Here is a 72,089-nt window from a genome sequence, read left to right as displayed (position 1 = left end):
TATTTGCCACATCATTGCAAAGAAAATTATGTAAAGTAGGAACAGTGAGAAATATTATTGCGTGAACATTTACAATTGTGCATCGGTACAAGGTTCAATTGGAGTTGTAAATTAGTCGTCCTCGAGACCAGGGAAATCATATAACATTTTAACTATGGGGAAAAGAGTGGCCCCCTTAAAGACAAACGCCTTAGGGGTGAATGTGAACATAAAGCCCGCGGGGTAATACGCGTACTGAGGTGTACAAACGTGCCAAAAAAACAGGTGCCATAATATGCGTAAAAAACCTGGAATAAACGCTGAAAAAAATAAAAACGCTACGCAGTCGTAAGAGGGGTGCTGCAATAATATAACTTAAAAAAGCGAATTAGAAAGCTAGGGGGTGAGTGCAGGGGTGGAACATGCGGTGGGCAGCGCACTGTATTACAGCGATATCAAAATACCGAAAAAAATTACTTGAAAACACGCTAAAAGAAAATTTAAAAACGCTATATGGTTGTAAGGGAGGTGCTAATGAATAATAAACCGCTAAAATAAACGAATAAGCACTCTAGGGTTTAAGTCGTTTTTTTAAGCATATAAAGGGCCGCTTTCATGAGTGCGTATTTATGCCAGGCGCGCGTCAAACGTTTACGCTCGTGCGTTTCGCTTTTTTATTGGGTTTTTTAAGCGTTTTATTATTATGCAGCACCGCTTTATCAACAGTATAGTTTTTTAAATTTTTTTTTAAGTAGTTTTTTGTAAGCGTATAAAGGGCCGCTTTCATGAGTGCGTATTTATGCCAGGCGCGCGTCAAACGTTTACGCTTGTGAGTTTCGCTTTTTTATTCGGTTTTTTAAGCGTTTTATAATTGTTCAGCACCCCAATTCTTCTATATAGCTATATGAGGTTCGGGCAGCAAAATTTTCGAATCTTGATAGAGAACTCCCAACGTTTGGAAAATATAATTTAAAAAAAAATATAATAAATTGGCACGCGGAAACACAGTCATCAGACGGTTCCGGACGAGAGAAAGCCAAGCCCGAAGACGGCGTCCGGATAGGATAAATACTCGCCGTCAACCCGGCACTTCTCTCGAAACAGACCGTCCCGGGCGGTCTTTCCTGGCGAATATCCTTAGGTCCGCCGATTATCGAAACCACGCGCTCGTCCCCGACGATCGGACATCCACGTTAAACCACGGTCCCCGAACGATAACCGCGTCAAGCCGAAAATTCTCTGCAGTTTAGACCGCCGGGGACGGTCTCTTATCAACCGCTCAAGCCGGTGATAAGCGCGAACCATTCAATCCCGGTTCGAGACGCGATCCTGACCGTTTGAAACGGTCTATTTCGTCGAGAAAGTAGGTATTGAGGTGTGCACGGTAAATTTCTGAAAGTCCTGGCTGTCCCCGGGCCGCCTGCACGGTACTGATGGATTCGAACGACTAGCGCTCGAACTTCTTAAATAATGGTCGCAGAGCTTCGGCACATGACGTCATTTACGTTTATTTTGTCGAGATCATTATCCAGTTAAATTTTAAGACCGATCGTACCAGCACCACGAATGTTGGACATCGCAATCGTACAGACCGTCTGGGACGGTCAGTCGTAGGGAACTAGAGGATTGAAGCGGAAAAAAACGTTCGATCCGAACCCCGTCTTCGGGCTTGACTTTTCATCCGCCGGCCCGTGGGGAATGCGTCAAACAAAGTTTAAAATGCGAATACACGATACGCGTGATTTCGAATTTTCTAAGGGAAAATCCCAGTAAACAATTGGCCATTATAAATATTTTCCCAATAATTGTTAATGGTTTATTTTCAAATATTAAACAATAAATGTTTATACAAATATAAACAAATATTGGTTATTGAATATTGAGCGAGAATTGTTGTACTAACAATTGTGTATCAATTGAATAATATAGGACATATTAATATTTGGTTGTTAACTTTCTAACATCTATAAACAATCATTATGTAAATAATATTTAAAGATAAGTTTTTATCAATCATTTGTGTAGTAATTAAATAAAAGGAACACATAAATGTTTTGTTTAAACGTTTGTTCAACTATGAACAATCATTGGTTATTAAGTGTTGTAATAGGAATTATAATTATAATATAATAAATAATTATAAATAATATATTATTGTGAATCAATTGAAAAAAATTAAAAAGGTAGGTATCCCTTTTACTTATATACTACAATAGTAGTATATACAAATATAGTATATATACAATAGTAGTATTATAATATTATATAATATACTACTTTTATATTATATTACCTATAAAATATATACTAATAACTAATTAACTGATAGTATAATAATTATAATATAATTAATCTATTTGGTTAATAATTGAATTCAAGTATTTGTAATTGTAATAGATTAATATGTTGGCAGCCGAACTAAAATATATACTTATAAACTTAGTAGGTATAGGTACGTAAGTAGTATAGATGTACCATTCCTGGCGCACTTTTATTTTTATCAGTAAAAGATCACAAAGAAAACAATGTGTAAAAAGATCAGACAATTGAAATGCAATAATTATTAAAATATTTTTCATAGAACTTATGATATTAATAATTTAAAATTTTTTTTAAAAACATATATTTAAACGCATGCCCAATTGGCACACATTATTATTATAAACATTTTTTAATAGAACAATTCTATTAAAAATATTTTTCTAATCTTTTTGATTTTGATTTCTAATTAGTGTATTCAGATGGTTTACAAAATCATTTCTATCTATGTTTGTTTTATAATGTCCCCAAGCTAATGTATCAATACCATTGTCCAAAATAAATCTTTTATCATCATAAACACTTAGAGCTTTTTTGTTTTGTTCTACAGTAAAAATATCATGTTTCTTAGTTCTAAATAAATTTTGTTTAACATATTTTGATTCTTTTGTTAGTAAACAATTTTCAAAATCATTAAAACATATTTTATTTTCCACAACATTTTTTTTAACACCTTTAGCTTTTTTAATTTCTTTTTCAGTATCTAAGATTCGATGTGAATATAATTTGGATCTTAAACCTATAAATTCAGTCATAATTTTTCCATTTAACTCATCTTTAAACTTTCCTAAGACTTTTTTGTTAACTAAAGGTAAACCATAAATATTATCTTTTGAATAATCTGAAGTGTCAAAATGATCTAACATAATTTTCATATCTTGATAAAAATCATTAGTTTTTATTTCTAATATTAGTGAATCTGTATCTGTATATAACAATCTAACTCTATTTCCATATTTTTTCTTTATAATATTACAATAAAAATCATACATTAACATTTTAGATAAATCTAAAATACACATTCCTAGATATATTGGTTGTTTGAAAGATATTTGTGTTCTTTTCATATGTACTGCAGCTAAATTTTCTGTAAAAATTGTCCTTCTATCAAAATTTGGTTTTGCAATTAATTTGTCTAAGCTGAGTGCATTAGAACATCATCTTATATCAACATGATTTCGAACATTCATCATAGTACGTCCATAAACACTATTATTCATTAGTTTGAAATAGTCTTTTTCAAACTCATTCTTAGCTTCTGATCTGAGATTAGTATTAAAATCAATATACACTTTTAACCAAGGAGATTGACTAAATTCTAACACTCTATGAATTTTCTCTATCTTTAATCCTAAATTAATATATAATTTTAGTGTTTCATAATGTATTATATATTTTTTCTTATCATACAAAGTTGTTAATAATTTTGGGAGTTGTTCGTTATCAAAATGTTTTTCTGGTGCTAAAGGAAAATCTGAATGTATATCATGAAGTTCTTTAGGGTAAGATAAATCTACTTCTAAAATATAACCTTTACATGATTTATCAGAAATATTCATTACATCAAAATTCTTCACATTATCAACCCATTTGAAATCTCCAGTAGGTAAATATTTACTCATTGCCCACCCATAAAGATTATTTGCATCCAAATATTGTAAAAATATTGACTCCTCCTTTTTTTTAAATTTATCTCCCATGTATTTATTGTTTGCTTTTGAATATCTTTGACTACATTGAGATAAACCACCTCGAATTCCAGATTCGAACATCAATATTTGATCTATATCTGTTAATAAATCTAATTTTACTTTTGTCATTCTTAACATACAATCCCATGCAAATCCTGGTGTTGTGTAATACCACATAGGATCTAATTTATATTTTTTTAAAGAAATATCTCTAAAATTTTCTATTATATCTGTTGATAATAAAACATCGATCTTATTATATAAACTAGTGAATTCACGCATATTTTGTATATTAAACACTTTCCAAATTTTCTGTGAGTTTTCATATTCCTCTTTAGTTATATTTATATTAGTAAGAGAACTATAAAATTTTTCAATAGGAGGTAAACATGTTTCATTAAATTTTTCTTCACAATCCATATACTCATAGGGATAAGCTAACTTTCTAGTAACTAAATCTAAATGTTCTTCAGGAAAATATTTACTAAGTTCTTTAAATTTATTTTTTAAATTTAATTTTGAATCATTTCTTAAATTATTTGTTAACTTGTCTAAAGAACTAGGTAAAAATTTGAATGAATCAATAAATCTTAATTCTGTATAAATTTTTATTTCTTCGCCTTTCCTAGTTACTTTACGTGGCATCATTTTTGAAAAAGAAATATATTTTTCCTCATTATTTGCGAGTAATTTTATTTTTTCATTATCATTCCCAAATTCTTTTATAAATAGATGGGCATCATAACCTGAAAGATTATGAAAAACAATTGGAATAAAACGTGGATTTTGATAATTAAGATTACAGATAGAATGTGCTGCTCCTCTATATTCTCCAGTTAAGTGCTCATGATCCCGAACTTTTCGCATATTTTTATTTTTATTTTCTATTTCGTTTTTAAGTTTATCTTCATACAATTTTAATTTTTTAGCATCATCGTCTTCAACTATTTTAAAATTTTTGTAATATTTAATTACATCTTTAATTATTTTAAAATTTTTTTTATATAATTTTAATTTTTTAGCATCATCACCGTCTTTAACTATTTTAAATTTTTTGTAATATTCAATAACACCTTTAATTTTTTTAATTTTTTTAGCATCATCGTCTTCAACTATTTTAAATTGTTTGTAATATTCAATAACATCTTTAATTATTTTAAATTTTTTCTCTAGCATTGGAGGTAAATCTGATAAATATCTTTCACAAATATGACATTTATCAGATTTATTATAATAATTATTTAATTGTTCTGCATTCAAAGTTTTCATAGGAACTATTTTATCATACATTTTAGAAATAAGTATTTCTTCATTTTTCATACATTCATAAAATTTTTGAGCAACGTTTGGACCAGAATATTCTACAGGAGGTTTATAATCATCATTACTATATTTAATATAATAACAAAAATTATTAGGTATATGTTTCTGATAGCATTTTGTAAAAGATTCTGTATCATTTGGTTGACAAGTATATATTGGTTTAAGTGTACATTCAAAGTCAGCATAAATCACAAAAGGGACTCTTAATGAATGATTATAATTTTGAAATTCTAAAGTTTTATTATAGGCTTCTGGTAGAACTATTTTAGCAGCTTTATTATTAGCACAATAAATTTGATGGTCATTTAACTTATTTTTTATATCAAAACTATTTAAACACATTTTACATATAAGTCTTTAGGACCATCTTTTGTCATTTGACTTCCACAAAGTTTCCATAAATCCTTAATCCAACAATAATGACCTTTATTCTTATTATCCTTTCTTAAATACATCAAATCTATATGATTGGTTTTTTCTATAATAGTTACTTCTAAAGGTACAATTACTTTTTTATCTAAACAATAAATATTAATAGAAATATCTTTTGTTCTTTTAACAAATTTTGGAACGTCTGTGGTTTTTACTGGAAATTCAATACCTTTTAATGCATTATCAAATTCATTTTCAAAAGGAATATATTTAGTTACTCTTTGCGCATCTTTTTTAGCAGGATGTAAAGCAGAGAGTATTGCCCAAAGAAAACATTTATCATCTTTATTTTTAACATTGATAATAGCTTTTTTATCTCCAATATGTTTAGGTAATGGAATATATGAAGAACCCTTAAAAGGAACATATTTATTTATATTTATTCCCAAACTTAAAATTTGATGAAGTCTCCATTGAGAATCTTTCATTTCAAACACTTCAATTTCATTTAAAATTTTAATTTTTTAATTTGTATAATAATCATTTAAGTCAGAATTTGTAGTTAAAATTTTATTTGTTGTTTTAAAATTATATTCTTTATATTCCATATTTTCTTCATTAGTACCTCTCTTATATATAGCAAGAAATATAATATTAACTTTTAAATTTTTCTTCTTTAATGCATGTTTAAGTTGTCCTATTACTGAATTATCTAAACGATTTAAAAACACTTGAACATCTTTAATACCCATATTATTATTTTTAATAACATAAGTTTTTAATCTACTTTGAAATGCTGTTTCTTCATTTTTTAAAATAGGGCGAATCATGTTGTTCTTTTCAAACATTTTTGCACTAAAATTGAAAACTCTATGTGGTTTGGGTATTATCTCTTTTTTTGTTCTTATTTGTTTGTTATTTGTTTTTGGTATTTTCTCTTTTTTTTGTCTTATTTGTTTTGTTGTTCTACCTTTGTATGTTTTATTAAACTTAGGTTTAATTGTTTGATCTACATCATTTGTTTTATGACGAATAGATTTCAAATGTCTAGACCAATTTTTGTAAGTAACTGTTAAGTTACATTTATCACAAGTTTTGTTAGGATATGTTTTTTTGTTATCCATTTTATTAATATTAACATTTCCTTTAACTAAGGAATCAATTTTATTTAAACTTTCCATTCTTTATTATAGAGGATATTATTTTTTTTTTACATTCAAATTTTTAATAGAAATTATTCTATTAAAAATACATTTTTTAAAAACAGATAAGAGTTGACCTACTTACTATCCCACCTCTCATCTGTTGTATTATAGATATCACTTCCTTTAACTCATGTCATTTAAAAACAATGTGAAACATATAGTCGATTTATTTAATTTAATATTATTTTAATATTAAGATCTCATAAAAAATTTACACATTTTAATATTTCCTAAATCTTGAACAACCTTAACATCTTCTAGAAAACGATGTCTATAATTACCTGTTGTAATTATCATATCATTGGCTATTCTACAAAGTTCTAACCAACTTGGTGAATGTAATAGTTTAGAAATATAAGGATTTCTAGTATTATCATCTTCTTGATCAATAATGAAAATATTTCCATAAATTGGAATTTTATGTAAATTATATTTAATTATTTCAGTATTATCATGATATTCAATAGCACAAAATTCAACATATAAATTATCTTTTTTTGAAAATTTTTTCATATATTTTTTTATATCATTTTTCATTAATTTCAAATAATTATATTTGTTTTGTTTTTCTTGATTAATTGGTAATCCTTTGTATGTTTTATTATATCTAAAAGGTACAATTGTTTGATCTATATCATTTGATTGATGACGAATAGTTTTCAAATGAGCAGCCCAATTTTTGCTATCAACTGTTAAGTTACATTTATCACAAATTTTGGGAGGATATGTTTTTTTGTTATTCATTTTATTATTATCAATTTCTTTAACTAAGGGTTCAGTAATATTTAATATATTCATTTTATTATTGTTATCAATTTCTTTAACTAAGGGTTCAGTAATATTTAATATATTCATTATTTATTATAAAAAATATTATTATTTTTTAGATTCAATTTATTAATAGAATAATTTCGATTAAAAATAACAATACATAATATCTGGAGACAATAATATAGAAAATTTATTAGAATTTATGTAATTTATTAACATTGATCCTCTACGGGTTAAAGTTAATAACTTACATAATTCTGTTTTTTGCATCTCTTCGTTATAAAAACTCCCTTCAACCTCTTTATTGTTTAAATCTATAATTTTATAGGTTATAGGATTTGTGTTTAAAATTTCATTAACTATAAATATTTCTGTTGTCCAATTTTTACTATACTTATTAGCAAATGTTTTTTTATAATCTTTTATTCTGACTCTATCACCCACGCTAAATTTTATTTTTAATTTAGGTTTGTTTTTTGTAAAAAATAATTTGCGTAGAACAAGGTCTTCGTTAGATTTATTTACTTCACAAGGTTTCATACCAATAGATCTATGTATATCATCAAAATTATATTCATCTATTAAAGATTGTAAAATGTTAAACCATTTTTTAGATTTTTGCATTTCAAATTTTATTCTCATTTTTTTGTTTAATGTTCTATTAAATCGCTCAATAATTGCAGATTTTTCTTCGTTTTGAGTATGATACATATGAATATTATATTTTTCCAAAGTTTGTTTAAAATGTTTATTTACAAACTCCAAGCCTTTATCAACATGTAGTAATTTTGGTGGTTGATGTTTTTGTGATTTAGATTGTTTTATTATTTTTTCAAATGTTTTTGAAACACTAATACCATCTTTATTTTTGAGTGGTAATGCCCATACAAATTTTGAAAAAGTATCTATAACAGTAATTATATAACAATAACCTTTATTTTCATTTGAATAATTTCTCATTATAACTAAATCAGCAGCCCATAGATCATCAATACCTTTAGTGTTAATCCTTCTTTTAGGAAATCTTAATCTGACTGGTTTATGAAGTTCTTTAGCTAATAAAAATTTGTCTGTATTATTTGAAATATTTTGATTTATAGATTTATTGGTGACGGGTTGTTCAATTTCAGATGATGTTGTAAATTTACTTTTATTTGTTTTACAATCCAAACATTTTGTCGAAATTCTCCATCGACCATTAACTGTTTGCATTTTAATAGGATTTAAATTTTTTGTTCTTTTTTTACATTTAAGACAATGTATAGTTTGTAATAATTCATTGCGTTTATGAAGTTCTTTAGCTAATAAAAATTTGTCTGTATTATTTGAAATATTTTGATTTATAGATTTATTGGTGACGGGTTGTTCAATTTCAGATGATGTTGTAAATTTACTTTTATTTGTTTTACAATCCAAACATTTTGTTGAAATTCTCCATCGACCATTAACTGTTTGCATTTTAATAGGATTTAAATTTTTTGTTCTTTTTTTACATTTAAGACAATGTATAGTTTGTAATAATTCATCGCTCATTTTATATTGCAAAAATTTTTATTTGATTTTTCCAAAAATCTTTGGAAATAATTTTAGACTATCAGACTATGAGGGGGACTTAAAGAGAATTAAAATTAAAAATGTTTAAAGCAAAAATGAACTTTCTAACATAAATATTACCGGAGTTATACTTAAATCAAAAATATGAAGTGAGGGGTAAACTTTTAGTATATAGTGTAGATAAGTATATAAATAATATCTGTGCTGTTCCGACTTGATAATATCAATTATTAAATGAATTATCAGACTTTAAAATATTTAATAATAATAATAATAATAATAACAAATATTTTCAATTGAAAAAAAAATCTGAAAAAAAATGCAAAAAATCGGTAAAATCATTCCCAGCTTTACAGATACCCGTTATGAAAAAAGGAGGCCGGAACTCTTTTACAGATATCTGTAAAGCTATCGTGGGAGGGAGAAATTATCCAAGTGTTGTTGATCGTCAACTACAGTTTTTCAGTAGAACTAGATAGGTGGGCGCCTACACCTATCCAATTTACTGTAAACGTCTTCAAAGCATGATTAAATTAGCAGGAGAATATGCGGCGCCACACATTCCCCACTAATTACGATCTTACTAAGAACACATTTAAAACAAACGCATTAACTGACCAGGCTACAACACTTGGACATGTATAAATGATATTTAAACACTATTTAAATAATTCGATAAATAAAAACCTCATAATATATATATATATATATGATAAGATATTCAATACCGGATGTTAAAAAAAAATAATCAGTCTAGCTACACAAACGTTGATATATTATATATTATTATTATTATACGTAGGTAAATATTATTATACGTAATTATTCATCTTATACTTATACAAATTGTACTTTTAGGTAAATCTTCATTGAAATCCACATGTAAAATAATATTTTGTTTAGTTGCAGAAATATTTGTTGGTTGTCTAGTCATGTTTACAAGATATATTGTTCTAAATGTTTTAAAATCGTTTGGATCATTATACATCAAAGGAAGTTCTTGATGAGTTTTATGAAAAGTTTTTTTATAATCCATTAAACTATCATAAGCTTCACAATATTTTTCATTCTTAAAATCTAAATCTTGAGTTTCTTCAGGATAACGTCTTCCATTTATTTCAAACCTAAAATTTTTCACATTACAATGATCAAATTCACAAGGATCATGTTCTTGAGTATTTAACTTGTTTGTTTGAAATACCACACCCGCAAACAAAGGACTATTAAGACTTCGATATTGAGTTGTTAAATCGAGTTTTATGGTTTTTCCTGATATATTTCTTTCTTCAATACATTGCCATGATTTAAAATTAAAAATATATTTTTTTTCTTGAGAAATTGTTTTTAAATCATTTAACAATAAAACTTTATACATAGGATTGAATTCTAAAATTGGAATTTTAATTGTAAATTCATCAATAATAATTTTTCCATCTTCTGTACCTGTAACAACTTTTTTTATTAACGCATCATCATCTGTATTTCTCGTAAAACTTATTTCCATATCACCTTGGAAAACAGGATATATTTGGTCTTTAAACCATCCTAATCCGAATTGTGATAACTTACCCATTACATTAAAACGACCTCCACCTTTATATTTACTTGAAAATCCTGAGTTTATAATTGGTCCGTTTGGATCCACAGAAAAATCTAACACACCTTTAATTGTACTAGCAACTCCTGGATTTTCGATTTCATCCAAGACTTTACCATGTTTTTTAACTTCAATTCTAGTAAATAAAAATGCAGGAAAATTATCAATTAGTTGTATTTTTGAATCTTTAGGATAATCTTTTCCATCTTTTTGCAAATATCTACCATAAATATAAAACTTTGCATCTTTAATGCTCAGAAAATCATCCATATTATCTATTCTAAAAATTGTAGTTTTATTAGGTGTATTAAGTTGTGAATTATTCAAAGGTAAAAAAGTTTTATATTGAGATCTTTCAATATATTGATCGTATTTTTTAAAAATATTATACATTATTATTTATAATAGCAAATATATATATTTTTTTTTATATAAATGGATAAATTAATGGTAAAAAAATATATTGAAGATGATAGTAAAGAAAAATCTTTATTTGAAATACCTTCACGAGTTTTAGTGGTAGGAGCATCTGGCTGTGGTAAAACAACTTTGTTGTATAATATGATTATAAGTTATTGGATTCCATATAAAAATCTATATATTTTTACAAAAAATATTGATCAGCCAGTTTATAAAAAATTAAAAAAAATATTTGATGAAATATCTTCTATAAACATTCATTTTTCTGATGGTGATATAATATCTGTTGATGATTGTGAACCTAATAGTGTAGTGGTTATTGATGATTTTCTTTTAGAAGATCAAAAGTTGATAATGGAATATTTTATAAGATCGAGATCAAAGAATATTAGTGTTATTTATTTAACACAAAGTTATACTTCAGTAGATATAAAAACAATAAGAAATAATTTAACTGTTTTTAATCAATCAAATTATTATATTAAAAAAATATGGTCCGATTTTATTAGTAAAATTATACCATTAGACAAATTTAAAGACATTTTTAGAACTTATTGTAAAACATATGATAAAAAAAATAAAATAAAAACATATGGTTTCATAACAATAGACATAATAAAAAATGTTATCTATGACAATAAAGGTAATGATATTTTAAGTATTGATGAACGATAAAATTTTTTTTTTATTTAATAAATGGATATCAAACAAATTCAAAATGAATTTAAAAAAAAAATTAAAAAAAATGTAACATTTGAAGATCAAAACAATTCCAAGGTAGGAAATAACTTAGAAAACGAAACAGACAAAATGAAACAATTAATTCATCTTAGACAAAATTTACAAAAAACTTTTAAAAAATCAGATTTAGAACAATCCGAAAAAAATTTAAATTATATAAAAAAAGATGAAGATGAAGATGAAGGTGACAACAATAACGCGTCCCCTATTCTCGGGCACGTTGAATATACACCAAAAAATATCCAAAAAATAATTAATCTTAAAAAAAATTTACAAAATAACTATAGAAAAACAGTTTTAAACGATAAATATACATCAGAAGAAAAAGTAAAACATTATGAACCAATATTAAAAGCCTTATCAAATGTTGAATCATCTGTTAATGATGTTAAAGAGGTTGCTATTAAAACCGATAATGATATTCAAAAGATGATAATACCTACTCCTTATAAACCTCGTAATCCAGAATTATTACGATTAACAGAAGATCAAGATAATATGAAAACACCTAAAAGTTCTCCACTAATAACAACAAATAAATCTCCTATGCCTAAAAATATAATAATATTAGGTGAAAATGCGCAAAAATATTTACCAACTTTACCAAATGAAGCTAAAGGTGTTAATCCATTTGGAATATATTATATAAGTAAAACTGATGAATTCATGATCGGAAAATACCCTATAATATTTGACTTTGATGATATAATTTTAAATGGAAAAAAACATATACTAACCCCAGGTATGTGGAGATTATTAACTCATACAGATGTTACAAAATCAGAATTTTATACAAAAGAAGATTTTGAAAATTATGAAAAAATATTAATTGAAACAGATTCAATATACCAAAATAATGATATTAACACAGGAAAACCTAAATCAAGTGGAAGTGCTAAATATAATGAAATGATTAAACCTATTTGGGAAAAAATTAAACTAACATCAACAAAAACTAAAGAAAGTAAACCAAAAACATCAAAAAAAGATAAATCACCAACACTGAAAGAATCACAAAGTTTACCCAAAGGAGAAGGTTTAATAAAATATACAAATAATCCTATTGAATTTATTTATATCGATAATATAATAAAAATAATTGACAGACTATATTTTATATTAGCAGAAGAAATAGCGGGAAATTATGGTTTTCATAATGAAAAACTTGGTATTGTTCATTTGTTTAAACGAAACATGGAAACACTGATTGATACTCCCAAAAAAGGTGTTGAATATTTACTACAATCTTTGTTAAATTTACCAAAAGAAACAACAAATAAGTTAGAATATAATATTAAACAATTAATTGACAGACTACATGTTATATCATCTGCAGAAAGATCGGGAAAAAACACTTATCATGATGAAAAACTTGAAATTCTTAATTTTTGTATTAAAAAAATAGAAAAGATAATTGATATTCCCGTTAAAGGTGTAGAATACTTAATGTCGTATATTTCACATTTACCAAAGGATATTATAAAAGGTTCAGGGTTTTTTAATGATTTTTTAAATTGTTCAAAATTACCTCCGATACATTGGCCTGGATATAATTATCTAGGACCATTTACAAATTTAGATAAAAATATTCCCCCGATTAACAAGTTAGACGAATATGCAAGAGAACATGATTATTTTTATAAAGATCATAAAGATACTAAAACAAGACATATCGCTGATAAAAATTTACAACAAAAAGCAATGGAAAGATTTTATGCTTCTGATAGTTCTTTGAATGAAAAAATTGCTGCTTTGACAACTGCAAATGTAATGAAAACAAAAAGATATTTAGGAATGAATTTAATATTTGAATAAAATTTAATATTTTGTATAATAAAATGCATTTTAAATTAACTGAAAACCATAAAAAAAAATTGGCTGAAGCTCATAAAAAAAATTCTAATGCAACAATTCATATTGCTAGTGATAAAATATATAAAGGAGAAAATAAATATTATTTAGATCAAAATCAAATAGATAAATTAAAAAATGCCAAGAAAAAAAATTCTGGAGTAAGGTTGGAGATTACACCGAAGCAAATTAAAGGTGGATTTTTACCATTAATTTTACCTTTTCTAGAAGCTGCAGCAGTAGCTACTCCAGCTTTAATTGCATTGTATGATAGTTATAAAGATACTAAACATAAGAAAAAAATAGAAGAGGAAATAATTCGTCACAATAAAGAAATGGAAAAAAATAAAGGTTCTGGATTGAAGACAAATAAAAAAAAAAAATCGAAAAAATGATTAATTTCGATATATCAACATTTAGAAAAAACATTAAAAATTATCCAGGTTGTTGTACAACTTTTTGGAGTAAAATAAAAAATATAAATATCGAACCGTTAAGTAATTTTGATATAATAAAATTTGGAAATAATATAAAAAATTTTAGAGGTTGTTTCATGATAAATGAATTACCTGAAAAACCTTGGTTAAATGAATGTGGGATATTTAATTTAAATAATTCTACTCAAAATGGTTCTCATTGGGTTGCATGGAAAAAAATAAAAAATTATAAAATATATTTTGATTCATTTTCGAGTACTCCTCCTCCTGAAATTTTAAATTATTTAGGTGATGATAATCTGTGGTATAACAATGACAAGTTTCAAAACTATGATGATCCACCTATATGTGGACATTTATGTTTAGAATTTATTGACAATTATAAAAAATTTATTTAAATATAATTTATTAAGATATTTTTAATAGAAATATTTCTATTAAAAAATGATGATTATTTAGTTATATTCTAAGCAATTTGTGATCGGAATCTGTACCTCCCATGCCAAGACAACAAATTTTAATATTTCCTAAATCTTGAAAAACACAAATATCATGAAGATATTTGAATAAAAAAGTACCTGTTGTAATTATCATATCATTGGCTATCTTACAAATTTCGAGCCAAGTTGGTGATTCTAGTATTTTAGAAGCATAAGGCTTTCCATTTCCAGAAATATTGTGTCCATTATCGACGATTATAATATTTCCTTTAATAGGGATTGCATTTAGATTATATTTCATGATTTTAATATTTTTATTATTAGTAATATAGTATTCATATTTACAAAACTTAACTAATATTTTATTATTTAATATTGATTTTTCTATTTCATTTTGCATTTCATTTTCTTGTAATTTATTAAAATCTTTGATAGTTGTATCCATTGTTTTATTATACATTTCAATTCCTTTAACTAAGGTATTCAATTTCTTTTTAATAATTATTATATTTCAATTTTAATTATTAATATCATAAGTTTTGTAAAAAAAAAAAATATTTTAATAATTATTGCAATTCAATTTTTAATTATTAATTTCATATTTTTTGTGAAAAATATTTTTGGGGAAATATTGCATTTAAATTTTCAATTATTAATATCATAAGTTCTATGAAAAATATTTTAATAATTATTGCATTTCAATTTTCAATTATTAATATCATAAGTTCTATGAAAAATATTTTAATAATTATTGCATTTCAATTTTCAATTATTAATATCATAAGTTTTATGAAAAATATTTTAATAATTATTGCATTTCAATTTTAAATTATTAATATCATAAGTTCTATGAAAAATATTTTAATAATTATTGCATTTCAATTGTCTGATCTTTTTACACATTGTTTTCTTTGTGATCTTTTACTGATAAAAATAAAAGTGCGCCAGGAATGGTACATCTATACTACTTACGTACTACTCCAATACTACATTACTCATTACTCACGAATGCTGCGAGTTGTACTCCCGGAGCAATAGCTGTTATCAAAGAAAGATTTTAAATAACAACAAAAACATATCACATACACAATCAGTAGAAAATACAAATGCTAAAAAAAGAAAATAGCTCCTCAAGTTCACCTATATTCAATGAAAAAACGAATACAAAATAATACCACAGACTATATGAAAACAGATAGATCACTCCGAATGTAAACAAAAACTATGAATATTATCACCGCGACGAAATCAGTGTGACCACAATACAGGCATAAAATTTCGTTTGGTACACGTAAAAAATGTCCCGATTCATACCTGGCGCCAACATTGAAATTTGTATTATAACTACCCTCTCTATCCTTGCATTATTTATGTTCAGGTACCCTGACCTTTTACAGTTTTACATCCCTTAGGTTAACTTGGCATCTAGTTGCTGTGTGTGATTTCCATGTGACTTACTAGTTGATCATTGACCAAGTGTGTTTGTCTTATAATTTTTCTTTTGACATACTTTTTGATATTGTTTAAAAATTTAAAAATGGACAGTAAAAAAACTGGAATGCGTTGCTCAGTAAAATTTTGCAAAAGTACAGCAAGTGATATGAATGTAAGTTTTTTCCAATACCCAAAAGACGATCGTCTACCATTATGGATCAGAAATTGTGGTACAGAAAATCTATCTGAAAAACTATTAAAAAAAAATAGTTATAAAGTATGTGGCAATCACTTTGAAAATTCAATGTTTTTGAATTCTACAACCAAAAATCGACTAGTTTTTAATGCTATTCCAACAATGTTTAATGGTAAGTAAATAATAAAATTATTGAAACATGTTCAAAAATATTTTAATAATTTCAAAAACTAATTTTAATCTATATAAACTAATAATTGATTTAATTAAATTTTTAGATGAAATAATGTTTGAAAGATCAAAATTGGATAAATTACAATCGACAACACAAGTAGATCCACAATATTTTGATAATAGTTCAAAAGATCAAAGTAGTTGCAGTAGTTCAATTCAAGGTACTGAGACTGAAGGATTATCAAATCATTTAGTTGGGTCTATGAATACTTCTGATGTTTCAAATGAATCCTGCAGCTCAACCACAACTACTGATTCTTTATGTCAAACTCCTGGATACTTATCGGCAAACACACCAAGGAAACAAAAACTGGCTATGGAGATTATATCTGGAAAAAAGAAATAAAAAATTTAAAGAAGAATATAGTAAGTCTAAGTCAACAATTATCCATGTACGATACAGTTGAACATTTTTTAAGATTAAGTGAAAAATATCTATCCCCTGGTTTATTTACTATTGTCAAGTCCCAAATTAGTTTAAAAAATGAACAAAAAGAAGGCTATCGATATAATAATGATATTAAACAATTAGCATTAAATATTTATTTTTTAGGACCTAGAGTCTATAAACTTTTATTAAATACTCTTTCACTCCCATCAATTTCTACTTTAAAACGTATAACTCATAAATTTGAAATAATACCAGGCTTGAATGATCTTCTTTTTAATATTATTAAGTATAAAATTAAATATTTTACTGAAGAAGCTAAAGAATGTGTTTTCTGTGCAGATGAAATGGCCTTAAAATCTAATCTCTATTATATGTTAAACAAAGATGAAATTATTGGGTTCCATCAAACAAATAAGACAAAGACTTATAATCCTGCTAAATATGCATTTGTTCTAATGGCTAGAGGAATAAATATAAACTGGAAACAACCGATTGCATACTTTTTAGTATCAGGTAGTTGTACCGGTTATGACTTGCAGGATATCATTTTTGAAACTATTCACAAACTTTTTGATATAGGATTAAATGTAAAAGTCTTTATTACAGATATGGGTTCTAACTTTGTTAATTTTAGTAAAACTGTTAATGTTACACCAGCTCGACCCTTTTTTAAAGTTTCTGAAAATAAACTAATATATATATTTGACCCTCCCCATTTATTAAAATCAACTAGAAACATGTTTTTTCAACACAATTTTAAATTCAATGAGAACTTAATTGAAAAAAAACACTTGGTATCATTTTTTGAACAAGACACTAAATGTAATTTAAAAATAGCCCCAAAATTAACACATTCACATATTTTTCCTGGACCATTTGAGAAAATAAAAGTATTTTTGGCAGCACAAGTATTTAGTCAAAGTGTAGCAGCCGGCATGGAGACTTACCTTCTTAGTAATAAATTGGACTCTTCTGCAAAGGCAACAATAGATTTTATCGAAAATATGGACAAACTATTTGACATCTTCAATTCTTCAAGAAGGCCGACTTCAAAAAATTTTAATAGACCCTTTAAACAAACAAAAGATCAAGAAGATCATTTAAAATATATGCATGATTTTTTTACAAATTTAATTATAATTACCAAAAAACAACAAACTAATGTTACTAACCGGATGAAATTTATTAATGGTTGGTTAGTCTCCATAACTGGCTTGTTGTTACTTTGGAAAGACTTAAATGCAATTAGAACATTAAACCAACAAGAAAATTATGTTTTATATACCGCCAGATTAAATCAGGATTGTCTTGAAAACCTTTTTTGTACTCTTAGACAACAAAATGGGAACAACACTAATCCAACTCCATATCAATTTTTGTTTGCATTTAAAAAACTTTTTTTACTTAATTATTTTCAACATTCAGAAAAAGCAAATTGCATAAATGATTTGGATGCAATTTTAACTCAAATACCCACTGATTCAGGCATAGACATTAACACCCTATTCGCTGATAAAACACCTTTTAAATTTAATAAAACGTTTCCTCTCTCTATTGGGCAAGTTGATTATAGAAATTTAGAAATTCCTGAACAAAATGCATTCATTTATGTTTGTGGATATATAATGAGTAAGTGTCTAATCAAACATTCATGTGAAATATGTTTAGAGTATGCAAAAACACAAAAAAATTTAGATCCTTCATTTTTGTTATGTTTTTTTAAAGCGTATGAAAATGCTGAAAAATCAACATTTGGGAATTTAAATATGCCCCATGAAAATTTTTACAATTACATTTATAATTTAGAAACTGAATTTATAAATAGTTTTCCTGTTGTATCAGTTGATGTAGGAGTAGGTGGTAAACTTAAAATGAAAATGCTTAATATTGATTTTGAACACCCATGTCCCAATTTTGATAAGGATTACCTACTTAATTTTTTTTTTGCGTTTTAGAATTTATGCTTCAATTAAATTTTTAAATAGAAATTTAGTATCTGAAAAAAAAATTAAAAATAGAAAGTTAGCAATTTTACAGCATTTGTGAAACAATATTTTGTGATTTTACTAATTTTATGATAATTGTTATGTATTGTAATTTAATAAATACCTTATTTTATTAGAATTTAATATGCACTATTTGAATTGTATGGTAGGTACTTCATTTGTTTTATTTATGTTTGAATACCTGTAATAAATTATAAATTAAACATTAATTAATTATGTTTATATAATTTGTATAATATTTGTCTGTATATTGTAAATAAAACTTATTTAAGTTATGAAGAAAATAATGTTTTTTGTAATCATATACAATGTATATGTAATTTTTATGTTTTAATATGTACTTACCGGATACCTTTGTTCTTACAGAGCATAGAAAACATCCAAATATTGAAATCAATATGTATTCTTCTCATGACATATGAAGTATGATACCATCATTGTGTTACAGTTTACACTTTTACAGTACTAGCTAATGTATTGTAACATGTAGGTAACTTTAAATAGTAATTATGTTTATAACGTAATGAAATCTGGGTGAATACTTAGACCAAAAAATCGTGAGATTTAAAATTAAAAGCACAGACTACGAACTTGTGTTAAACTTAATTAATGATAACTATCGCCTTTTACAGTTTCTCGTGTCAATATGTCATTAACTTACTAATCACTAGCCACTTGGAAATAATAGGTCCTAATGAGTAATTACTAAGTAGATCTATTTTTTCATACTAAATTACTAATTAGGATAAGATATTAATAATTAAGATGATTAGTAAACGGAAATACTAACAAATGTCAAATATAAAATAATATTGTAAAACATCTGAACAATATTTTAGATAAATGCATGTAGCTACACTGATTAGGTCGCCGCCAATCAGAAAATCTTATTTTTTTTCCCATTGTTTTCGGCCGAGTGAGCTATCTGTTTTCATATAGTCTGTGATAATACATTATAAATCCCCAAATAAGGCGAATCCAATGAAAACATGACTTGTGAACGTGAATAAGGAAACGATAATCCTAAATGATCAAATGATTATTTTTATAAATTAAATTAATATAAAACTAATAATAATTCAAGTAAGTACGTATAGTACCTAATAACAATAATTAATAAATGTGCACAAATTTGTATTAATATATTAATTGTATGCTTATATTTATATATGAATAAATAATCACAGACATATATCGACACTTTTTTTTATAAGTCAATGTTTATTTCGTTGTCTAGGTAAAATAGTAAACATAGGGTAGTATCTTTAAGGCTACACAGCTGTGTATACTATTATAAATAGTACTATATTATAATAATATTATTAAAAAAAAAGCGAGATGTAAATGATGTAATTATATAAGACCTTGATCGTGATTACGAACTATTATTATTTAATAATAATTAATTATTATAGCTAATTGTTGCTATACTAGCCCATTATGTAGTTGCGCGCGCTAGGGAGCCGATGGATTAGCATTTAGCGCTACATAAAACTTACGCGTTTGTGCCGTGAACCGGTCTGAAACAATCGCCGATAAACGTCCTTGACATTTGTGTGGAAATTCGGCCGGCAGACATCGCGAGCGTCAATATCGATGCGCGGAATATTCGGTCTCTCCTGGGCCGGAGTATAGATACGAAACGTTTCGTAACGTTACTTATCAGTAAAGTTATCAATATTATAATGCAAGGTATGTATTCTATAAATATAATATGTTCATTATTGAAAGTACGCTTCACCCATAGTAAGTTATACCCAATCATATAGCAGATACTGTCGAATTCTCAAAAATCGAAACGATAAAAATACCCAATGAAAACGGATTGTCATGATGCCGCCTAGACTATTCTAGGTTATGCGTGTTATTTTTCAAAATATTTAATTTTACACACGTTTTTAATGTTTTTATTCTATGCCTCTGCCCTCTATGGTGTTGTGTGATTTTTTGTTTCACGAATGTCACAATTTTATTATTCATTTATTCACGATGTGTTTTGACAATAATTATTGACTGTTCTTTTTTTTATTTTTTTACCTGTATAACTTGCATTTATGGATTTATGTCATACTGAAGTTTGCTGATTAGTTGTATTTCGTTAACTTACTAACGATCGAGCTCTTTAAGGTAAGATAAATAGTATATTTAAAATTAATTTCATATATTATTATGGCTGATAAAGTTGGTAAAACAAATACCGGTTTAAGTAAATCTTCCAAAAGAAGAAAACTTATTGCTGGCGTACTTAGCGACATGGATGCCATGCAATTTTCTACCGTTGGTATCAACAAAGACATACCTAAAGTGAACAATCAACTCAATCAAGCGAATCACATGAATGCCTCGTTTAGTTTAGTGGATAATGTTGGCTTATTGAGTAAAAAAGTAGCTTCTCAAATACCTCCAGAACAAAATATTGTTCTTGATAGTAACATTAATAATATGAACCCTGAATTGAATAAACGTGGTACATTTACATCAATTAATACTAATAATACAGAGTTTAACTTTGATATTTATAATTTAAATTCTGAAAATTTGTCTATAAGTGATTCTATAGCTAAGTGGGCTGTTGAATGTAATATTCCTAATACTTCTACTACAAAACTTTTAAAAGTTTTAAAAACTCATCATTGCTTTGCCAAATCTCTCCCGTCTGATGCAAGAACTTTATTTAAAACAGTTAATTCTAATAGAGGGATTCAAATTAGATCTGTTTCTCCTGGTCTCTAATATCATTTTGGGATTGCTAATGGCATACATAATTATTATAAAAAATATATCAGTTCTATTGATGATAGTGATATAAAACTAGTTTTTGGCATAGATGGATTACCTCTCACCAAGAGTTCAAATAGTACTTTTTGGCCAATTCTTTGTTATATTAGACCAAACGATAAATATGTTTTCCCCGTTGGATTATTTTGGGGTTATTCTAAACCAGATGATAGTAATGATTTTTTGCAAGATTTTTTGCAAGATTTTTGTGCAGAATTGAATATATTATTAACAGATGGTATAATATTAAAAAATTCATTTGGTATTTTATTTAAAAAAAAAGTTTTATTAGATGGTTTTTGCTGTGATGTCCCTGCTAAATCATTTATTTTATATTGTAAAGGACATAGTGGATATTTTTCATGTTTTAGATGTATGGCAGAGGGTGAATATATAAAAAATAAAGGGGTAAGATTTCCAGAACTAGATAGTCAAAAAAGAACTCATATAAATTTTGTAAATAAACTTCAAGAAGAACATCATACTTCTGAAACATTGTCTAATCTTTGCTATTTACCTGGTATAGATATAGTCAAGTGTTTCTCTGTTGATTATATGCATTTGGTATGTTTGGGAGTTGTCCGTACATTAATAAAACTATGGTTAAGTCGGGGACCTTTAACTGTTCGCTTACCTAATTTCAAAACCAAAGTAATAAATAGTTGTTTACTTTCATTAAAATCATGTATACCACTAGATTTTCCACGGAAACCACGTGCTATAATTGAAGTTGGTAGGTGGAAAGCAACTGAACTAAGACAATTTGTATTATATATTGGACCGATTATTCTTAAACATCATCCAAATTCTAAATGTTATAAACATTTTTTATGTCTTCATGTAGCTATGTATATTCTTTTAAGCCCTTGTCATGAGGAATATGTCCCATATGCAAGATTATTATTAAATTATTTTGTTAAACGTTATAAAGAAATATATGGCATACAATGGTTAACACACAATGTCCACACTTTGCAACATATAGCAGATGATTATGATACTTTTGGGCCATTAGACAATTGTAGTGCTTTCCCATTTGAAAATCACATGAAAGTTTTAAAAAAAACTGTTCGTAAGCATCATCAACCTTTGCAGCAGGCTGTAAATCGATATAATGAAATAAACAATTTCAAATGTATGATTAATGAATCATCTCAAATTATAAATAATCCTTTTATGAAATGCTTAAAACAACATAATAATGGTCCATTAACAGGTGGTTGCTTAGGACCACAATTTAAAAAACTTGTTTTTGGTCAGATCATAATAAACACTACTTCTTCAGCAGACTGTTATGTTGGTACGGTACAGTAGACGGATCTATAATAAAAGTTGTAAATATTTGTTATGATTTAAAAAAATAAAATTGTGATTGTTGGAAATAATTTTTTAGATAAGTACAATACTTATGAAAAGCCTGTACCAAGTTCTAAATTAGGTATTTTTAAAATAAGTAATCTATCAACTTGTTTAAAAAAATGGGAAGCAGAGAGTATTAAATGTAAATATATGGTACTTAATATATCTAATGATCTAATGGCCATGCCTATACTTCATACCATAAGAAAAAATAATTAATTATTTTTATTATCATTATTATTATATCTTTATTATTTTTGTTATTATTCATGACATAGCAATATAAAATAAACATAATGTTTTAATCAATGTTTTGTATTTTTTTTATTTTTAATATAATATTTAATAATTTCAACATTATTATTTTTTATTCAACATTAACTATATTTAAATTTAATATGATAGGTATAATAAAAAAAAAATAATAATAATATGTGTATAGCTATATAGGTATAAATTTAATTTTAATGTTTAGGATATATTATTACAACCTAAATTATGTTTGATGTTAATTTAAACAAATAATTGTAAATATTTAAATAGCTTTATTAAGGTACATAAGAAAATGTTCTGGAATGTGGTACATTTTCTTCAAGAAAATTCAGTAGAAGCTGTACCAAGTGGATGGTACAATGATAAATTAAAAAAGTATGCTTGGCCGAAAGATAGATCTAAAATCAAAATTTACATTGAAAAACGACGTCAAGTGAACACTTATGAATTTAATTTTTATGCTGCGAGGATTTTAAAGGGCGGTGAAAATATTGGTAAATACATATGTGGATAACTATATTATATTGTTTGATCTTATTAACTGGCATGTGATATTTTGTAGAAACCTTGGTTGAAGCTCGTTCAAAATCTAAAGATGCACAATTCATATCAGAATTATCTGAAGATCATAATCATGCTATCAAGAGAAGGAAGAAGAAAAAAAGGTATGATACAAATGTCATCTCCTCACCTGAATCAATGTCGCCAGTTACTAAACATTCAAGTGATGATGATGATTGTCCAACTTTAAATACTTCATTAGGTACTATTACTTTACACATTGACATTAAATAACTTTTAGCTAAAAAAATATTTTGTACAAATTTATTATTTTCTTATCAATATATATATTTTAGACTTGTTTTGCTCTTCAGATCATTCCCAATCATTTATTTCTAAGCCTATATCAAGCAGTACTCAAAAAAGAACTAGTAAGTATTAATATTTAAGTTTTTGTTGAAATATTAACAGATATATTAATATATTTATTTTGTTTTTAAATTTGATCGTATAAAAGAATCAACTAAAATAGATAAATACAAGAATAAGCCACTATCGACGACTTCTATTGACATTTCTGAAAACATAGATCAACGTAATATTAGACATAAATCTAATGTAAGCCTGCCGACTGAACTACTGGCGAATTCTTGTGAAAAAATAGTTCCAGAAGAAAATAATTCAAGCTGTAAGCTTATTTTTGTTAAAATTATTTTTAATTAATACTTTCTAAAATTCCCTTGTAGTATTAATATTAGTTTAAATACTATGAGGATTTGAATTCAAATCCATCTTTTTCTAACGCACATGCCACATATGACATTATAGATATGGTATATTTCCATCATACTGGATTAACCTGTAGTAAATCAATAAGACTTTTGAAAACATATTTCGATTAATTTATTTCTAAATTTTTGATTTTAATTTTATCCTCTTAAATACTAAAAAATTCATTAAAAATGATTATATTTCAACTGTTGACTAAATCACACTATCAAAAATGTGAGGCAATCTCGTGTAGGCTTTGAGTTTTAGAGTTCTTTATTGTTTCACTGGATCTACCAAGTTGAAAATAAAACATATTTAATATCATATGTTGTTGGTAGCAGGTGTGTTAGAGAAAATTGGTTTCCGATCCCAATAACTAATTAATATCACACTTACAGATGATGTGGATAAATTAAAAGAAAAAAATTCTCAACATAATATGCAAAATTCAATGAATAATACTACTGCTAATATTAATATCTCAGAATTTGGTATGTCTAGTTCACATAATAATTAATTAAAACAATATTATTGATACTTCTTTTTCAAATTATTGTAGCTGATCAAGTTTTTTCAAAAATGGATTATTTTTACAAAAGAATGTACAACTTTATGGCTTTTAGCAATACAGAATTTCAAAATTTAGCTCAAGGACAAGAAGAAATAAAAAAATTAATCAACACTGCCAATATAATTACTACTGAGCATTCAGATGATTTTGAACCATATTGTTGGCCTATTTCTTCATTTGAAGAGCTTGAGGAGATAGAGAATAAGCTTTGTGACAGAGATTTTAAAAACAAACTTGTAAGGTTTTAAAGAAACAGCACACAATCTAATAATAAAATATAACTATAATAGTTTCAATAAATATTTTTGGTTTATGTTAACAGATTTTACAGCTGGGTAGAATTGGAGGAAAGACTGCAAAAGAAATAATAAAAAAAATCATGGCAACCATATTTTCAGATGCTATTCTAAATCAATACTCATATACTGGTTTCAAAGGAAAAAAACCATTTAATAATCTTATTTTGAACAGAGTTATATTTGGTATGTTATGCAAAACATAATTTATGTATAACCATAAACCAATACTTCAAAATTGTATTTATTATTTTTATTATATTGTTTTTTTTTCTCAGAAACAGTCAGAAAAGACAAACGGTTCTTCAACATAACGGATAATGAAATTGAACAATATTTAAAGCAATGGATTTCTCAAGCTCCTTTCCGCGGAGAATACGCTAAGAACAGAAAACTAAAGAATAGATTAACATGTGATATAAATAACTCAAATGAATCTATGTCTTAACTTTATATTTCAGCTTAAAATTTTTAACTTTCAATTAAATATTAATAGTTTTAACAAGGATTATTATTATAATAAAGTTTTTCATGATAATAATATTTTAATGAATAATATATAATATAACCTATCCTGAGGTACTTTTATTATTTAATTATTAAACATATTTTTCATGTAGTACACTAGTATTTTGATTAAAGTAAATTTATATGATTAAATTAAGTAAAGCTATTAATTTTTAATTCAGAACTATGCATAATATTAATATTAATACCTACATATTAAATATATAAATTTACAATATATTTTATTATTTATGTAGTGATCACGTCGCCTACAGGTATTAGTAGTCAAGGATGATGGTTGGAAGGTGACTCTTGAGTTAATTACACAACGTAGAATTCTTCTTAATTAGATTAATTGTTTATTTATTGTGATAAAACATATATTTATTTATAACATGAAAGCTGAATGTAAGTTAAGTATTCTGAATGATAGAATAAATTCGGTTTGATTCGAATATTTTCTAAGTTCAGAATATTGTTTATAAGAAATTTTCTAAGTCCAATGAATTAAATTAAACAACAGACTGGCGTGAAGGTGCTCTGGCTAGTCTGGTCAAGTCGCGTCTGAATACAGGCCGTTTCGGGGTCCCTTATATAGTGCTACCCTCTACTCCCCATAGTCTACTCGTTCTTGTCGCTGTTCTCACGGATGTGGTATAATTATCTAGACTGACGGAAATGTTACTCGCCCACATACAAGCCAAATGTGCATCCCGTGCAGCTGCAGACCTTAGCGATTGATATTATAATTAACATTAAGAGTATATATTATAATATTACATTTAAACATTTGGTTCTTTGAACTTTTGTAATGATGCATAAAACTACGTCTTGTGCACCCTTATTGAGGACATTTTTATAGTCGTCTGTTCCCATGATTTAGTATGTCCCTAATTTTAATGATTTCCAGAAATGCTGTCTCTCCTACATTGACAAGGATCGTCGCACCCTTCCCTAGATTGATGCGGCTGGTACCTAGTTGACCGTGAACTATGTAATGCGGGACGCTAGTCCATAGCACCTCCCCTCTAAAAAATTGATTTATGTTTTTAAAGACAGAAATCAATCAATCTGTGTACAATATAGTTATGTTACAATAATATCTTCACAAGTTCAAACAACTTGTTTACAATACAATTTTCATTAATTTCATATTTCATGTTTTACATTCAATATTATATATGCATGAAGCATTTACAATTATATATTATTACATTTCATGTTTGTCATTTTTGATTACAATAGTATTTTTGTTAGTACAATAAAATATATATTTTCGTATTACAACAAGTCTACGATTTAGTTATTACATTAAAATATGTGATTAGTATTACAATATATATATATATTTCCTTTAATATGTTAGTATATTTGGTTAGTGTTAGTTTTTATATTAAGTGTTACTCACCCTTTTATATAATATTAATTCCCATAATCCCATATAATTACATTAAAATATATCATTCCCATATGTTTTCTTATTTCTATGTGAATATAAAGTGATTAAATAATACATTTTTTTTTTTTTTTTTTTTTTTTTATTAATTGATTAATATAATATGAATATTTTATGTCTAATATCATCCCTCACCACTTTATTATTTCTATGTTATTTACTTAAAGAGTTCTTTATCATTATCATTATTAAATTCATTATTAGATTTCTTATATCTATATTATATTGTCATTTATTTTATTTGTCATTTTGTTTTACTATTGTTTATTTTAGTGGGTTATCATCCATTCAATCTTTGATGCGCGACTCAAAAACTTATATGTCAAAAAAAAAAGTTTTTCAAGACGAACACCATGGTCGAATTGATTATTATTATTTTGATTTTTAATTACCGTTGTGATTTTATCTTTCTCGTGTAGTTCAGATTATAATTATTTTATGTATTTTTATATAGTATTTTTAACATGTGAACCACTAGAAGTCACAACTATTATTATTCAAATATTTAAAATTCATAATCAGACTTCTAATTGTTCAACTGTCTCTGTTACTCTTTCGTGTAGATATATGCCCAAGTTAAATTACAAGAATCAAACACAGATCCATTCTGATTAGAAGATCTCTGTTAGAATTCTCATAATTCGTAATGACTGTACTAATATTCTCTTTTATAGCAGACATTTAAATATTATATTTAATGATTTTGCTAAATTACTTATACTTAAAAAAAAATTTGAATTTTATATATATTTAAATTTATTTATTTATTTATTTTTTTTTTTTTTTTATTAATCTAAATTAAACTTTATATTAATATTTATTAACTTTTGTAGTAGTATTTTTTCTTTTGTGTATTTACTTTACATTGAACCCTTACGTATTTTTATTTTTTTTTTTTTTTCAAAAATGTCTTATTAGATTATCGTATTTCACTTTCCTTACCATAAAATCAAAAATACATTTTGTCAATTTTACATCAGTTCTCGGATCGTGAGCATACGTTAATCTATGTTTTTTATTACAAACCATCCCGTGTGTTTCCTCTAAATTCAATAGTCTTCCTGTTTTTTTGAATGTACCTATTTCGTACTCGAAGATTGTCCTTTTTGTATTTAAATTTTCTAACAATATTGTAAAAGTGCCATTGAATTTAGTGTCATAACACGTTATGTTTAATACTGGGAATCTGTTTATGTCTAATCTTTTTAAGACGTTTAAATCCGAATTTCCGTTCCAAAATACTACTACATTAGTTGTGTCTCCTTTTGTGATGTAATTTTCAATAAATGACGGACTTAGGTTGTTTAGAGTTGATCTTAAACTTTTGTCTAGTTGTTCTAGGCAAGCTTTTTGCAGTACTTCTTTGCATTTAAATATTCTTTTTATCTCCTTCTTGGCCAACAGTAGTTCATGATTTTTCATTGGTCGTATTTCATCATGAAGTGGCAAGAGGAGTGGTCTCCCTTCAAGTTTGCGTACCTTGCACTTGTCCAAACTGTTTGATATCGCTCCTGATATCAACACCATACTTGTCCTATTCACCATTGAAAACTCAAAGTCCATTATCACGAACTTGTGTGACTTTTTTCTGTTACAATAAAGTTTCTCTATATAAGTTATTTTAAATTTTAAATTTTATAATTATGTTTCATAAAATAATGTCTTATATTCTAGTTATTATTTACTTAATCTATATTTTGGTTTTGTAATTCTAAATTTATTATATTATTTTTATTTAGGTATTATTTCTTCTACTGATATTTAACATTTTATCATTGGTGGATCGTTTTTTACTTTTTTATTTTCCATAAGTGGACTCACATTTGTATGTTCTTTTATTTCTGCACATGGTGTTTCCCTATAGAATTTACTGTTATTTCTTGGTTCTCTATCTGTTCTGTAACGTGATTGTCTATATGTTTCCCAATTACCCCATCTACATTTATATGTTAAATATATGAATAATATTAACATCATAGAAAATAGTACTGATCCGATTGTTATATATATTAAATACAAATATTTATTGTCATTTACTTCGTGACCTGATTGTCTCAAAATTTCTTCGTCTATCAACCCTTCTACTTCATTTAACGACTTAGCCATGGTATGCACGCTATCTAATTTATTTGTGTCATAAGTAAATTTCATGTCTGGTAGGTTTTTTATTTTATCAGGTATCTCGAATGTTAACTTTCCCGCACCTATCTGTGGTATGAAATTAACATAATATTTTGATCTTATGTCTCTAGTAGGATTTAAAATAATGTTTTCACCATAAGCTCTACAATTTTGGTTTAATTTAATTAACCCTTGATTTTTAATTTTAACTATATATGGTTCGTTTATCCCTTGACAAGCAATTGTTAAAGTTTCCCCGTTCGTTGTGTATATCCATACATTTACATATTTTAATTTATGAAAAACGTTTTTCGATAATATCACTATTCCTGTTTCACAACTACTCGGTAGTGTGTCTGGATTTTTAAATAATGAAATTTCACATGGTTGCTTAACTGATTCGTGTTGAATAGGTTGAAATTCAGGACAAATAGTAAAAAGCTCTGTTTCGGTACATTGCAGTAACTGTGTTTCCGTGAACGTAGTGTATTGTTTACGATTTTTGGTAATGCCTACATATTGAAATTCTGGTTTAATAATTATACTATGCTTTGTATCGATTATTCCGTTAGTTTTTATTTCTATTGGGTGAGGTATTGGTAATATTTTGTATAGTGTTAGTTCCAATTCGGTTACTAAAGGTATTTTTATTACAAACGCAATATTATCCCCGCTATAAAATACTGCCATTTTTGTTATTTTACTTAGTTCGTAAATTTCACTTGGGTCTGTGCCCATTGGCAAATTTAAATTTATAGGTAGTTTTAATTTGATTTCTGTTAGATGTTTTGATAATTCCCGTGGTGTTATTAAACTTGGATGCAGTATTCCTGTCCTAGCTGCTGTAATTATCGCGCTTATTGTTGTTGTTTCGTAAGAATACTGAGTTAATAATGCTGTAAAAATACTATGTATTCTATCAGATAATATTAATGTTTCTAACGTATGTGTAACATTTACTAATTCTCCGATTTTTGCGTGTAATGTACTTTGTTTTTCACTCAACTCTTTGTATAATTTATTAATTTCAATTGAAGCACCACTTATACCTGTTATCGCTGATCTCACTACCGTTGTTTGGTTTTTTAATATATGTATCATTCTTTCATTTGTCTTTTCTATTTTCTCTATTTCTTGTGTTGCCTCATTCGCACAATCGTTATCACATACTCCAAATAGTGTTTTCATTCCAGCCCCCACTATATTTAACAATCCTCGTTTTTTCCTATATGGGCTCGTTATTGTTTCCCCTTTATTTGTTGTTATATATCTACCGATAGATTCATACATTTGTTCTCGTTGAACCGATATTTCTTGAAACATTGTTTTTAATATATTATCAAACCTAGAGCATATTTCGTATCCTGTTAGTTTTTCCTTACAGTGGTTATTCATAATATAAATTTCACTGTACAACTTATCATGTCTATCATCATAATTTTTCAAAGGTACATATGTAATAATTTCCCATGACGCCCCCGTTACCCTTATTGATCCACTGTTTTCGCAGTACATTAGTGTTTGATTTTTAAATTCCTCCACCGTGTACGGTAGTTGTCCTTGAATGGTTGTTAATAAAAGAAACCTAAAATAATATATTCATATATTAATTATATAAATCTATATAAAATACCCCATGTATTCTCCTCTTGGTTCTGGTTGCCTTAAATAAGATATTTTACTATTACATTCAAAAGAAAATTTTATCCATTTATCACCATTTGGCCAGGTCCATGCCCTCTCTCTAGTCTCATTGAAACTTTTAAGTGCTGAATTCGCCATGTTTTCGTAAATAACTAATTGCTCTATCGTCTCATCTCCTTTTAGTGTCGGTGGTTGCTCGTTCCAATAGAATATAGTCGCAACACCCACCGGCTTCTTTTTCTTTTCTCTGTTGACACAGATATGCAATTAGTTAATCACGTTTTTAACATTCATTCATTTTTTTACTTTTTATTATTCTATTATTTACCTCTAATTTAATGACTATTACACGTTTAGATTATTATACTTTATAATTATTTTTACTATTTTAATTTCCTACATATATTTTAGTTATTTATATTCCTATTGCGTCTAATACTATCATTTCTAATTCTAATTCTAAAGAAACATCCCATGTGGAATTTATTTCATTCACTTATTCTAATATTATTATTATTTTTCCTTTTAAATTTCCGTTACTTCAATTTCTGGTATTTCCATCAATTGTTGCATCGCATACCTATATCTGTTTCTATCTACGCATTTATATCTATTATGTAGTATCATTATTATTAACATTATTGTTATCAGGAACGTACCTGAAATAACATACATTATGTAACTAAATATTTTATTAGTTCCCATTCTGGTATTATCTGTATTTTTTACATCATTTTTTAAATTTTTTAATTGTATTATATATTTCTGTTCTGTGATATTTTCGTTATTATTATTGGTGGATTCTGTATAACCTAGTTCATATAATTCCGTATTTGTTGTTAAATCATTTTTAAACGTAGTTTGTTCCGTTACTTGTGGTATCGTTAAACTTGAATTATACATCATAGTTGTTATTTTAGATATGTTATTTGTAGTTAATATTTTATCAATGTTGGTACTATTGCTACTTAGTGATGCTATATTTATTCCCTCTTTATTTGTAGTTATGGTTACATTTTGATTTTTTAGTATATAATTTTCTGGTTTTAACGTTGTATATGTTTGTTTTTGTTTAGATATTACATAATCTGTATAATTGTTTATTAATTTAAATTTTAGGAAATTGTATGTTACTGGTATTTTTATAGGTTCGTATTCCGTTCCATCTACACTTTTTATGTACATTGTACATTCTTTTTGTAAATAATATGTTAATGGTACTTCTACTAATTCAATGTCAAATAGTGGTGGATCTCTTATCATTATACATTTGATTCGTACTAAAGCTATGTTACATGGTTTTGCTAAAGGTAATTCGAATTCGTCGTCAAATTCACCCGATACATTTCTAATTTTTACATTGTCCTCATAACTATACGAAATTGTTGTTCCCACCACATAGTCTCCAATCGCTGTTTGTTGTCCTTTGACTGCCCATATGATCATTAATCTATAATATTATCAATTTAACTTATTATACTTATTTATATCTTATAATTACTCTTATTTCTAAATTAGTGTTTTTTTTTTTTTTTTTTTTTTTTACAAGTTAACTTTATCTAAATAATACAACAAATCCTCTGGTTTTGGTACATGGCCTATGTAGCTTATTAAATCCCTGCAACGATATCTGTTTATATGTCCGTGATTTTGTGTCATGTCATACATAAATCTCGTTATGTTTCGTATAATTATTTCTAATTCTTCTTCCGAGAAAACTTCGTTTAGCAAAGAATTTGCCCTTTTTATGTGTTCTAATAAACATTTAGGTATTTGATTCTTTCCCACAGTACTGGTATCGTGTTCCCCAAGTATAATTCGTTTTTCCAATTCTATCACGAATCTTTTGTTCCTATTCCTACAATTAAAATAATAATTTTTTTTTTTTTTTTTTTTTTTTTTATGTCAATTTTACTTAATTCTATTTATCTTAAATTTATATATTTATATTTGCTCATTATTATCGTAATATTTCTTTACATCATTTTTGTGTACCGTCACTTGTTTTCTGTTTCGTAAAATAATTATATTTTCCGTGTCTAACACGTCTAAAACTTCATATGGTCCCTTCCATAAAGGACTTAATTTATTTTTTTGTGTATTATCTTTAAGCAATATTAAATCTTTTACGTTATAATTTTCGTTATGCTCTTTTTTATCGTATTGTTTTTTCGATTTTATTTTCCTATTAATTAATCTTTCCCTGGCAACTTGGTGTGACAATTGCATTTTGTATTTTAAATCGTAAATATAGTCGTCATAATTATATCTAGGTTCCGGATTACACTTTAATTTAACTGGTATATCGATTTCTCTCCCGTATACTAACGTATATGGCTGATAATTTGTCGCCGTGTGTTCCGTTGTGTTATATACAAACAATGCGTATGGTAATAATTTATCCCAGTTTTTTAAATCTTTATCTACGTAATGTCTTAGATATTCGGCTAGTGTCCTATGTGATCGTTCTAAACTACCGTTTGTTTGTGGATGGTAAGGACTCGAATTTATTTTATTTATTTTTAATAATTTGCATACTTCCGCGAAAATTTTACTAAGAAAATCTGTACCCTGATCTGTCAAAATTGTCTCTGGAAGACCGTGGACACAAACAAATCCTTCTACGAAAGCTCTCGCTACATTATTTGCTGTATGATTTTCAAGAGGTATTGCTAACGAATATTTCGATAAATCGTCCATCATTGTTAAAATATACGTATTTCCTGTTTCAGTGGTTAATAAAGGTCCTACAATATCTAAAAATATTTTTTCAAATGGTTTAGTACTTGTAGTAGTAATGACCATCGGACTCCTATGGTGTTTATTTGTATTTTTGTTCGTTTGACACGAAGGACAATTTTTTATATATTCTTTTACTTCTTCCTTTAAATTTGGCCAATTAAATTGTCTTTTTATCTTTTTTAATGTTCTGTGTATTCCACCGTGCCCCCCTAATTTAGAATCATGAAATTGTTTAAAAATTATTAATTTTTCTTCTTTAGTATATTCTAATTTAGAACAAATTATTATTTCTATATTTGTATTACGAAATACATATCGAATCATCGATCTCACTTTAGCCCATTCTAATCCATCTTTTCGTCCTAGTTGATTCATAGCTAGTTTACTTAAATTATGTTTCTGACAAAAATATTTTAAATTTAACAATGCTAAATGCATATTTTCATATGTTGTCAATTGTTTTTCTTTAGTTTTTGTTATTAAAAATATTATATACCTATCTTCATGTTTAAACTTTACGACATCGCCTAAGTCTTTATTTGCTTTTAATATTTTATCTTTCCCAAATTTTTGCTTTAGTTCGTAATTAATTCCTGATATAAAATTATAATATTTTTCTATCTCTGATACTATATGATACTCGCTCGGCGATTCTAATAATTCACCGTGTACTTCTTTTACGTTTTTATTTGTTATCATTATTGTTTCGAATTTTTCTAAAAATGTTGCGTAACTTTCTTCTTTAATTTCGTTAATATTATACATTCTGCTTAATGCGTCTACGTTCGAATTTTGTACTCCCGGTTTATATCTAATTTCATAATTATATTGTTCAAGTTCAATACGCCATCTCGCTAATTTGGACAAAGGATCTTTTAAATTAAATAACCATGATAATGGTCTATGATCAGTAAATATTATAAATTTTCTGCCATATAGATAAGGTCTAAATTGTTTTACTCCGAATATTATTGCTAAACATTCTAGCTCTGTCGTTGAATAATTTAATTCCGATTTGTTTAATGTTCGTGATGCATAAGAAATTGGTAAGTCACTCCCTATTTTGCCTTGTGATAAAATTGCCCCTAGTGCTTTACCACTAGCATCGGTTGTAAGTATGAATTCTTTTGTAAAATCTGGGTATTGCAAAATTGGTTCTGAACAAAGTATTGTTTTTAATTTATCAAAAGCTTGTTGGCATTTATCATCCCAATTAAATTTTACGTCCTTCTTTAAAAGATTTGTCATTGGATTAGCTATAGAACTATAATTATTTATGAATTTTCGGTAGTAACCGCTAAGCCCTAAAAAACTTTTAATTTGTTTAACATTTTTCGGTGTCGGAAAATTCATAACTGAAGTAATTTTATTTGGATCTGGTTTAATTCCATGTTCTGAAATTATATGACCTAAAAATAAACATTCCTTTTTAAGAAATTCGCATTTATCTGGTTCTATTTTTAAATTATGAATACGTAATCGTTCGAATACATCGATTAATTTTTTATTGTGATCATTCAAATTTTTTCCATATATAATTATATCATCTAAATATACGAGACATTTTATACCTATTAAACCTGCCATCACATTAGCCATAGCCTTAGCAAATGTACTTGGTGCGGACGCAAGTCCCATACTCATACGTTTATAATGATAGTGTCCTTGACTTGTCGAAAAAGCTGTAAGTTCCCTAGAATCTTTAGATAACGAAATTTGGTGGTACCCACTCTTTAAATCTACTATTGAAAAGAGTTGGCACTGTCCTAATTGATCTAATATTTCCGTAATATTTGGTAAAGGGTGAAATTCATTTATAGTTACATCATTGAGTGCTCTAAAATCTATAACTATTCTAAATTTTTCTTTTCCCGACGCATCAGATTTTTTCTTTACTAATAATAGTGGTGCATTAAAAGGACTCATAGATTTTTCTATAATATCATCCCGTTCCATTTGTTCTATTTGTTCTTGAATTATTTTTTGTTGTGAAAAAGGGATACGATACGGTCGTTTGTGAATAGGTGGAGTGTCTTTAGGTATTTTAATTACGTGTTCCGCTGCTGTTGTTATTGTTAAATAATCATTTTCTAAATGAAATATGTCGGCATATTGTTCACAAATTTTTATTATCGATTCGCGTTCTTCCGAATTTAAATGATCGCTCCTAATTAAATTCCTTATTTTATTTACGCGTTCATTATTATTTTGTATATTATTTATTTCATTAATGTCAGTGTCAATGTCGTATTCGTATGATATTCTATTAACTCGACCTACTTTTATATCCTGTCTCGCCTCCGATATATTTAACACACTTATTATAATTTTCCCGTCCCTGACTGTATTATATATATTAGCACAATATACATCTGCTGATAACTGTTGCTTATTTATTAAAATATTTTTATTATTCATGTTTTTATCTGCAATGTTAATCGATACTATTGTTTCCGTTCTAGGTTCTAAACTAAAACATATTTTATCATCATTTATTTCATCATTATTTTTTATTGTTAAAATATTATTTGCAATATCTATAACTGCATTATTATCTACTAAAAATGTATGTCCTAAAATGCCATCGCCTTCAACCGGAAATTGCTTATTCACTACTTGAAATTCTGTTATAAATTCTTTTTTATCAATTATTAATTTAATTTTAGTTTTTCCTATAGTCGGTACTATTTTTTCATTTATCCCTTTTAAATATATTTTCTGATTTTCGTCTATTACCGTTTTGCCTATTAATTTATTTATTTTAACAATATTTAAATCGCTACCTGTGTCTAATAATAACTTAATTGTTTTTGTACTAAAATTAGGTGATTCTACTGTTACGTGATTATTATATATTACGGTTGTTACATGTAAACATTGTTTAATGGCGATTCTGCGTCTATTATTTCCTGCACCAACCTGACGCCCTGAGTTGGCACCATCGAGTTTTTTGAAACATTAGAATTATTCCTTTCATTACGTAATTTAGTATAACAGTTTACAATTTCATGTCCCACTTTATTGCAATAGCTACAATGTAGTTGTCCATTATTATTATTAATTGTACGCGTATTATTATTTGCATTTTGTTGCCTATTATTGGTACCGAACTGTCTATCGTTATTTTGCCTTGGTAATCTACAATCTCTTGCTAAATGACCATTTTTTCCACAATTATAACATGCATTATTATTATTATTATTATTATTATTAGTTGTCATATTCTGATTATTATAACGCTGATTATTATTATTAGCAAAATTTTGTCGTCCATACCCGTTATATCCGCCACGATTAAAACTTCGATTAAAATTATTATAACCGTTACTATGTCTGAAATTATTATTATTATTATTGTTATATCCGTTATTCTGACCACCATAGTTATTGTTACCGCGATTAAAATTTTGACTATTATTATTTTGTTTGAAATTATTTCCCGATGTATTACTATTTCCGTTTAAATTTTGTTTTTCTAAATCTTTTTGTAATTTTTCCATTTGTAAGTTAGCATTATGTTCCATTTCCTCATCTTTTGCGAATTGCATAGCAGTTTCTAACGTTTTCGGATCCCTAGCTTTTAGTGCTAAATTTAAATGTTTCGGTAAACCGTTTACAAAAATTATTAATGCTTGATTTTTAAGTTGTTTTTTATATACTTTGCTTTCCTCTTCTGTCATATCTTTCGAACCTTCCTTACATAATTTATAAAATAATTCCTCAACTCGTCCTGCGAAACTGGTTACGTCCTCATTTTCTTTCATACGCGCGAAATTTAATCCTATTGTTAACGTTCTCTCAGATGCTCTATGTTCAAATGCTCCCTTTAAAATTGACTTTATATCCTCCCATTTTTCTGTGTCCCTATATTTTGTTGCCTCTAGTGCATTACCTGCTAATTTCGAGTTTATTATTTTTATTAATAATGGTAAATTACTTTTATCTACCGATTTTACCGCGATATCACATGTATTAATAAATTCCGATACATTCTTTGCTCCTGTACACACCGGAATCAAAGCTGTGGCTTTATCTATATCCATTTCAGCCATTGTTTTTATTTTTTTCGTTCGAGTTATGTTTGGTAATTGTACGTGTACTACCCCTTTGTCAGTTCGTAAACCTGTTCGTTTCTTTATTGTACTATCACTATCACTTGCTGGACTTAAAGACTTAAAAGTTAAATTTAAAAATTCTTTATCTTTAACTGCTCTTAAATATTTTTCCCTATCACAATCTTGTGAATATTTATACTCTTCTGGTATATCTAAATTAATTAATGTTTGTTCTGTTTTAACGATATTTGTCTTTGTTTGGACTACTACAGCCCCCTCGTTGCTGTCTACTTGAACACCTACGTCTCTAGTTTCGTCGTCAGATGTTACTAATATGCTTCCTGTCAAAATATCTTGTATTTCCCCTGAATTTTTATTCATCAATATATTTTTTATTCATTTAAACTTTGAAAAATAGTTTTATTTATTTCATAAAAATAACATTTATTCTTCCCTCAATAACTTTCTAATATTTATTCTTATTTATTTATTCAACTATATAATATTTAATATATTTTATTTTCTAAATACCTTTATTCTCAACTTCGATTTCTATACTCAATATTACTTTTATTATTTATTCGATTCCGTAACACGTCATTTATTATATATAAAAAAAAATCGTGTTCCGCGATGTTTTTGTTTTATATTACGTATTTATTTTATATCAGTTTTACTATAAACTGCACTCACACTAACGCATTAATTATATCATTACTACTATTAAATATTACGCCTCTATGTATATTTACTTATCTTTTGGTTAATTACTCCAAATAAAATAATTAAATTAATATATCGTAAAACTACTTATAAACTTATTTATTATTATTTTTATTAAATCTTAATTAATAATTCTAATTCAAATTTATTTAAACTATTATAACTTATTCTAGACTACTTTAATTTATTTATTATACTATTTTTACTTAATGTGGACTATATTTATGCTATTATATTTATCTAATATTATATATTATTTTATATCTAATATTATATACTATTTAAATCTAATTCGAACCGGTTCTAAAATTACTTTCTTTCACTTCAAAATTTTATTTCTTATTATTCTCAATTATTTTCTCTATACTTCAATTATTCATTTACCATTTATCATTTATCATTTATCATTTATCATTTATCATATATCATTTATCATTTATTCATCATTTTTCTATAATTTCCTTTTTACTATATATTCAATATCTATTCTCAATAAACTGTGCGCGCACACATTATATATATCTTTTTCAACAAAATCTCATAATTATTCTCAATATTTATTCATAAAACTAAGGACTTATTTTCTCGCCTTTTCTAAAATTCCAAATTAATTCTCAATTATCAACATATAAGGTCTTACCTCTTGCCTTCCAAAAAAATCACTATTATTTATTTCAATTACTATATATCATAAGGTCTTACCTCTTGCCTTCTCAAAAAATCACAATTATCAATATCCCAATTACTTTATAATCTAAGGTCTTATTTCTTGCCTTACTAAAAATCTCAATTATTCTCAATTATTTATATATATATATCTTTTAATATTCTTCAAATTTATCAATTCACTTATTTTCATTTATCAATACTCAATTATTTCTCATTAAATTATTTCTCGTTATAACGTTATCTTTTTATTTTATTTTACCTAGGTTTTTTTTTTTTTTTTGCCTGTTTATTTTATTATATTATTAATCAATAATATTCATTAAACGTATATATATTATCTGAGTTAATCATTTAATTTATATTTATATATAAAAATAATATATTTATGAATTTAATGTTCTAATGGTGGTGTAGGTGCACACACCAAAAGTGTTTTATACGATAGATCCTAAAAAATCTAAAGGAGACGCGACCCCACAAAGCTTACAAAAACATTCTCTTAAATACTACACAAAAATTATAACTCACAATACTGTCGTCTTCGTATTTTGGTTCATCTTGACTGAAGCTGATTTTCCTGCGCTATCGACTGTTGACCTCTACGTAGATTCTTTTGACCCTCGGAGTTGTTGGAAAGTGATCAGTTCCCCAACGGTGATTCTGTCGAACTGCCTCCGTGAAATTCTTGACTCGAAGTTGTGGAATTTTTCAAAATTTTCGAAAAAATTTATTTTTTGCGAAAAATTCTGCTTTTTCTCCTCTTGAATTTTTTGATGTTCTTCTTAGGGTTCCGTACTCGACTGCGCCAGATGTAGTGATATTATAATAATACTAGTAGTTCCGTACACGACTGCGCCAGATGTAGTGATCACGTCGCCTACAGGTATTAGTAGTCAAGGATGATGGTTGGAAGGTGACTCTTGAGTTAATTACACAACGTAGAATTCTTCTTAATTAGATTAATTGTTTATTTATTGTGATAAAACATATATTTATTTATAACATGAAAGCTGAATGTAAGTTAAGTATTCTGAATGATAGAATAAATTCGGTTTGATTCGAATATTTTCTAAGTTCAGAATATTGTTTATAAGAAATTTTCTAAGTCCAATGAATTAAATTAAACAACAGACTGGCGTGAAGGTGCTCTGGCTAGTCTGGTCAAGTCGCGTCTGAATACAGGCCGTTTCGGGGTCCCTTATATAGTGCTACCCTCTACTCCCCATAGTCTACTCGTTCTTGTCGCTGTTCTCACGGATGTGGTATAATTATCTAGATTGACGGAAATGTTACTCGCCCACATACAAGCCAAATGTGCATCCCGTGCAGCTGCAGACCTTAGCGATTGATATTATAATTAACATTAAGAGTATATATTATAATATTACATTTAAACATTTGGTTCTTTGAACTTTTGTAATGATGCATAAAACTACGTCTTGTGCACCCTTATTGAGGACATTTTTATAGTCGTCTGTTCCCATGATTTAGTATGTCCCTAATTTTAATGATTTCCAGAAATGCTGTCTCTCCTACATTGACAAGGATCGTCGCACCCTTCCCTAGATTGATGCGGCTGGTACCTAGTTGACCGTGAACTATGTAATGCGGGACGCTAGTCCATAGCATTTATGATATTTAAATGTAATTTAATTTGTTTGTTTATTTATTTTATTTCTTTAAAAAAATCATGTTTTTTTTATAAAATAACTTTATCCTTCTAATGATATATTAATAAAATGAATCATATTAAAGTTTAGAATCAATTAACCTAAAAGAAATAATAATACTTAAGTATAATTATACTTCAGTACAGAAATTTCTGTAAATCCTACACCAAAGCACTTTTACTTATGTTTGTTATGAAATTTATTAATATATTATTATTATCATTCAGTTTTTGAAAAATATATTATTATTATTATATATATATACTCCAAGTATATATAAATACAGATCATGAACAATGATTTTGAAAATAGGGTACAATTGTTGACAAATATTTGGAAAAAGTTTGTGTTTAATTGAAAACATAATTGTACAATTATTAAAAAAAAATTAGCCAATATTTGACAAATAATATTTAAATGTTTGAACGTTTTCTGGGCAATTAATTTTAAAATATTGTACAATTTTTGACTGATATTTGACCAAAGTTTGTGTTCAAATTTTTATCAAATAATATGATCTGGTTCAAATGACATTTATCAAACATTTGGTTGATATTTGCAAATGTAAATAAAGTTTTATAGAAATGATGTACAATTTTTAAAAAAAATTAGCAAATATTTGACAAATAATATTTAAATGTTATAATGTTTTCTGGGATATAGTTGACGGATTCGGGGAGAGTATAAAACATCAAGCCCGTTGACGGGGACGCGATCGGTACATTATTTAGCTTCAAGCCCGCACTCCCATGAAAAAGACCGTTTGGAACTGTCCTAGTCAAAGCCGAGATTCGCTAAGAAAACTGAAAAATTATTTTAAGTCCGAGACCGTTCGTAACGGTCCGCGTCAAATCCGAGATTCCCTAAGAAAAATAAAAACGGTCTGAGACGTTTCAGTATTGGAGCCAATCTATGTCTCAGCTTGACAAAAATCACAGACCATTCGAAACGGTCTCCAAAAGACCGTCTGTAACAGTCATTTTTAATCTAGATTGGAGAAAGTCGGACCGCTCGGAACGGTCTACAGACCGCGCGAGAAGTCAAGAATTGGCGAGGTGGGTTAACCTGTTGAGTTTTTACCGTACGTTCCCGCCACGCCGCAAGTTCACCGGACACGAGTTATCAACCGCAACTCCGGCAAACAGTACTTTGTCATCAATCGTGTGATATCCACGTGCGTTTTTCACTCGCCATAAAATTGATAAAAATTGTGAAAAAAATCACAAAAATGTAACCAAAACCATTCAATTTAATATTGATGAGGTAGATATGGAGCTGTTTATCAGTGAAGTTAAACTTCATCCAGAAATATGGAACATATCTGACAATAATTACCACGATCGAACTAAAAAAAGAGGGCGTGGATTGAAATTTGTAGTGTTTTGTGAATGATTCGACGAAAAGGATGAACGGGATAAAAATGATATATGTAAGTACTTTTATGTAATTCGTTCTTTATTTTATAATATTTGTTTTATTTAATTTTTAAGAATATTATTTGAATACATTATTTAATTATACAATAAAAAATATAAAGACAATACCGTCGTTTGGGGTTACTTTGCTCCGATTTTTACATTTTTTTTTTTTTTTTTTGACGTAATATGTATAAAATTAAAAAAAAATGTCTTGGATGGTTCGATTGTTTAGAGTTCCCCAGACCTAATTATGGCCTAAAATTGAACATATCTCAATTACTTTTTTTTTTTTTTTCAAAAGTGGAGCAAAGTTATCCATAGGGTCTGCATACTTTGCCCCGTCTCAAAAAAGTCATATAAAATTGTTTAATTTAGTATCTGGAGCAATGTTAACAGTTGTAAAAAGAAACAGTACCATTAAAATGTATTTTAGTAAAAGGATAAAATGGATAAAATGCAAAACAAATTATTAAATTTAGTTCAAATCATTTTATTATTGTTTGTATTTTACTTTATATCACAATAGAGACTTATAAACTAAATATTAATAAAGTAATTGCACTCATATTGCACTTAAACTTTAAATAATTAAAACTTTAACAATTAATAATACATTTTTTGGAGGAATCATTGTATGTTGTCTATGAACTCTAGTTTAATTTAGTTAAATAAACTTATAAACTAGGTAAGTAATTGCACTTAAATTACCTACTACGAAATAACAAAAAAAAATTAATTAAGGAATTATTATTAGTATATGTTGCTCAGTTCTGGTACTCTGTAGATGTTTCTAGTTTTCGAGATTTTTATTGGCTCATCTATTCCTCCTACCACATCTTTCCACTCATACTCTAAAACATCAGGCACTTCAGGCCACTTCCAATAAGAGTTTGATTTTTTCATGGATTTTATCTTGGCCGTGTCATCGCTCAACTCCAAAATGACACCCGGATAAAACTCATTTTCGTATGTTACAATACAATATGAGCTTATGGACTTTACTATTGGCTTAAACCTTGGTATAGATGTCTCTTGTACAGTCATAACTTCTTCAATTTCTTTATCTTCTGCCAAACATCTCTAACGGTAGGTCTCCCAGTCTTCTTCGTCTTCTGATTCATCTTGATATATTATTCTGTCTTGCGGATGAGCTGCAGTGGAGGTAGATGGTTCTGAAGTTAAATCTGCTGTGGTAATACTTTTACCTGGGGGAACATTTATTTTTTTCTTTTACCACCAGGTTTTTTTTCCGTCCATTCTGCCCTCTTTTTCTCCAAACAAGTTACGAATTATTACTCAATTGTACTCTGTACATCATCATCTTGACCAGGAATTTTTTTTTAGCAACACTTCCACATCACATGGGAAAATTCCACACGCTTGAAACCCAGATTTTAAGTTGTTTGTTATAGTAGGGTTTATTTCTATTAACAAACGGCCCAAAAGAGTTGGCATAATTTCTTTAGTCGCCAAATTATTGCCATTATTTTCTTTACACTCTCCCAACAGTTTCCTCCACGAACCCTTTACACTGCGAAATACTGCCACATCTAGTGGTTGTGTGATGTGTGTACTGTTAGGAGGGTAGGCAAATGAAAGTTATGTTGTTGGTCACTTAACTCCAAAACTCTAGGTGAAAAGTGAAAAGCTACATTGTCACAGATAACAATTTTTTTCCGTCTAATCTGCGAGTTTCAGGAATTAAAATGCTTTCGAACCATTCAAGAAAGGAAGCAGAATCAAACCAACCACTAGTACTATTACTGTACCGTGTACCAGGAGGACCTCCTTCAGTCCAGGTACTCCATATATGGCGGGATTTGTATGACACAAATAATGGTAACAATTTTCCCGAAGCACTACCGCAGAACATGATATACGTCCCTGCCTTAGAGGTGGTTCGAATATGCTCGATATTTAGTTCCACGTCGTGCTAATACTTTTTTTTTTTACCGGGATCGTCAACCAGATTTGTCTCGTCAAAGTTGAAAATGTGGGCTGGAGGAACTCCCTCCAATTCTTTAGATAAGAATGATATGTACTGCCTTAAATCGTTTTTTGTTATTCCCGCACGTGATTTTTTAATATTGTCGGCAAACCGTTTAGTTAGTTGGGGATGTATTTTTAAAAATTTTAAAACCCAATCATGCCCAGGAACATTAGATTTAAACTTTTTCACAACCCGACCAATTTGTTCAAGGTAATGTTTTACCACCATTTTTAGATCAAATTCTCCCATTGGAAAGCCATAATTACTGGCCTTTATTATACAATTAACAAATATATTTTCTTCATGTTCGGTAAATATTGGTGGCACACCTGGATTAAGAACATGGTAACCTTTTAATTTGTTCAAAATTGTACGTCTAGGAATACCAAATTCTAGAGATGCTTTTCTATGAGATAATTCTTTATTTTTAATTGCTGCTAGACATCTGGATAAGGTTTCTTCTGTATAATTTTTATATTCGCGGGATCCCAATTTTCTAGTATAACGTCCAGGCATTTTCGTCTATGAAAAAAAAAGCTATGCAGGATTACCTATTATTAAGAAAAACTTTTATCTAATCTAGAATCGAGAATAATAGTTGATGAGGAAACATTGCGCCAAAAGACTATAGTAAAATACTGGTGCAAAGATACTCCTTTTAGTTGTGCAAAGTTACCCAAATTATGAAATTTGCTTTTAAATTATTCAAAAGTGGTTTAAACACAAATCTTGATACAGCATCGTTTTCGCAACAAAATTATACACAGAATGAGTTATATCTTACCTTAAAAATTCAAAAAAATATGCGTTCCACAGAGAAAAGTTTGACAACTCAAATTCTCACGTGCTAAACGACTCCAAAAATGATAACGCACAGATAACAGAAAAAACTTCCTTTATATATGGAGGTAACATATGAGATAGCTATAACAGTGCCACCAACACACGAACTAAAATTAAATTATCACCATTTTCAAAGTCACCAGCTATCACCAAAGGTTTTTTTTTTGGAGCAAAGTTAACCCGGGGGGAGCAAAGTAACCCCAAACGACGGTAAGTAAGTATCTAGTTTACATATAATTTGTTTGCCAAGGCACACTGCCGATATCTGAAACAAAATAATCAGCCAAATTGTTTCTTGCATTGATTGACTGATTAGTAGCTCTTGGAGTATGTTCTGATGCGTCTTGTTCGATTTCAATGAATCCTTCTACTCTCATTGTTTCTTGAATGTTAAATCCATCTCTGGACCGTACGAAATTGTGCAGAACACAACTAGTTTTTACTAGAAGTATGCATAAATCTAAATTTGCATTGATTGGTTTATGGAATATTTTTCATTTATTTGATAATATGCAAAATGCACTTTAAACATATCTTCGAGCATGTGACAGTCTGTAGTTGAAAATCCTTTTTTTAACGGACAAAACTTTACCGCTATAAGGTCGCATTATTTTGGGCGAAAGAGAAAATGCCTCATTTCCGATAAACGTGAAGGGTATTTTTGGATTTTCAGTTCCGGGGAGAGGTTGACTTCCTGGGATATTCAGTTGATTATTTTGGAGCTTCAATGCTTCATATTAAAAGGACTATTTTCAAATATTGTACTGTCAGATTCTTTACCAAAAGCCCCTACATCAATATAAATGAATTTGTAATTCGCGTCTACAATTGCTGGCAACACAATTGAATAGAAATTTTTGTAATTGTTGAATAGTGACCCACTGTTTTTTGGTTTTCTAATTCGTACGTGCTTTCCATCTATCACGCCTAAGCAATTCGGAAAATGGGCATATTTTTGAAAACTTCGAGCAATATCTTTCCAGCGTTCTTTTGTAAAATCAGGAAAGGTCTCCGCGCGTAAACATTCCCAAATTGCATTGCATACTTTTCTTAAAATCTTACCGATAGTCGTGTGTCCAATTTTGTACGACAAGTGTAAATCTACCTGATCACATCCGCTGCCTAAATACCTGTAACTAAAGAAAAAACATAAATTTATAAAAAAAAATTGAGAACTTCACACCATGGACCAACTATTTAGGGCGGAAATTTGGAAAGGTTGTATTTAGGGTGATACAGTTAAGTTACATTTTTACCAAAACCTCACCTATGCACCAACTAGATTCAATTTCCTATCGCACAAGATAATGAAGTTGAAAATCGTAGCATTATTTCGACTACTTATCGTGTACAATGACACAAATAAAAAAATTAAATAAAATAAAAAAACACTCATCATTGTAATATCAATACATTCATCGCTCCGCTCAGAATCTTAAGTAGTTATAAAACAATTACTGTATTTTCAGGTACCTCTTGTATAAAAAAATGGCGAAATGTCAAGGACAACTTTTAAAAAAGTTTAAACAAAACAAAATCTGGACAGGCAGCTGGATCAGGAAGAAAATATATTTATGCCCGACAATTATCGTTCTTACAAACTGCAGGTGCTACTACGGAAACACAATCCAGCTGACGAAATAGATGAAGAGCTAACCCAGCCAGAGGAACTGGAACAATCTCCTCCCTACAACCAGCGTTCTACGAAAAAACGCAAATTGGATATAGAGACCTCCTTAATTGATTTTATGAACACTCCAATTCCTACTCCAACTGCTCGTCATTCAAGAACTTAATCCAGACCGTTCATTTTTCGAAAATATTCTACCATCTATATCTGATTTTACCGAAGACCAGAAACTAGACTTTCGCTGTGAATTACTCAATATTATTAAACGTATGAGAAAACCTCCACAGAGAATACCTCAATATCATACATCTTTACCTTTTACTGAAACATCGGCTATATCCAAACAATATGCACAACTCCAAAATGTTCAACAACATCCTTCATATACACGGTTGCCACAAGTTCGCCCTTTTGAAAATATTATATATTCAATACAATTTGTTCCACCTTCAATCATTTCTCCACCCACCCCGTCCACATACAGTGACGAAAATAGTATGGATTTATTCAGTAATGCAACTTTATAAATAATAACATAAACTAACTTACATAATTAAAATTTTGTATTATTATTTGCACCTGTTAAATTTTAATAAATAATAATCTTTTTCGAGTTAAAATTGAATATTTATTACAATCATAGAATTATTATTCAATTGTTCAGGTAATTCATTTTCAAAACAGTAGAATGATATAAAATGCATATAAAATGCACTTAGCTTAAAGTCACTGCTAGCATTTCCAATGGAGGTATGCAGAGTCTCATACATGTATCTTGAGACTTAATCATGTCAGTTATTTTGTCTGCAAGTTCATCAAACGATTGAACACTCATACGAAAGTAGTTAATAAACTTATCTGGATTTTCTCGTAAACTCGAAAACAATGTAATAAAGCCACCTCTAGCTAGCTTTACATCGATGTAAGAATGTACACAGTAACGTCTCTTTTTTTTAAAAAACAAATTTTTTGTATACAATGTACGCGAAAATCGCACGTTTTTTTTTATAGACATCCATCGCCAACAAAAAAACAAATACGATTGATGGCATTGTTACGTACCTTGGTCACCACGTTTGTATACAGCCTCGCAACGGTACCGCACGTTAAAACAACGGACATGTGCATGAGTTTCTGCGGCCACGCAGCGGTGTCGCAGCAGTGCCGCACATTAATTAACGCAAGTGTGCATCTAGCCTTACATATTATATCATTTCTTTCTTTGTCGTCCTTTTCATCAAACGATAGAAAAAAATTCTGACTGATGCTTATCCAAGCACTTCTTTTTTTGGTCCTATGGTGATAATTTTCATCAGCGATGTTTCAAATTTCTTTGTGACTTTTGACCTCACCGATCAACAACTCAATGTCAACATCGTCGATTTCGGACATCTTGCGTGGAAAAATCGGACGTGTGCATGAGTCGATATAAAACAATGTACTACTAAACCGAATTTGCATGCGCGGTGCCGTTGCGGCGATGTTGTTATCTGCGGCAGACACCGACCGGGGCTAGTACAGTTCGGCCCCGAGATAACAGGCAGAATAATTTTCATGGAATAAACGAATAAATCGGGGCCGAACTCAAAAGCAGGTGCACCAACATTAAAACACAAAATATCCCAATGCATTTCCCAAATTTATGTATTTTCAACTTTAAAAATTATTGTAAAATTATTGTACAATTATTGTATAATTCAAATTTATGTATTTTTAAATTCAAATATTATTGTATTTAGCTTACGAACTGTTTCCCGGGAAAACCGTCATAGATAGGACAAAAATCATAAGGGGTAAAATTGATCCCCGTTGAATACTTCGTAAGTTCTATGGTTTAGATTTTTCGAAAACGTGTTATTTAGGTTTTTTAAAAACATCGTATACGTCAAATGGCTTTTAAAAAATAAAAGTTTTAAATAATGACTTTTTGGAAAAATGAAAAACTGATCCTAGTGTAGCATCTCTCGGAAAACAAATCGACTTCTATGCAAAATGTTCGTTTGGCCATCGGTTTACCGGGAAAATTGACAATTTCGTAATTAGGAAAATCACGTTTTCCAGCTGTTTCCCGGGAAAACCGTCATAGATAGGACAAAAATCATAAGAGGTAAAATTGATCCCCGTAGGGTACTTTGTAAGTTTTATAATTTAGATTTTTCGAAAACGTGTTGTTTAAGTGGCATATTAACAAAAAGTTCAAAATAATTATTACTTAAAACATTAAACAGACGTATACCATAAGGAAACGTATGGTTATACGAAAAATAACTTTATGTGTTATTCAACTTTTTGCTTCCCAGATTACGGGTGAAATAATGGTCGTAGGTACTTCGACCATAGACCCTTTTTGAATTGTCGTACGCTAAATTACCAGAATCTCGAGTTTCATAGTGATCGATCGAAAATTCAAAATCCAAAAAACACGTTACTACGTAATTTTCTAAGTACAAAAAACATACAAAAAAATCATAACTCCCGAACCACAAGTCGCATAACGTCGATCTCGGTACCCATCGATTCGGCGCAAAGTCCTCTATAATATTCAATTACAAAAACGGTTTGTTGCGCCCAAATCTTAGTGCCCATGCCGAAAAAACCGAAAAAAATGTAAATTTTGAACTTTTGAAGCCCCAAATTACAGGGAAAAACGGCTTCTACGGTCTCGACACAAGACGCCAAATTTGATCACCGACCTTCAAACTACCCAGTTCCCGAGTTTCAGAAACATTGTACAAAAATTAAACATTTTCAAAAATACACCTAGGGGGGGTGTTCAAAGACCCTCGACTTCGGGAATGCGTCTTAGAAGAGCCTAAACCAAAACGTTTGGTGAAGCAATGGTCCCCCTAAGTTGAAACCTGTCCGAAAAATACTAGATTGTCTAGATTACCTACCTATTTGTGTATTTATATTACATTAAAATACAGTATTTGTAATTAAGGTGATTTGTTTTGAATGAAGGAAAACGATTTTTGTTATCCGACTACTTAGATTTACTTTTAAACTTTCAAACGATAAGTAAATAAGAATGTTCGCTGTGGATGAAGGACTTAGTATTTTAACAGAAGCAAGCTGCAAATGGTATTGTGACTAAAATTTGAACCTCTGTACTTGACTATTTTATAGTTTTATGCAGTTATATGTTTATTTTTTTATGCATACATAATAACTTAATTTATGACAAGTCTCAAAACCTTTAACGCTGAACAATAGGTATAGTAATTACAAAATAACAAGAATAAATATTATGTTTTCTATTCAGAATTATTGTGGTCGTCCATTTGCGGACGAGATTAATCACACATAAGAGAACGAGAAATTGTGAACCCAAAACTTTATCGGTAGAGAAATTTATGAGGATTCCATTTAAGTGGTCAGTGTAACAAATCTTCCAGTAGTTAAATAGATAGCTTTCAAAAAGCATAAAAAAACCAAAAAACAATACAAAAAAATTTGTTTTATCAATTATTATAGATTATAGATTAGTATAACCATGGTTGTATATAGTTTTAGAAGGTTACCATTTCAAATCTTAACCAATATTTGAGGTTATTAATTTATTTTTTGTTTTTAATTTCATGATAAAGAAAAAATGATTATTATCAATTTTGATATTTTTGATTTAATTTTTAAGTATTTAAAGTATTTTACACTTTTTGTTTTGTTTAATTGAATAATAATTTCACTACAGTGTACAGTATACAAATTTCAAATCTAAACAGTTCTCCTTAGATGTGGTTTTTGTAAGTCGTTCATAGTTATTAGTCATTATATTTTGTGTAGATTTTATTTTATATAACATTGTTATTATTTCTAGGTGCAATGTATAGACAAGGAATTAAAATCATCGCAAAAAACAAGTTAATATCATGTTATCTACAACAATTACATACCTACTCAATTCATGTAAGTTTGGTATAGTGTTACAATTTCTTTAATAGGTGTATTATTTATTTAAAGTTTATTTATTTCACATCTAAAGCAACTTAAAAGAAATATGGAAAAGATAATTATTTATCTTACAAAGTTACAATCGGGTATGGATTGATTACTTGAGAATTTGTAATTATTGACTGTTCAATTTTATAGTAATGTTAAATGTTGATAGAATTAATAATTCATAATATTAAATAGTTTATATATTTATAATATAATTATTGATTTTAATTTTCTCTATAACACATAGACAATTATAAATAGTATAAGTATACTCTATAAGCACACCACTATAATACATTAATAAAATTTGAATAATATTGATTATAGTAACTATTTTACATTGATACAATTTTCAGAATAATTTTATTAATATTATTTTTTATTATTTTTTTCAGCTTTAGTCAGCAAGATACAATAATTGACATAGGCATTTGTCCAGGACAATAAGGAGATTATTCTGTTTTGAAAATAGCTTTTTACTAACAAATGTTAAGTTGTAAACTTACACAAGCAAACAAGTCCCATCTCTATTATTCAACAATGTATTCTTCAGTTCATAATTTTTTTATATCATATGGTTATATTTTTTATTTTTTAATGTATATTTTATTTTATTTTTTTGTTTGTGTATAATAGCAAACATAAGCCATAAATAATATATATATTTTTATTTCATCATTATAATTTTTAAAAGATTTATAAAATCACAATTTTATTATTTATACATTTTTTATGTGTGTATCTTATGTAACTATTTACCTTAAACCTAAAATACATAATATAGATTTAAGCAAGTAAATACAATTTTTAAGTTTTATATATGGTTTATATGCTAATGTATATGACATGATCGTGTATTTCTATAACAGTGCCTTGATGTTATTGGTTTACAAAGGAGCACACATGCACTTATAATCTTTTGTCAATACATAAATTAGCAATAACCAAAATTATGAGTGCTGTGTAACACGGATTCACCAGTGGCATTACAGATATAATTTTTTTTGAATATTCAAGTTTAAATTGTTTTAAAGTGTGGAAAGATAACTTCAATATTTTAGGTTATGGATAAAATGTGTGTTACCAATATGAGTTTCATTGAATACTATTTTTTGATATTTTTGATAATTCATGTGTGAGGTCAAAATTAGCAATAAGTTCCGAAATATAGTATCATACAATTTTATAATTTATGACAATGCTTTACACTAGATGGTGCTGGATCAAATTGTTGCTTAAAATTAGTTGAAATTTAAATTTATTTGTAAATGATTCTATACCTTTGGGAAATATTTAATGCAATTTGCAAAATTCTTTCATATAGAAATTATTCATTATATTACCATTCAATATATAAATCATAAGTCATAATCATTTACAGAATCGTGACATAAATATTGATACAGCTGCAGATGTGCAAGAGAGCCAAATTAAGATAAAAGTTAGGAAATTCTATTGAATCGATATCATTTGTAAGTAACATTAATTACTTTACCAATTAATTTGTTTTGTTACATTCAATTTTTGTAATGGCCCACGCTGCATTATGCCAGCAGGGCCTCAAATCTATCAAAAGTCTACTAAAAATACTCAGCTCGAAATTGAAATTTTCCATATAACTTACTTTACTAACTACTTACTATCTATGACGGTTTTCTCGGTAAACCGTTGGCCGAACGAATATTTTGCATAGAGGTCGATTTGTTCTCCGAGAGATGCTACACTAGGATCAGTTTTTCATTTTTCCAAAAAGGTCAGATAGCCTGATTATATTAATTAAGTCTGTTAGCTGTTATGTTCATTAATATTTTTGAAATAGAACCAAGACACAGATTACAAATTTTAAAAAAACTTTTGTTGTTTATTTATAATTTTTTATAAATATCTTAAGTTCAAATATGACAATATTTATCAAAACCTTAAAAATGTTCAAATTGATTATAGTAAAAAATATATATAAATAGTTTAATTTTTATATCTTAAGATTGAAAAATTGAAACAAGAATTCTCATCAATACATTGATTATTTTAGTCAGCTATCCATATGGGCCACAGCATGTTTTGTAAGCTTTTCATTGATGTGTTTAAAAGTTTAATGATTCGTATTTATAAACCATACCATATGTTCATATTATGTGTCAGTTCACCTGTAAATTGTTAGGGGTTATAAAGCCCTTCAGAAGCAAAAAGTATATGATTCACATTCATACTGTTATCTAAAAATACTTAAAATATACTACTAATATAATAAAAATAATATAATACTTAAAACACAGTTTTTTTTATGGCCATTCACTTTTAATATAAATAAAAATAACATTATTTTTTAATTTCCAAATCATATTTTAAAAACAATGTAATAGGTATGATACCTTCTTAATTATACAATTTTTCTCTTAATAACTATTATATTTTTGAAAAAATGTTTAACGTTTTACTAAATAAAATAATTCAACAGAAATATAGTTCTTGAATAGTTAGATGATGTTTACAGCAACTAACAGCTTTTTTGTTTTGTACTAATATACATTGTTTCATCCTCATTGTAACATAATATTTTAATAATTTGGAAGTTTCTCGTCTTAGGCGCCTTTATTGTTAAATAAACCAGCAGTAGTCTGTAAACTTGCAAGAAGGATGTAGGTTGATCATTTGGACCAATAGGTTGGCATAGTGTACCGTAAGATTGCTACAATTGAAGTATAAACATTAATAATATGAATTTATATTAACTATTCAAAAGTTATTTTACCTCCAAAGAATTTTGGTTCATCTTGTTTTGTTGACATATTTAAAAACCACACGTTTGCAATAAATAATTTGTTGAATCCATAGGCGACACAAAACTCATATAACATTGATTTCCCAATCATTGAGCCAAAAAATGGTTTTCTCTAAAACATAATTAACAAGATACCTATAGTGAGATATAACAATGTGATGTTAGGAAGCAACAAGTAAAATTATTGTTTATTAATATAGTTGAACAAACTTATCTTTATTACTGCTTCAGATGCCCTCGCTGGATATATGCGGAATTTGCGATTTATAACATCAGATAGTGAAATAAAAATATTTGAGAATTTTTCAGTTTCTTCACTGTTTGAACTCTTCAACGCATTGATGTTTTCTGTAAAAAGTAATACATTTATTTTAAATAACATTATGTGTAGTAAGTAGATCTTAAGGTTATTATATAAAATATTATTTATTTATTAACTTCTTCAACAGTTTCATGGGGAAAATGGTAAGCACGCACCATATCAAACACCAACCGACCTGTATGTTTTATGTGTAATAGTGTTATAGTTCAACTAGCAGTGGTTAGGTTCGCAGCGCAAATACTAGTGAGCTATGTGGTGTAATGATGTGTAAGGTGTGTATATGAGTATATGTGTTTGTGTGTATAGATCGGTCAATGAGAAATAGGCTGTTTAGTTGATCCAGACCTAACAATAACACACCTCCTACAGTGATAAGTACAATTAATGACATACCTTATTTATTTTTCGTAAGTGGACAAGTAGAAAATTTACAACATACTCAGGGATAGGCTCCAATTTGTTGTTGAACATAGCCATCATTTCGGTGACCAGTCCTCCTCAAAAACATCAATAGATCACCGTCTCTGTTTAGTTGCTGTACAGATTCTGCAATAATCCTTGTTGAATTTTCTCTTTCAGATCTGGAAGTACCATCTCTGATCTAAAAAAAATAAATACATACAGTTGACATTATTCAACCGCAATCAAAACAGTAATTATGTTGATTCAAATATTGATAATAATTAAACAATTACCATGAGATTATTGATGCTTTGTTGAAATTCTACAAAGAACTGATTTTCCACAATAGTCAGTCTTTCTGTTTAAAATATAAATAAACATAAATATTATTATTAAAAATATAATATCTTTGACAATAATGATAATTTAAAACAATTTGCCATGCTAGAGATACTTTTAAAAGCGACACTTATTTATCAACAAGCATGGTACCATGCACACCATTAACAAAGCACAAATATTCACAACACAACTACTATTTACATATTAACCTAATATCTATAATGGTGTTAAATAAATTTTACACCAGGTTAAGCTTATGAAAGCAATAATAAAAAGATAGAGCAAATAGAAAAAAAATATTTATTAAATTAAATACAAATATTGATGACACTTACTAATTTTGTTTTTAAGAATTGATGTTACACTGTCGATTATTTTAAACATGTACCTAACAATAACACAAACATAAAACACATAATACATACATATAACACAAACATTTATGGGATAATGCAACATAGAGAACATAGTATGGTCAGTACAACTAAGATAACTCACGAAGAAAGTCCCAAATATTAGGGTGGCGTCCAATTTGAGTGAGCAACGTTGCATGGAAGGATTCTAAGTAATTGTTGGTCCGGTGATCTTGACCAAAAACACTTAAAAATCGTGGACCAATTTGCAAAAACCAATAATGGTAAATGTAGTCCATCAGGAAACGATTCATAACCTCATTAATTTCGGGAAATTGTAAGGTATAATTAACAATCGTATTTAATCCATCTTCCATACAAAAATTAGGGCACCCCAGATGACCCCTTTCAGCCGGTAGATGAGGCAATGCTAGTACCTGAAATATAAAATATAATTGAAATACAATAATATTAACTTGTAAAAGAGAAAATCAAATTTACCATTCTAAAAATACGAGCTGCTACATCATGCCTCTTTACCAAGTTCAAGACACCATTCACTTTTCGGTGACAATATCTAACAACCGACTATAACATTAAAAATAAATATCATTAAATTTATCTGACAGGTATGATCAACAAAATGTGTTTGTTTATATTACCTGGGTATAATGGAACCAACAGCATAGTAAGTTACTGTTAGGGAAGATTTGCTGGACAGCATTCATAAGAGCACGCTCATAATCAGTAACAAAACGGATTCCATCATAATTCAAAGGTAGAATATTGCGTATCACAGCGAATAACGCACAATACGTTTCCTCTGTCTCACTCCCCAAAAGGACAAAGACCATTGGAAACGCCTAAATTATAAAAAAAATACATATTTAGAGCATAGTTATAAGTAATAACAAATAATATAACTATAAACAATTGCTTACTACACTTTTGTAGAGAATCTGAAATGTCAGGAAAGATCGCAAGTCCATTGGCACTTGAGGTAGCGTCTTATACGTACCATCTATTCCGACAATCTCTACTGTAGCCAACTGTTCACGATACTTTTCAATTGCCGAAGTATTCGCAAAAATAATTCCAACAGTTACTCCATTTACAATCAATTCTTGATTGAAAAAGGCAGTTGAAGGAATTTGGAATGTTGAGGCATAATTTGCATTCCGGGGGTCTCTCAACATTTCTGCAAGATCATGCATGTCCTGAGGTAATTGTGGACGTCTCGATAGTCTCATCCTTTTTGTTCTAGCTTGTGTCTGGAGGAATGTATAGCGAATGGCAGCCTGGGGATGCCTACCAAAAGTTAAAAAAAATTATCATATAATTAGCATAATTTATGTATTTGTATTTCAACACAATAATTAAGTTAATTAACTTACCTAATTATTTCGCTATTATAGAGACCTCGAATTGATGGGGTTGTGATTGTCCGATCAATAGCTCTTTCACCTAGAGCGTTCCTCAGGAATGGCACATTTAAATCAATTTCATTCGGCTCATGATTGTGTGGAACTACAATCAAAATTTGGTTGTCCATCTCGTTTCTACTGATAGATGCTGAACCATGACATATAGGACGATTGGGATTTTTTTGACGCTCACAAACCAAAGTTATTTTATTGATGAGTAACTTTTTTTTATAATATTTATACCCAAAATTATCAACATAAAATTTTGAGTTGAGCCGAATGCCAGGGATTGTCCTATATGTTCTTGCTTGTTGTTGTTGTTGTTCTTCTCCTTCTTCTTGTGGCTGATTTTCTTCTTGTTCTTCTGCCTGTGGCTGATCTTCTCCTTCTGCCTGAGGTTGATCTTCTTGTTGTTGCTGTTGTTGATCTTCTTCTTGTTGCTGTTGTTGATCTTCTTCTTGTTCTTCTGCTTGTCGTTGATCTTCTTCTTGTTCTTCTTGAATCTGAATGGCAGCAGGACGTTGGGCGTAGTTGTGGTCTTGTAGGAAGAGGTTGAGATTTGCTACACCGACTTCTTCGTGATTGGCTGGAATGACATAGTCATGATCTCTCAATGCCATTTTACTATGCTAAACAAAACTTAAAAAAATATTAAACAAACAAAAGAAATATATGTATAAATATAAAGTCGGTTGGTTTTAAGAAAAACCTTTTATATATACTTATAGGCAAGTCACAGAGATTGGTCTTGAGAAAAACCGTTTATTTCTTTTACTTATAGTAAAATCGCAGAAGTTAGTCTTAAAAAAAACTGTTTTTTTTTCTCGTAGGTAAGTGGCAGGTAAATGGCAGATATATCAGGCTATATAATAAATTAAAAAATTTGTATTAGTATCACAGTCATTCATAGATATGATAAAATATCTAATTAACATAATTATTTGTTTTGTTACATTTACATAATATTAACAACTCTTAAAATAATTCATTAATAATTATTCACTTTACATAAGCTGAAGCTATTTCAGTTAAAACACATAGGTACATAATTTAGGTAATAAAAATAGAGATTGATTGTTAATCTTATTTTCAGTGTCTTCCACAGTTAATAATTCATGAATTATTAATAAGAAAAAGTTTTAAGTTATTTGATATGCTTTATAAATATTTGACTTAACAACATTGCACATTCTTCCAGCCATAACTACCATGCAATTTTCAGACATATTCAATTTTCCTAAACAGAATAACTGTATAGTTATTAAAATATTCATAAAAATATGTGTAACTGTTTAATAAAAAAGACAAAGTTATGGTTAAGTTAAGTATTGCAATTTTCAAGATGTCATCAAAATAGCTATCATCAACCAATGACCATCATAACAAGATCCATGGTGTTTACTGCATTCAATATATTTGGAAGATTTTTGTAAGCAGCATTCAGTATTTTCAAATCTGTAATTATAGAAAATTAGAATATTTTAAACATTGTAACAATCAATCTGCAGAATTCTGTTCAAGTAATGATGACCAAAAGCACTGGTATTTAATTTAGATAGTGGCAACAGAAAAACTAAGTGATCAGTGTTAGTTTTAAAATAATACATCATGATCTTTATTAATCAATATAAAATAACAATAATAATATTAATTTATTTATTTCCCAACTATAGTTTAACAATTTATAAGATAAACAAAATTAAATTGCAGTTGTTAGACACTTCTAAGCCATTGGCTGTGTTCATAAAAATATTAAAAGTCTAAACAATATAATAACAACAATAATTAATATATATATAATAATGTTGGTTAATACATATTTAAGAATATAAGTAAAAAGATAATGAGCAACAGAGCATGAAAAATAATTTTTGTTTTAAAATAATAGAATGACAATATATTTAATGTTTAATGTAGTTGGATAAACTTATGCTAAGCTAATTATATTAATAATAATAGTTTTTTTAAGATGATGAAAATTATAAAAGCTATGAGGGTTAATTTTAAATTTAATAACACCTAATGGAAATTGGAAGTGTGTTATTTGTAACATGTAAAGTATTATATTATTTACATTGTAAAAATAAGGAAATTATTTACTTTATAAGTATACTGATATATATTAAGCTGTTAATGTACAAAATACAAATAAATAATTATGTTGAAATTGTTTTACAAAAACGTGGTATTTGAGTCTATAGTTACGTAAATATAGTACTTCCTAGTCGAAAAACTTATTAATTAGGAGTGCACATGCTATTAGGAATATTTAATATTATCTAATAAACAATAAGAATAAAAAGATATATTACAAACAATAATTCATCTAAGAACATATTATTAAGGTAAAAATTAAAAAATATAAGTCTTACTTACGTTAAGATGAACCAAATACCAACTTTCTAATAAAAGCGACAAACGTAAAATGACCGTTAAAGTTATTATAGACGATTATTTGCTATTTGAAATTTTAACGGACGAATAAATAATGTATCCGGTGCTGGGGACCAGGCTGAGGAATTCTAATACTCAAAAATCGTAGTTGAACTGTTTACAATGTCGAATGGTTGGTAATAATTTGAATTTTTGTATTTTGAGGTTAGTGTTCGAACTCTGAATAATCGAAAATTCCTTATCACTGGGCCGAACTCTTATCACGGGGCCGAACTGTACCCATCCCGACACCGACCGCAGCGGTGACGCAGCGGCGCCGCAAGACATGCGCACAGCACGATTTGATCACATATTAACTACGCCGTATTTGCGGCGCCGCAGCGGCAAAAAACGCACGTGTGCATCGGGCTAAGTATTCGCAATACTATTAAAATTCGTCAAAATCTCGGAAATGCACAAATTATTTTGTAGTTACAAATTTATAAAGTATTCTAAATACTACTAACTATACATTCAGCAACTATTATATTATAATTTATAATTTTTTTGTATTTTTCTCTTACTCATCATATTTTATTTTATATTATATTATATTATATTTAAAAAAAGTAACAAATATTCTATAAAAACAATTGTACATGTAAATTTAAACACCCTGAAATATTATGACAATACCTAAATTTACTGATTCATCCAAATTTAAATATAGTGTAAGTTATAATTTTTTAATTTAAATAACATTAAAAAAAAAGTTCTTAAATGTAATTATTTTGCCAATGAACACTGCCAACATCTGAAACAAAATAATCAGCCAACTTATTTCTCGTTTGAATATACTGGTTATTTGTACTTGTTCCTCCATCTTGTTCTGCGTCACAAATCCTGTAACACTCATGGCATCTTGTATGTTGATTCCATCTCTAAGTCTAAAATAGTTATGAAGTGAACAACATGTTTTACCACTTGAATGGCTAAATCCAAATTAGCATTTATGGTCTTATGAAATATTTTCCATTTATTTGACATTATACCAAACCCACTTTCAACATGCCTCCTAGCTCTGGAAAGTCTGTAATTAAAAACCCTTTTCTTATGAGACAAAACTTTTCCACTGTATGGTCTCATGATGTTCGACGAAAGGGAAAAAGCTTCATCACCAATTAATGTGTAAGGCATATTTATATGAGTACCTGGAAGGGGTCGGCTTTTTGGAATGTTTAGTGTAATATTTTCAAGTGCCTTATAAAAATTTGTCTTTTCAAAAATCGTACTATCAGATTCTTTACCGAAAGCGCCAACGTCAATATAAATAAACTTGTAGTTTACATCTACGATGCCGAGCAAAACACTTGAAAAATAATTTATATAATTATAAAAAAGTGACCCACTCATCTTCGGTTTACGAATTCTACCGTGTTTGCCATCGATTGCCCCTAAGCAATTGGGAAACTGACTGTAGTAGTACTTCCCATATAACACCACAAACTCTTCCCAAAATTTTTCCAATATTTGAGTGTCCCATCCTATAAGTTAAATGTAGATCTTCCTGATCACAACCACTTCCCAAGTACCTGTAATGAAATTACAACTCATATAATTATACTCATATATTTTATATTCTGAGCGGAGCGATGAATGTATTGATTTTACCATGATGTGTGTTTTTTTTTTTTTTTTGTGTCATCACGTTTTGGGGCAGTAAAAATGCTTCGATTTTTGACTTCAGTGCCTTGTTCGATCAGACAGTGAATCTATTTGGTACTTTGGGGGGTCAAAAGTAAAAAATTCTTAATACTTTCCTAAATAATCGAGAAAAAAAAACTTAAAATTAAGGGGAAAACGGGAAATTTTACGCACACTCATTTTTCGACAAATTCGATTTTAGTTTTTGATGTAACATGAAAACAAATGACCATAGATACATGAAATTTTCACCGAATATTTATATAAGTATATTCTATCCACCATGCAGTTTTCAAAAATGTTTGACTTAATTTGAACTATTCATAGGCATTTGAAATTTTCGATCATTATTAGTTTTTTTTTAAATTAATATCGGTAAAAATTAATTTGTTAGGCAGAAAAGCTTGAAAATTTAATACAAGGCTCTTAACATATTTTTACAATAGCAGTTGAAAAATAAAATAAATTTATAGTCACAATTTTTTTTTATAAGCATTCAAATTTTGAATTTTGACATAATACGTAATAACCACAAAAATTCGCAAATTGTTTAAAGCTAGAAATTCATAAAAAATTTTCTTTTTAAATCTAAGATTTGAAAATTTAATACAAGATTTCTTAAAAATTTGTCAATCTTTATCACAAAAAAAATGTCCACCGGAAATTTAAATTACATTTTTATTAGCATTTGAATTTCAAATATTGACAAAAATTCGTCAAAACCATGAATATTTGCAAATTATTTTGTAGTTCAAAACTCATAATATTGTTTGTATTTATATCTAAGGTTATAAAATTTAACACTAAGTTTTCCATAAGTTTCGCTTCAAATAGCTATAGAGAAAATTTGAAGCGTCATTATAGGAAAAATGTTTTGAGCGTTTGAGTTTTAAATTTTTATGAAATCTCGTAATGATAACGATTTATCCTCAAACCAGGTATTCGTCCCAGACAGCAAATTTAGATTATAATAATCTTATATTACTATTTAAAAAAAAATATCAATATTACAATTGCTATTACATACGGTCTTATTACACGGTCAACTAGGTACCAGCCGAACCAAGATAGGGTAGGATGCGACCAACTTTGTAATTATAAGAGAGAAAGCATTTCGTGGAAATCATTAACGTTAGGGCAACACGTAATCATGTGGTTAGACGACTATGAAAGATCGTTGATAGGTGTGCACAGGATGTGGGATTATGCATCATTACAAAAGTTACAAGAAACAATGTCATAAAGTAATATTATAATGTATATTTTTTCATAATAATAATGTTAATAATAATATAAATTATCGAAGTCTGTAGCCGCATGGGATACGCATTTAGCTCGTACGTGGGCGAGTGGCATTTCCGTCAATCTAGATAACTTTACCACATCCGTGAGAACAGCGACAAGAGCAAGTAGACTATGGGGAGTAGAGGGTAGCACTATATAAGGGACCCCGAAACGGCCTGTATTCAGACGCGACTTGACCAGACTAGCCAGAGCACCTTCACGCCAGTCTGTTGTTTAATTTAATTCATTGGACTTAGAAAATTTCTTATAAACAATATTTTGAACTTAGAAAATATTCGAATCAAACCGAATTTATTCTATCATTCAGAATACTTAACTTACATTCAGCTTTCATGTTATAAATAAATATATGTTTTATCACAATAAATAAACAATTAATCTAATTAAGAAGAATTCTACGTTGTGCAATTAACTCAAGAGTCACCTTCCAAACATCATCCTTGACTACTGATACCTGTAGGCGACGTGATCACTACACTAATTAGTCGTTTACACGTCTTGATTAGCACGCCTACGGAGCCTTGGCTTTGGGAATGCCTTGATTTTCCGAGCAAGAAAAAACGTTGGCCATACCTCTGTAATCACATTATTAACAAATTCTCCAACATTGCCTGAACGCAAAAGAATCGGTGCACCTAAGGTTTAAGATATGTCTAATACATGACTCGCAACTTCGTCTACACACTTGATCTGCAAGGGGCGGAATGAATTTTGGCAGATGATCCTTATAATTAAGTATAAACCTAAACTATGCATAGGGTTGTGACTGCATGTCTATCAAATCGATATGACATCTACTATTAAGCTCAGTGTGCAAAATTGGATTCGAAACGAGTCTTTTGTTTCCGAGCCTTTTCACGGAGACAGAAAAATATTAATCATGTCTGTGATGATATTGGCGTATTTTCTTGAAGTTACAAAAGATCTCTCCCTCCATGCCCTACAACGATATGTAACAATGACATAAAAAATGTCTTCCATCGGCAAATAATATTTAACTAGCTCTCTACGGGTTACCAACTTTTTTGTATCGCCAAATTTCAAAACATTGAACCATCTACTCCTTCCATATTGAGCAGGGCTTTTTTAGTTGTCGATATCGCTTCCTCGACCTCTTGTAGAAGCGAATAATAAGCGTGTTTTGTAATGACATCATAATGATTGTCTTTTTATCCTTCCACCGATTTTATAAGGTTCTTAATAAAACGTTCTCGGATACTCATTTCTCTCTCAGTTTCCAACATGATACCAAGCTGTACAGTGACAATTTACAGTAACCTGACGACGATGTTAAATATCGACGAACGTTTACGAGAGAAAAAAGAATGGACAACGGGTAATTGCGACAAAAACACGTAGGTACAACAACTTCAACGAACACAATCGCACTGGCGAAACACGGGCTCACCATTGTTATAAACCCTGAATAATATTATAATATAATATTATTTTACATGATATTTTTTAAGACCATCAGGAATAGTGTGTTATACGACGTCGAGACCGTGGAATCCGCTGACACACGATTTTGATTGTGACACGGAGCGTCGTCGTCCAACACACTATACGGGAGGCCAGGCGGTAGTCATTAGTCTTTATATTACGTCTGATAACGTCTTAATTTTTATTAAATTATTTTGCGTGCGTTAAGGTACGTACAGACCAAGCAACATTTTGTTGGCAACACGTTGCCGAATATTGGCAACAAATTTGTCGGATTCAGATACATGTATCTAGATACACGTTGTCAACAGTGTGGCGCGTTCAAACCAAATAGTTGCGCGTCAACAGTCCACATCCGTCTATAGTAGTTGTAGTTTAAAGTGAAAGTGGAAGTTAAAATATATAAATATTTAAAAAATAAATACTTTACTTTAAACAAATACCAAATGGATCTGACAACTGCTGCATTCATCATCATAGCTACTCATGGTAAAGTAAGAAAAAGAAGATGGTGACAGAGAAAATTTTTAAAAAATGGAATAAGCTATGGTGACAACTTAATGTCTGAATTACTTTTAAACGACGGCAGTTCATTCCGCAATTTCGTTAGACTATCGTTTGGTAGCTCCTAAGATCTCGAAAAAAATACAAACTACCGTTCCGCTATTCCGCCATCAATAAGATTAGCGGTTACTTTGCGATATTTAGCCACAGGAGATTCGTTTACTAGTCTTATGTACCTGTTTAAGATATCGAAGCAATCAATTTCTACAATTGTACCTGAAGTATGCGAAGCAATCTTCGAAGTTCTAAAAGGATATTGTCAAGTATGTAGATAATTAGAAACTAATAATAATAATAATTAAAATAATTAAAAAAGTAATACATGTTTTTACATAGTTATTGTTTATTTAGAAAAAAGAAAAACCAAACAAATTAATTTCTTGAAAAAAATATATGTACCTATACTACTTAAAAGTAGAATCTTTACTAATATTATTTCATCTAGAACTGGCTCTGCGGACATGATATTCATTAAGTTCTGCAATGTCACTACTTCGTTGTGGAAAAGCAATTTGTGATTGAGGCTGTTGAGATTCTGGTGGTTGCCAAATTATCTGAGTTTGCGGTTGATACTGCATTGGTGTTGACTGATTTTGCTGTTGTAGTGTATGGGAAGAATGCATTGACTGACTTTGCACAGATGACGGTGACGGGTAGGGAGATAAGGGCTGTTGTAATGTATGGGAAGAATGCATTGGCTGACTTTGCACAGATGACGGTGACGGGTAGGAAGATGAGGATGTTGTACACACTGATATCTGATAATCTGAAGAATGCGTAGGTGTTGCTAGCGAAGTATTAATTTCTGGATAGTATCTGTTATTGATATTATATGGAAATTGATACAAATGTTGTCTTGCACCATATGTTTCCTCTTCAGATACCGAAAAAGCACCCATTTCTAACTGGAAAAGTATATTATCTATGCGATTTTTGGCAATAGATATAGCTCATACATTTTGATTCGCACCGCGAATTCTGCTGGCTACGTTTTCCCCATAAACTGAAAAATCATCTTTTACGTTCATATTTTCTTATACACTTCGCATGAATTTATAGGCTTCATCCACTCTGACATCATTATTTGTTTTTCTTTTTAATTTATTTTTTACCTCTGATGAAGCTCGTCTTATAGGCGAAGATGTTGATGTATTGGCTATGCAAGGATAACTTTCATGTGGAGTTTGAACTTCTTCACAGAGTTCGTTGGATGAAACACTTAAGTCATCATCATCGTAGTTTTCAGTCTCTTCTTCTGTGTTTTCCTATTAAACATGAATTGTGTTAATATTAGATTCTAAGCGTAACACTTTCAACGCCGCGCGTGATTTTGGCAATTATACCGCGACGCCGCGTTGTTTATCCCGTGACGCGTTTACGCGTCAATGGCATTAGAAGCATAACTCTATTAATTCGTAAAATTGAAAAACATTTTAATATTACTTTTTAACAGCTTTATTGTTACCTTTTATGTATAAAATACTTAGACAGTGCATACACATGTTATATGACATATAATATATGAATATAAAATTTCCTAATACAAAATAATAACCATAAAATTAATCGAAAAATGTGTAATAAAATAAAATAAAAATCTGTTTATCATAATTATATCATAAATTTAATGATTTACAATCTTTGTAAAATGTTTTAAAAAATAAATAAATATATAAATCATAAAAAATGTATAAAATTAAGAAAAAAACATATTATTTTGCATGATAATTTTCGAAACAGGATCCTAAACATAGAGGTGGATTATGTGGACAGAGAGAACAGTAGTATGATGTATCTTTGCGTTTACCAATTTCCTTACAGTAACTACATCGTTTGCGTTGAACTTTTGTCGTTTTTTCGCTTTTTGGTAAGAGTTGTAGAGTATGTACAAATGGAACTGTAGTCGGTAATTTAGTCATAATTTCATTTTGTTTTTCTCCAAGTTCACCAGTTTTATCATTAGTTTTTAACAATGAACGTATAATATTCAACCGAAAATTATAAAAAGGTATTTTACGTTCATTTTGACAATATAAAAGATAAGAATTGAGAAGTAGCTGTTGTAAAATGTGAATACCAACTTTCTTGTACCATCGAAGAGTTTTTCGTTCACACGGGTAGTAGGACAACAGTTGGTCTTGACGATCTACACCTGACATATAATCATTATATTTTATTATTGGCAATGGTTTTTTTTTCTTGTCTCCCCGTTTATTTTGTGTATCTACCATATCTGCAGTCCATTCTGTTGATATGCCCAAAACATCCCTTTTGTCCTTCCACTTGAATACACAGATCCCGTTATATGAGTACTTCGATATATTTTCTCCTTTTTTTAATTTTTTTTTAACAATATCGCTTGGATTTTTTTTCCTATTTGAACGCAATGTGCCGGTACAATAAGTATTTTTTGAAATTAGTGTCTGAGCTAAATTAACGCTATTATAGTAATTGTCCATATAAAGCGAATGACCTTTGAACAATTTTCCTTCCATAAGGTTTATAACTACGTTTTCCGTATGACTATTAGAATGCGGTTGTTCAAGCTGTGACAGTTTTTGTCCAGTATAAATCATAATTTTTAAATTCAGGCCATTTGGCTCAGCTAAAATATATAATTTGATCCCAAATTTATGTCTTTTTCCCTGTATATATTGTCGAAAAATCAACCTACCACGCCATAATATCATTGACTCGTCTATAGATAAATTTTTACCGGGATAATACACCTCATCCATTTTATTATTAAAATATTCCACAATTGATTTAATTTTAAAAAGTCTATCATTGGGGTCGACAGCGTCATGGCTAAAATGTAAAACTCGAAGAATTAATAAAAAACGATTTCTACTCATATGTTTTTTAAAACATGGAATATTAAATAGATCATCTTGTTTCCAATAGTCTTCTAGTTTATTTAAACGTATTGTTCCAGTATGATAAAGTAGCCCCAAAAATACTTTCAGTTCAGCGGTAGTTAAATCTTTCCAATGAGTTATCCTAGATTTGTCTGACGAAAGACTAAGAACTTCAACGGCATACAAATTAGTTTCTTCTACTATAAAATTATAAAAATCATCAGATACTAGCAAATCAAAATAATCGATAGGCTCATGCCCTTTCGGCTGTACTTTCAACCCTGCATTTCCTATAAACGGAATTAATGGAACCTGTACTGGATTAGAACTCCAATGCTCAGCCAATATGCTATGTCTTATTTCGGGTATGTCTGCCTCCGTCAATAAATTATCTTCAGAATCGCTTTCCTCTGTATCTACTTCAAAATCACTATCTCCATCATCTACATCTGACTCTTGTAATAATGCCAATAATTGTTCGTCAGTCAACGTCTTACGCCTCCTTACTACTGGAGACCTCTCTCGTGATGGTCCTGGTTGACTATCCATATTTATACTAGGATCCAAAAAATGTCTACATAATTATACAATAATAAATTGTCGGTAAAAAATTATATGATATATCATAATATCAAGTATTGTATAAGGTATGCTATAGGCATAAGTTTTTTTTTCATTATATATTTATGCGAAACAAAAAATATAATATTCAAATAAAAATAATACGTAATTATACGTAGTAAAAGTAAATAATAGCTAGTACATAAAAATTATATAACATAAAACTGTAATAAAATAACTTACCGTCAAAATAATTATGAATTGCTCTAGTTGTTTGATAAAACAAAATATGCAGGCGTCCGTTACAATTGCGTAAATGACGCGAAATGAAACAAATTAAATAGTGGCAAAGTAGCTATATTGCATGATACAGTATGTTACAAATGATATAATAGTTGTTATAATTTGTAAATAATTAATATCAGTAAAAGAACTCATAATAACATAACATAATATACATAATATACACCCTGTATACGTGCATATACATCGTTTTGGGAAGGCTGTCAAAAACAACGATTATCAGTATCTAAAAATAGCGAAAACTCAAACCAATTATAGTTTTAAATATAGAGTTTATTGTCTATAGCCTGTGTACATTTCAGAGTTTATTAAAATAAAATCGATTAAATTATGGAGGATACAAACGTACATGTTACTGACGCGTAAACGCGTCACTGGCCCAATGGAATAAACTCTGTTGACGCGTATACGCGTCAGCGGCGTTGAAAGTGGTAAAGATGGATTTATGTTTATTAATGGTTAGGTAAATAAATATTTTTTTTACATGGTTTCAAGTTGTTAAACAACCGACGTTTTTATTAAAAAATTATATTTTTAAATATTTTTTATCCTTATCATTTTTTATGTTTTTTACTTTTTTGAATGACAAAATAGAGTTTTAATTTCATATATCAAAGCAGAATATTTTTCTAAGTATTTTGATACATAGAAATCGAATTTGGGGCTACTAGTTTATGAGTTATAAGTATTTAAAGTTTAGATTGGCAGAGTGGAGTGGTACGGGGTTACCCCGCAAAATGTTTGTCCACCACTCCGCTTGTCAAAACTTTAAATACTTATAACTCATAAACTAGTAGCCCCAAATTCGATTTCTATGTATCAAAATACTTAGAAAAATATTCTGCTTTGAAATATGAAATTAAAACTCTATTTTGTCATTCAAAAAAGTAAAAAACATAAAAAATGATAAGGATAAAAAATATTTAAAAATATATTTTTTTAATAAAAACGTTGGTTGTTTAACAACTTGAAACCATGTAAAAAAATATTTATATACCTAACCATTAATAAACATAAATCCATCTTTACGCTTAGAATCTAATATTAACACAATTCATGTTTAATAGGAAAACACAGAAAAAGAGACTGAAAACTACGATGATGATGACTTAAGTGTTTCATCCAACGAACACTGTGAAGAAGTTCAAACTCCACAACTTGAAACTATGTAAAAAAATATTTTGAAAAAAGTCAATACTTTTTTAAATAAAGAGTGTTTTATGATAAATCAATCACGCTGTATATATATATTATATCGTTCTTCAATCTTAAAAATTAAGGGTGGTTTCGGGTAGCAAATTGAATTTATATTTTACTTGGGGGGGGGGGGGGGGGGCAAGAGTAAAAAATGTCCAGTAGTTTTGAAATGCTTCATGAAAAAACAAAAATATATTGAAAAACGGGAATTTTTACGCAAAACCAGGTTTTTAACAAAATTGAATTTTTAATTTGGCTGTTTCTAAAAATTAAAAACTGGATACTATATTGCATATATGCGTATATATATGTATAATAATATTATTAATTTTGCAGATACCACGGTCGGAAGAAGGTTGGCGTGAAGTAGCAAATGGATTTTGCTTAAAATGGAATTTCCCTCATTGCATTGGTGCACTCGATGGGAAACATGTACAGATAGAAGCACCAGAGAACAGCGAAAGTGTATATTATAATTATCATGGCACATTTAGTATTGTGTTGATGGCTATAGCAGATGCTGACTATCATATTATTTATGCCGATGTGGAATGCCAGGGCAGAATTTCTGACGGTGTTTTTGCAAAAATACAACATTTTATAATAAACTTATAAACATTGAGTTAAAACTTCCAAAACCGACATGCTTATCAGACAAAATTCAAAGCCAAGTTACTCCTTTTGTATTGGTAGCAGATGATGCATTTTCATTAAACACAAACCTTATGAAGCCCTTCCCAGGTCCATATCCAAAAGATTCCCAAGAAAGAGCGTTTAACTATCGATTAAGTAGAGCTCGACGGATTATTGAGAATGTGTTTGGTTTGCTGGCGACAGTTTTCCGAGTATTTAGAAAGCCTATTCCATTACACCCTAAGAAAGTTTAAAATGTAGTACTTGATTGCATTTCTCTACATAACTTTTTAAGACGAAATGCATAGTCAGTACGGATGTACACACCACCTGCCATATTTGATAGTGAAGATTTAGATACTGGTTCAATAACACCTGGATCATGGAGAGCAGAAACTAAGGGAAGTTTACTTGATTTACAGCGCATCCCAAGAAATGCTTCTCAAGAAGCTAAAGAAATCAGAAAAGAATTCGCCAAATTTTTTATTTCAGAAGAAGGAAAAGTACCATGGCAAGAAAGATTTGCATAAATTTTCTGAACTATGATTATTATTGTAGTTAATGGTTTCTTATTACATTGTCAATTTAATCAAATATAGTTTTTTATTATTTTGTTAATCTTATTTCATCGTCTAATTAATTTTAAAATTTAACACTATAAGGTAAAAAATATAGTCTTTGTTGTTTAAAAAATGATTTTGCTAACAATAAAAATATTTCATAATGTTTATTATAAATTCTTTTTATATTAGTGTTATTTCTTATTTTATTTGTATTAATATCACGATGGGTGTATATAATGATTGTGCGATAAGAATAACAGCCGTCGTATGACCACAATTATATGAACAAACCACAAATGGTTGCTTGTAGGTTTATAATTATTTAAAGTTATTTATAGTTATGTCTCAATATTACGATTACGACATCGACAACAATACGCAATATAGACATTTTTTATGGCAATAATTTTTAAGTTTACAATAATACAATTTAGTTCATTTATTATAAATAAATAAATTATAATATAAATATTATTTATTGATTTAGTAAGTCATTAAAATAAATTCAATTTTAAACTTCTACTTTACGATTTTTTAACAACTAGATACCTACCTCAATTGTACTGCGACTGCCCCTAGAAATGTTATTTTCCACCAGAAACTTCATCATATTATACCCAAACCATATATTATCTTCCGAAATTGTAGCAGCTCCACTTTTACTTTTTTCTTCAATTTTCTTCCGTTCCCGGCTAAACTAAGTTTTTAGGGATTTAATTTTCCTTGATACTTCATCCACATTTGTTTTGAAGTGCGATGCTATTTTGGACGTTTCATCAAATTTCAAGTTTCTATCCCGATATTCTTTGGATTGTATGTCCCACAAGGCAGGGGCAGCTTTCAGCATTTCAATCAGTTCTATAACGAGCTCTTTTGACCACAACATAATGTAAAAAATTAAAAAGTACAACTAAACAACTAAACGATATGTAAACGTGTGTACAAATCAATATAAAATGACAGTAATTGTTGACAAAATCGCCCATAATGAGCGATGTTTTCCATTTCGATTGGAAAACTCAGAGACAAGCAACACGCAACAAATTTCTTTGATGTCATGCCGCCCAACATTGACGAGTATCCATCAACTTTTAACCAGTTGCTGAGATACATGTTGACAACACGTTGCCAACAAAATGTTGCTTGGTCTGTGCGTACCTTAACATCATATTATATGCTGATATCCCAGATACCAAAAAAATATTTTAATGACATCAAAAACTATTAATTTGTTAATATGATTTTATAATTATTAGGATTTCATCATATTCTGATTAAAATTATGTTATTTTAATAATTATATATTGTTACTTGGCCACTAGTCACTAGTCTGACGATACATGAATGATACAATTATGATGTTAATTTATGATTTTGTTTTAAATGTCATATGAACATTTTTTTGATACATTTTAATAATACTACCCTTTAACCATAAATTAATATTATTTATTTTATATAAATTTGTTGTTTTAAAAGAATCATTTTTAAATTGTTATTTTTCAAACTATTATTTAATGATATTTATCTTAAATTAATTTGATGTTATTTTAGAAATATCTTAAAATTATTATTTTTTAATATAATTTTGATGGTAATTTAAATATATTAAAATTAATTTTTTATTTTAATATTATTCATAAATTTGATATTCCCAGACAACAAAATAATGTTATTCTAACACGATTTTAATATTATTAAATTAACAAAAAAGTGATTATAATATTAATTTCAGATTAACAGAAAATTATTTAATGTTATCATAACATTATTAGCAAAAATTTTTTGGTCAACTTTTTCAGGTTCTATAAACATTACATGATAACATTATAGTAATGTTAAAAATAACGAATGGCGGACAATTTCCCCCTGACTGTTTTTGGCGTAGTAGGACATTTTCCTCCCAATATATTTTCGATGCGGACATTTTCCCCCATTTTTTTTTTAAAGTTTATTATTGAATAACATAATATTATTTATTATTTAATTAAAAAATTATTTTTTTTTGAATAAATATAATCAATTATACTATAATTAACTTTA

The 72,089-nt window shown here is 28.4% G+C and overlaps 4 protein-coding genes, 1 long non-coding RNA gene and 2 pseudogenes across 6 annotated transcripts; 4 read left to right on the top strand and 3 right to left on the bottom strand.

Annotated features, from left to right (window-relative positions):
* Window positions 1-16,237: 16,237 nt before the first annotated feature.
* Window positions 16,238-17,103, top strand: LOC149063159 (uncharacterized). The gene is made up of 2 exons (XM_089215534.1): window positions 16,238-16,502; window positions 16,609-17,103. The coding sequence occupies exons 1-2, from the start codon at window positions 16,238-16,240 to the stop codon at window positions 16,908-16,910; spliced, it is 567 nt and encodes a 188-aa protein (XP_089071660.1). The 3' UTR covers window positions 16,911-17,103.
* Window positions 17,104-23,621: 6,518 nt separating this feature from the next.
* On the top strand, window positions 23,622-25,983 carry LOC149063158 (uncharacterized). The gene is made up of 8 exons (XM_089217305.1): window positions 23,622-23,865; window positions 23,934-24,134; window positions 24,229-24,303; window positions 24,390-24,560; window positions 25,042-25,134; window positions 25,203-25,450; window positions 25,537-25,696; window positions 25,789-25,983. Exons 1-8 carry the CDS (start codon window positions 23,664-23,666, stop codon window positions 25,956-25,958), a joined length of 1,320 nt encoding a protein of 439 aa, XP_089073431.1. The 5' UTR covers window positions 23,622-23,663; the 3' UTR covers window positions 25,959-25,983.
* A 2,336-nt stretch (window positions 25,984-28,319) lies between these two features.
* On the bottom strand, window positions 28,320-29,072 carry LOC149063157 (uncharacterized). Its single transcript, XM_089216470.1, has one exon. It carries the CDS (start codon window positions 29,034-29,036, stop codon window positions 28,374-28,376), a length of 663 nt encoding a protein of 220 aa, XP_089072596.1. The 5' UTR covers window positions 29,037-29,072; the 3' UTR covers window positions 28,320-28,373.
* Window positions 29,073-42,351: 13,279 nt separating this feature from the next.
* LOC149063156 (uncharacterized) lies at window positions 42,352-47,505 on the top strand (annotated as a pseudogene).
* A 3,058-nt stretch (window positions 47,506-50,563) lies between these two features.
* Window positions 50,564-51,721, top strand: LOC149063155 (uncharacterized). The gene is made up of 3 exons (XR_016189462.1): window positions 50,564-50,721; window positions 50,796-50,884; window positions 51,313-51,721. It is a non-coding gene; the product is annotated as an uncharacterized LOC149063155 (long non-coding RNA).
* A 1,477-nt stretch (window positions 51,722-53,198) lies between these two features.
* Window positions 53,199-54,081, bottom strand: LOC149063154 (uncharacterized; annotated as a pseudogene).
* LOC149063153 (uncharacterized) lies at window positions 53,869-57,623 on the bottom strand. Of its 2 annotated transcripts, none has more exons than XM_089217403.1 (8): window positions 56,513-57,619; window positions 56,060-56,426; window positions 55,781-55,981; window positions 55,620-55,706; window positions 55,264-55,555; window positions 54,717-54,781; window positions 54,415-54,622; window positions 53,869-54,047 (listed from the first exon to the last, which is right to left on the bottom strand). In XM_089217403.1, the coding sequence occupies exons 1-7, from the start codon at window positions 57,160-57,162 to the stop codon at window positions 54,461-54,463; spliced, it is 1,824 nt and encodes a 607-aa protein (XP_089073529.1). In that variant the 5' UTR covers window positions 57,163-57,619; the 3' UTR covers window positions 53,869-54,047; window positions 54,415-54,460. The 2 variants fall into 2 exon arrangements, 1 of the variants encoding a protein (XP_089073529.1); XR_016189754.1 differs by lacking the exon at window positions 53,869-54,047 and adding an exon at window positions 55,101-55,153 and having other exon boundaries at window positions 54,558-54,622; window positions 56,513-57,623.
* Window positions 57,624-72,089: the final 14,466 nt, after the last annotated feature.

The sequence above is a fragment of the Diuraphis noxia genome, unplaced genomic scaffold, assembly GCF_037042655.1.
Source record: "Diuraphis noxia isolate RWA-SAM2 unplaced genomic scaffold, SU_Dnox_SAM2 contig0001, whole genome shotgun sequence".
Classification (NCBI taxonomy): domain Eukaryota; kingdom Metazoa; phylum Arthropoda; class Insecta; order Hemiptera; family Aphididae; genus Diuraphis; species Diuraphis noxia.
This window is presented reverse-complemented; position numbering and strand designations above follow the sequence as displayed.

Excerpts from the sequence above, each read along its gene's own strand:
- LOC149063153 (XM_089217403.1), bottom strand. The coding sequence starts at position 57,162 with ATGGCATTGAGAGATCATGACTATGTCATTCCAGCCAATCACGAAGAA. Across the intron at positions 55,982-56,059 it reads AGATTCTCTACAAAAGTGTA|GCGTTTCCAATGGTCTTTGT; the intron begins GTAAGCAATTGT and ends TTTATAATTTAG. Across the intron at positions 54,623-54,716 it reads AAAGCATCAATAATCTCATG|ATCAGAGATGGTACTTCCAG; the intron begins GTAATTGTTTAA and ends TATTTTTTTTAG.
- LOC149063158 (XM_089217305.1), top strand. The coding sequence starts at position 23,664 with ATGTTCTGGAATGTGGTACATTTTCTTCAAGAAAATTCAGTAGAAGCT. Across the intron at positions 24,135-24,228 it reads AACTTTAAATACTTCATTAG|ACTTGTTTTGCTCTTCAGAT; the intron begins GTACTATTACTT and ends TATATATTTTAG. Across the intron at positions 24,561-25,041 it reads AGAAGAAAATAATTCAAGCT|ATGATGTGGATAAATTAAAA; the intron begins GTAAGCTTATTT and ends TCACACTTACAG.
- LOC149063157 (XM_089216470.1), bottom strand. The coding sequence starts at position 29,036 with ATGGACTTTGAGTTTTCAATGGTGAATAGGACAAGTATGGTGTTGATA.
- LOC149063159 (XM_089215534.1), top strand. The coding sequence starts at position 16,238 with ATGGACAGTAAAAAAACTGGAATGCGTTGCTCAGTAAAATTTTGCAAA. Across the intron at positions 16,503-16,608 it reads TATTCCAACAATGTTTAATG|ATGAAATAATGTTTGAAAGA; the intron begins GTAAGTAAATAA and ends TTAAATTTTTAG.